At 39.6% G+C, this 68,213-nt stretch overlaps 2 protein-coding genes across 2 annotated transcripts; one reads left to right on the top strand and one right to left on the bottom strand.

The window, feature by feature from the left end:
* Window positions 25,258-30,656, top strand: LOC109212889 (protein NSP-INTERACTING KINASE 3). The gene is made up of 11 exons (XM_019376604.1): window positions 25,258-26,026; window positions 26,161-26,293; window positions 26,375-26,446; window positions 26,525-26,668; window positions 26,757-26,828; window positions 26,933-26,992; window positions 27,269-27,366; window positions 27,502-27,648; window positions 28,610-28,951; window positions 29,540-29,931; window positions 30,137-30,656. Exons 1-11 carry the CDS (start codon window positions 25,924-25,926, stop codon window positions 30,452-30,454), a joined length of 1,881 nt encoding a protein of 626 aa, XP_019232149.1. The 5' UTR covers window positions 25,258-25,923; the 3' UTR covers window positions 30,455-30,656.
* LOC109212890 (AP-1 complex subunit mu-2) lies at window positions 35,331-44,934 on the bottom strand. The gene is made up of 11 exons (XM_019376618.1): window positions 44,485-44,934; window positions 43,340-43,480; window positions 43,162-43,224; window positions 42,883-43,059; window positions 42,708-42,811; window positions 41,078-41,185; window positions 40,654-40,750; window positions 40,457-40,554; window positions 40,184-40,325; window positions 39,956-40,078; window positions 35,331-35,733 (listed from the first exon to the last, which is right to left on the bottom strand). Exons 1-11 carry the CDS (start codon window positions 44,611-44,613, stop codon window positions 35,635-35,637), a joined length of 1,281 nt encoding a protein of 426 aa, XP_019232163.1. The 5' UTR covers window positions 44,614-44,934; the 3' UTR covers window positions 35,331-35,634.

Raw genomic sequence — 68,213 nt, forward strand, 5'->3', positions numbered from 1 at the left:
TCTCAATTGCCTTACCAACATTTCTCCTCCTTAAGCTTCCCTTTTCCCTTCCCTTCTTCTTGTTTCTTCTTCCAGCAACAAAAATACTATCTCCGTCTTACACTATCTCATATTTTCTCGTAGTGTTTATGTTTGTTCGAGTCACTGTCCAGTTTTTTATTGTGATTTTAATGAGTGAGATTTGATATGGTTTAATGATAAGCTAAATAATACTATTTTGTACGTGCAATGTTACAAATAACTATTTCTAATATCCTTTGAGAAGTTATAGTGATTATTGTAAGAAAAATTAGATCAACCATTGAAAGACCTTGAAACTTGAAAATCATAAATTGCATTTGTCGAGTTTGTAACTGTTTGATTAGATTTTGACTGGCGTGATTAAATATCGATTGGCACTGTAACTAATGTTGAGTCAGTTTGGTCGAGACTGGAGCTGATTTGAGGTTATTGAGATCGAAATATTCAGTTGAAAATCGAAGAAGAACAAAACTACAGTAATATCGAAGAAGAACACTTACCTAACAGTATACCGCTACAGTATACTAATATACTATAGGAGTATATAGTTATACTACAACAGTACACCATTATAGTATACAAATATGTTATGGTATACTGTAATAATATGCAAAATATTGTAACAATATTGTAATAGTATACAATATACTATAATAGTATCTTATACCCGTAAATTCACTTGCCTTTTCCCTTTTAATTTGTTTTAAGCTTTTACCTAGCGTGAGCGGCAAATGAAAATGCAAAAAAAAAAAAAAAATTATAGTATGCTATATAATGTAACGGTATTACTCTTTACAATTAGATCCTTTTAGATTTTTTTAAAATTTATTGACAAATGATATTATTTTCAGTTTAATAATTGAATTAAACTATTTTTAACTCTTTGCGTACAATTGTATAACCTGTTGTATATAACTAATATACTATAGTGGTTATCAAATGTTAGTTAATATTTTTTGATCGTATTAGCTACATTTAATTGGTACACAATTTGATTTTCTTTAGTAATAATATTATAGAAAAAGACAGAAAAAATAGTGAAAATAGTAAATGAAATATATTTATGAAGAGAAAAAGAATATAAAAAAAAAAAAGTTAAATGAAATTAGAATAGAAAAAGAAAAAATAAGAAGCAAACGAGAAAAAGAAAAAGGAGAAAAGAAAAAGAAAAGAAAGAAGCATAGAAAATAAAAAGAATTGGAGAATAAGAGAAATTCCCCACAAAAGCTAATATGAGTAGGAAATGTAATTAGTTTATGGGTAGAAAAGTAAATGGGTAGACTAGGGTAAATAGTTTTGTTTTTGTGGGTAACTGTGTCAAACCCCTAATTTTGGAGACCAAGCCTATCCTTTCGTTTAACTTGACGAGATGAAACTTGAGCTTCTCTTCTTCGAGTCCGGAACCCATTGTGGTTCTTTGGACTTCAAAGTACACAAATAAGTGTAAAAAAAAAGTTACCTTTCATAATATAACGTCAAAATACCCGCGCCTATACCTTAGCGGTAACTATTGCCGTTAAGGTTAACCGGGGTATTTTGGCGTATATATACTAACGATTTGACTGACATATATAGTGTGAAGAATTCAAGCGCGCTATACTGATATCGCCAAAAATCAGCACGTTATACCCCTGATTGTTGGGTGCCACCAATTAAGTTAGCTGACATAACAATAAACTCAATGTGTTATAGCGCGCATTCAAGAGCGCTATACATCAAAAATTGTAGCCCTCCGGGCTAGCCATTTCCTAATTAAAGGGCTTAGGATTTTTAGAAATCATTTCAAAAAAAATTCTAACTCCCATTCAACTTTTCTTCTTGTTAAATTCTCAAGCATTTTTTCATAATGTCTGAAGAGCGTAGAATAAGAGTTTCATTATATTGGGGGGGGGGGGGTGGGGTGTAGGTTGTGATGGAGATAACTCTGTGAGTACAGTTTATCTCCACAGTGTCATATTAAATTACCACTTACAATGGAGTACGATAAATTGATATCGTTGTTATGCAAAAAAATGAGTGTGAGAAAATGTTCAGTGATACTTAAAGTAACTGGAAGATATCCGTATTCCGTCACTCCGCAAGGGTTGCTTTTTTACTCGGAATTAAACATCGACGATTGAATCTTTGAGGGATTTTCTGGGACTACGGATGAATACCGGAATTTCTTGTAATCAAAAAGTTGGATATGTACGTCAAGGTCAAAGACGTCCCAACAATTGAGGTGCCGGACAGGTTCCGAATAACCCCAGTCATCGGGTGGTTATTCTGGAGCATTTTTTGCCGTACAGGTTCCGGATGAAAGAGTTTTCCTTGATTTAAACTTATCACCGCCTGCTTTACTATTTCACAAGACGAGTGGTAAACTTCAATTTTCTTTGTATTACGATGGACATTTTTGTTGTATTGAATTTGTAATTAACGCTCATATATTTAACATGGGGTACCGGCCGGATATGAATTTTACAAATTATGAACCCAAGCATAGTTTTGATATGTTGGATCATGATGGTCCATCCGGGAGTATCACCTAAAGAAAATGTCCATCATGAATTTCATCACATTACGACTTATAAGTGAAGTGATACAGCTATATGGAAAATATTTATTAATTTCAGTAGCTTATTATTTTTGATTTGCGTAGTTGAAAACGAGCGAGTTGAACCACATGTAATCACTCAATTGCCCGAAGACGACGTATTAAATCGGGATCTGGCAGATGCACAGAGTGAGGAAGAGAAAGTGATTATGACAACAATGCTGATGAATCTGGAGACGAGACACCCTTTCCTCGTGAGGATGGTGAATGAGGAGGATGAGAAGGAAGGACGACTGATTTGACGAGAGAGTATGCTCCACCCCCCTAGACGAAGAGGTGTACGAGTCCCAAGTGTCGTTTCATTCAAGGAGATTCCTTACCTTGCCGGATGTGGAAGCTCTCACAAGGGATTTTGATAAAATATCGGACAGCAATTGGGGATGAATCTAGACTAACGGTGCTGGCAAAGGGCATACTTTTTCCTGATAAAGCGCGCGTAAGCAGGATGTAAAATGCACAACATAAAGAGTGCGTTGAGATGACGGTATGGGAGTCAAGTCCCGGTTGTATACAAGGTTGTTTATGTCGCAGGTGGTTTGGCCATGTCATGGATGTTGCGTGCGAGCAAGAAGAAGACAGGTCTGTGGAAATGTGGGTAAATACAATTCCCACCCACACATGCGAAATGGACACATTCAAGGAATCACTTCAACTTGGATATTGACTTGATTCTCTTGTCCTTATTCCACACATCAAAGCGTCCATAAGGTATAAAATCAAAGAGTGCATTATATCAGTCACCAGGAACATGGCCATACCATTACCAAAAGAAGGCATATCTCGGGCGCAAACGAGCGTTTGAAATAGTCTATGGTAACTGGGATAAGTCATTTGCAGCTCTGCCCAGGTACATGGCCGCCACTGCAGCACTTTAACCCGGGACGGTTGTTAAGGCCGAAGGTGCCAAAGAGATTGATTTGAAAGGAAATCTTTGTACAAACCTGCTATCGTTTTGAGAATCCAAGTTGTGGTTACACCTCCACCCGCACACATTTTGGGGTGAGGCGGCAGGGCCGCTTTGTGTAAGTTGTGGTATTATGATTACACACTCAACCGTATACATTGGGGTGAGGCATCAGAGCCGTTTGTGTTAAGGTATTGTAGTTACACCTCCACCCGCATATATCAAGTGAGATGGCAGCGGCCCTTTTGTAGAGTTGTGTATTGTGATTACACCTCCACCCGCATATATTAGAGTAAGGCAGCAGGTCCGCTTTGCGTCAATTGTGGTATTGTGATTACACCTCCACCCGCATACATGGGGTGAGGCGGCACGCTACTTTTTGTAGAGTCTATTTTGGTTATTATGATGCCCTCCACCCGCATACATTGGGGTGAGGCGGCAGGGCCGCTTTGTGTAAAGGTCTGGTAGCAGAGGATCCCCGACTCAAAATTTATAAATGTTATTGAAAGTTCTTAAATAAATTTGCTTTGACTTTAACTGCTATCTATTCCCTTTTATTGTTCATGATTCATCATATTCATGTTGTATTTCCAAGTCCTTAATAGGTGTTTTGGTTTTCATACTAGTAGTATTCGACATGTACTAACGTCACTTTTACGGGGGCGCTGCATCTTTAATGGATGCATGTGGTTCCAAAGCGAAGGCATTGACCAGTAATGCGGCACACTCTCTTCTTTGTTGACTGGTGATCTCCACTTTATTTCGGGGTCGTGCATCTTTTGTCCGTGTGTATTTATGTTTTGAGGTATAGCTATAGCCTTGTCGGCACTATCATTGTAGTCTCATATTCTACTTTTAGACTGTTGTTTTCTCATTGAATTTAGGTTTGTTTGGTATGAAGGAAAATGTTTCATTGGAAAATATTTTCCTAGAAAATGTTTTCCAGAAAAATGAGTGGTTTTATCACTTATTTCCCTTGTTTGGTTGGTGAGTGGAAAAACTTTTTCTGGAAAATATTTTTAGTTTTGGTTAGAGAATATAAAATATTTTTAGAAAAATAATTTTTTTATGCTATTCTCCTCATTCACCTTCCCAAAATCCCCGTGTTTCGTGTACTCCTCCCCCCCCCCTACCCTACCCCGGACTCTATTTTCTTTAAGAATTTAATTTTTCTTTTCAAAATTCACACAAACCAAATGAACTAATGTGCTACTTTACTTTTTTGTATCCATTAGAGCCCGTAACATGGTGTGGGTTGTGTATTGGTGTTGGGAAATTCAAGCTAGTAATGTTGTATGTATTACATGTTACATTTCAAACTATGAAAGTGTATGTTTTTGAGACTTAAAATTAGAGTAACTAATTGTAATGGAGTTGGATTGTTTATGAAATCCTCCTCAGTGTTTAATTAATAGAATATATCTCCTCTTTATTTACGGGTGAGTTTGGGTAGAAGGAAATCAATAGGCTTGCTCGGTCGGTTATCTCGATTGAGCGCCTGTCGCGCTCCCCGAGGTTAGGGGTAGTTCATAGGTTCTACTAGTCTTGGGCACATGTCTAGTAGGCGTCTTGCAGATCGTATGATGACGTCCACACTTATCTTAAGGAGGCTACAGGCATCTGGAAACTTCATCTTCTTTTTTGCCTTGTCCCGCGGCACTGATTCAGCATAAAGCTTATATCTTTGACTTCTTTCGATTCACTCGTATGTGATGTTGAGCACTCGGTTTATCAGCTATGCACCGATGGCTTGTGATGTCGTGGATGATGTGCAACTATGTGTTTTTCTATGTTGTGAAGGTTAGGCTAGTTTAGAGGTCTTGAGGCCAGTTTTAGACTGCATAATGGGCATGGCTTATCTAGTTGTATATGTATGTGACTTTGGACATTAACGTTTGGTAGTGTCCCTAGTGGTTCAATTTATGGCTCAGTGAGTTACTAGATAGATCTATGATGAGAACTATGTGATTGAGGACTACGCTTAGATAATTTGGATATGACGAGAAGGATTTTCTCGAAACCCGAGGTCTATGGATGCTTGATTATAACTCGGTGTAATCTTAATATGTGGATATGTTGGTGGACTTTCAGTTGTTCATTTGTAGGATAAAGTGGCTTGTTGACGAGTATAGACTCAGGAAGACTAATCGATTGCATAATGGTTGTAACATTGTTAAGATCATATGAAGACGTCGATTGGATTTATGGTAGGTGGATTATCTCCGACGAGAAGGTTGAGTTGTATGATTCTAGGAGGTTTCTATGAGAGTTTTCTTCTATCTAGACTATGATGAAGAGTTTCAGGTCGCTTGAGGAAGTTCACACGACTGTCACCAGGATGAGTTATCGTGCTAATTGATATATATGCATGGAGAGAATTAGAGGATATTCACAAGATGAGTTGTTTCTGTGCAGATTGATGATCGATTGTAGAGCTATTATGATCAGATATAGTGCATGATAGGATTTATCCTTACGGAGTTACGTGATTACCATGTTACCTTAGTCCGATGTGTGTAGGTTATGAGAAACAGACAAATTTTGGTTTGGCATGAGATATGCGCATTCATGCATTTTACATGCATCATTCATGCATATCATACTCATATGCTACCCGATGCATTTTGCATATGCATGAGACTTTGTTAGCAGTTGGCGATACTTGAAGAGTATCAATTGATGTAAAGCTTGAGTTTTTTTTTATATCATGCATAGACATTCTAGACTTATATATGTAAAAACATTCGAATAAATGTTGCTTGATACATATCTCCTTTATATGCGGATCTAGTGCATTATATATGCTTTTGATCCTGATATATAAGTAAATATGCTTTTTATCTTCTACTTCGACTGTACAACCTTATTATTTTTTTTTGTCTATCGACAACAGCCTCTCTAAGGTAGGGTAAGGTCGGCGTACACATTACCCTCCTCAAACCTCACTTGTGGGATTACAATGGGTTTGTTGTTGCTGTTGCTCCTTGGTTGTTTTCTCTAGTTTATATATAGTGCTTAATGAATTGCACATGTTATATAAAGTCAGTATCTTTTTGATTAAACCTTGCCACTACTTCGTTGGGTTAATTCTTGATACTTGCAGAATAATGAGACCGATTTTACACCATTACTACACTTCTACAACTTAACGTGCACATTTTAGAGCTAAGTTGTTGCGGAGTATTAGGGCGAGCAATGAAGACATTAGCCGTTCCAGTGATTAACTGATTTTTGTTCATGGTAGTTTAAAACTTGTATGTTAATGTATATTCTAACAAATAATGTACTTTTTTCATACTAGCATTCTATTTATTTCTTAGTTGCTCATGACGTGTGGACACAGTTCTTTGTGGTAGTTTGTATTAAATTTCGCGCTTCTTATTTCCATCATTTATTTAAGGAACTTCAGTTTAAGGTTGTGTGTTTTATGTTGGTTGGTCGCCCTAGCAGACTGAGTTAGGTGTCATCACGATTTGTAAATTTTTGGTTCGAGCTATTTATAAATAATTACACTAGTTAAATTAGAGAGTCTACAACATGCCTATCATATAAGTATTAAATTAATCTTGACAACAAGAGGAAGAACTTAAATGGTAATTAAAATATAAAAGTAACCGCAAGAGGAAGAATTTTTTCATATACAAACTAATTTGGTTGCAAGCTAGCAATGTGGGCCATCTCTGCAAAAACTTTAACAGAACAAAAATCATTTCAAAATATTCAAAATCCAAAAAACAACAAAGACTATAGACAAGCCAAGCACGTGATCCTGCCGAAAAAGCTTTTTACTACTACTGCAAAAGTTTCCTTTGCTTTTTCCTTTAGACATCCTCTGTTCCTTCTGAATTCTGATCAAGTCCAACGCATCCCTTCAGTCCAATCACGAAATAAGCACAATTTCTCAACCCAATTTCTTTATTTTTTTTTAAAAAACATTTTTAAACTGATTAAATAAAATTCTTGTTTTTTTTTCTTTCTTGTTTAAAAAACTGTTCCACATCTATATGTGGAGTTTTTGGCATATGTTTTTGGCTTCTTTTGTATGTTTGTACTCTTTGTGGTATATATTAAGATAGAATGAGAAATAATAATAGAGGAGATGGTGATTGATGATCTTGAGTGGATACGGTACAAAGCTTCAACTAAAAGGGAGAAGCTAATTAGTCAAACATATTATATTTAACAATATTCCACTGATGGAATTTGTTGGATCAGTTACCAACCATTAAACTAATCCTTTTTTTTCCAATATTATCAGATCTCAAGATTACCATATTTCAGGCTTAATCTTGTTCTTTCTCAAGAAAATTCCATTTTTCTTTCGTACAAAATTAGTGCCCATTTGGCTCAAAGCATAATCCCAGAACTTAGGCATGTTTGTTTGAAATAGCAGGATTTGAGGTTGAAAAAGAATCTCCTTTGGTGGGTGTTCTCTCTAATGGGTGTCTTGATATCGAATCAGCGAGTGATTTTTATGTAAAATTGTAGAAAGTGAGTGCATTAGTAGAGGGATGAGGGGAAGTGGTGTATGCTGTTGGTATGTGGGTTGCTGATTTTTTTACATTAATGGAGAGTTCTTATGCTTTCTCTTTCCCCTACTGCATTAATTATGAAGGTAAGTTTCTTTGTTCCTGAATTTTCATTCATTATGGAGTATTCACTTGTCCTGAAATTTCCTTTCTTTATTTGGCTAAGCCTGTTTTATTGCTTCTCTTTAGCTTTTATTAAGTGTAAATAATTTTATGCAGTTGTTGCTTTGACGGAACATTAAGAAGCATTACCATGATCCTTACAATGTTCTGGAGAATTGGGATGTTGACTTCTGTGGACCCTTGCAGTTGGAGAATGGTCATATGTTCCCTTGATGGCATGTTTCTGCTCTGTAAGTAGTGTGTGTGTGTGTGTCTTCAGTTTCATAAGCCCTAATTTTTACTGAATGCTCCAAGCTTTTTTCCTTCATCAGTGGACTACCTAGTCAAAGTCTATCTGGAACATTATCACCCGGAATAGGCAACCTCACTAAATGCAATCTGTGTAAGTTCTTCACATCTATGCATCTATTATTTGACATAAGGTTTTAAGCTGTGTTTCTTAACCATATTGAATTGATCTAGATTGCTGCTAAACCAATGCTATTTCTGGTCCTATTCCTGATGTGATTGGAATTTGGAAAAGCTTCAGACACTTGATCTCTCCAACAACAAATTTTGAAGGCGAAATGCCTGCGTCTTTCGGAGACCTGAGGAATTTAAATTATTTGTGAGTTCAGGAAATTTTGCTTTACAGACATTCTTTATCTCAAGCTAAACTGAACCTTATCTGTGTAATTCATGTTGAGCAAGACAGGCGACTTAAACAACAGATAGCCTCATGGATCCATTCCTCAATTCTCTCTCTAACATTTCAGACTTGCTCTTGTGTACGTTTGTATACACCTCTTTATCCATTTGCTTTGAAATTTATTTATGCAATATTCTTCAATTCTTATTCTTATATTGTATTGACTTAGGTGATTTTGCTTGTTGGGATTGTTTCTTTAATTAATCGTAGTGGTCCCTGCCTAAAATATCAGCAAGAGCGTTCCAAGTGAGGTCGCTTTTCTATTGTCTTAATTCTAAGTTGCTGCAGTGAAGTAGTAATTCTCAATAATATTTGAAACTGTCTTGTTCATATGGCTGTAAATTTTAATTTCATTACCAATAATGAAGTAGTTTTAGAGTACAATTGTTCTTCTGGTTAATAACTGCTTAAAAAGTACTTTGATATTTTTATTTTCGAGATACTTTATAAGAGACAATTGATAGATTAGATTATGTAAATCCCTCATCATACTTCACATTAAAAGTTTCTCTTCATGTCTTTCAGAGTTGTTGGAAATCCATTTAATTTTGTGGCCAAAGTTCTGGAAAAATTGTTTCGCAGTCTATCCAGAAACGCTGTCATTCCCGCCAGATAGTTTAGGAGGTGTGTATAACATCAATCTCTGGTTCCACCACCTTTCTTCCATGTGGGAAAAAAAAATAAACTTAAGAAAGAATGTACAGGAGGTTCAACTATCTCTGTTTTTTGAAAATATTTTGTCTATTTTCATTCAGCATTCAAACAGGATAAAATGTCAGGAGCAGGAGGTGTAAGAAGCCATCATGTCGCTGTAGTGCTTTTGGGGCCAAGTTTGGTGCTTGCGTTCTTGGTTATAGTAGTTGTCCATGGTGTTCTATTGGTGGCGCTACGGCATATAAAACAGATCTTCTTTGATGTCAATGGTTAGCAGATTTTCTTTTTCTTTTAATCCACTAAGATGATTCAAGTTTTTCTTCTTCCTCGTTTGTGTATTTCTAGTTTCATTTGGCTACCTGTATCAGCTTCTCGATGTTAAATTAAGCTTCAGTAGATTTTTCATCATTTTGAGTAGTTGGCATCATTTTGATTTTTCTTTCGAAGCTAGCACGCCACAGAGGACTGTCTGCTTGTGGTTTAATGGTTATCTTAGTTTCTAAATAAGGTCATATCATCCTTTGTGTTATCTAACATTGGAAGATATACATTGACATTTGGTTGTAAAATTTATTTCCTAGTATCATTGTGGGACCTCAAGTTGCTATGGAATGTTTATCAGCACTTCGCATTTCCCCAGATCGTGAAATGTTGAAAGCAAAGAATTCTCTTGCTTAGCAAAATTACACCGTCCTTCATGCTCTGAAATATTCTGGCCAACGTTTTTCTCAAATTGAAGACTTCGTACAATCCTTGTCTTCGGTAGTTACTGCCTATCTAGACCAAAAGATTGGAACTGGTGTTTCTCAAATTTATGTATGTTTCTCTCCTCTCCTGAGCTAGTTGCTGTGGGCACATATTAGTCCATGAGTTCCTTCTTCGGATATTAGCGAATCTTTCCATGTCAACTATTCGCTTCAGCATGCTATTATCAAAGGTAGGATTAAAAAAATGCTTGATGATCCACTTCTTGAACAAGGTAGCTTCACTGCTGTATATGAACTTAATTTCACTGCTCCTGACCAACCTTGTCAGGTTGAATCAATTGTTCCCCCTCCCACTGGGATGACGTTTTCCTTGCATCAAATTCTTACTGTGGTTGTTTCTTGCATATTTGTGGACATTTTACGGGAAACAAGTTCACTACTTATTTTTTCCCATCATTTTCCTTGAGCATTTAGTATTTTTTGCCTGTCTCCAGTTATCCTCTATAGCTGTATCTGAGCAATGATTTCTCCATTGCAGAGCAATATGATCCAGAGATATGCTTGGGTCACTTGAAAAGATATGCTTTTAGACAACTGCGGACGGCTACTATCTTATTTATAGCTCAAAAATATATTTTGGGGAGCGGTAGGGATTTGCAGAGTTGTGTACAAGGCCCGCTTAAAATAAGTGGGAAACTGTTGTGGCTGCTTCAAAAGATTGAAGGACTTTACAATGCTGTCGGTGGTGCAAATCCAATTCAGACAGAGGTCGAGTTGATAGTTTGGCTTTCCAGTCGAAAATCTTGCCCGTCCTTTGGTTCTTGCTCGACTGGAAGTGAGCGCTTCCTGTTACCCGTATTATTGCCAGATGGGAAGCGTTGCAGCACGATTAAAAGGTTCAGCTCTGTTTTACTACTTCGGCCTTACTAGCTTCAATCAGTTACTCCAACTCTCATGTTTTTATTGAAGTTGGACATTTCAGGTATCAAAACAAGTCTCCAAGTGTAGTTGACCTTCTCCACTTTTCATTTTTAGGTGGCTGTTATACAGTCTGTAAGATTTGTTTTCCCCACCATTCTGGTAAACTTAAGTTAAAATGACTATCTTAAAGCTGCACAATTGGCTATTAGCCTGAAATTGAGCGCTTACACTATTTCCCCCTAAAAATGCAATCTGAAATAGTATTCCCTGTACAAGTGAATGTAATTTTCGAACATCAGCCACTTGCGAAACGCCGTTCATCAACTCACACAAGGCATCTTGACAGTTTCTTTCACTCTACGTCTGTGTGATGCCTATTTGCCTCATCATTAATTTCACTAATTTCAATATATATGGTAACGCCACTGTCAGCCCCACGATGCATGTATATTTTTCTTTCTTATTGTGCTGAAAGTTCGAAAGCTGTATGCCATTTTTTAATGTTTTGACAGACCTATCAGCGCTTTTTATTAGCTCTCCTAAGAGTGAACTTGCAGCCATTTTTAGAAGAAATGATCCAACCATTGCATTGAATTAACACTCTGCCTTTGTTCGTTAAATTTGCAGACTCCACACCACTGGCAGCAGTTTTGGACTGGTCAGGCGAAAAAACCATAGCAGTAGGCTACAGTCAGAGAGGGCTGACATATTTGCATGGCAGTTAAGCTGCTGACCCCAAGTAACTAATCCACCGTGATGTAAAGCAGCATACATTCTGTTGGATGAGATAGATTTGAGGCAGCTTTGTTGTGAGACTTTCGGTGGTGGCACAAAGCTCGGTTGATTCACCGGGAATTCCCATGGTGAACGACTGCTGTCGGCGGCTCCAGCTTGGCCAACATTGCTCCAGAATATTTGTTTTACTGTCAATCATCAGAGAAAACCGATGTGTATTGGGTTTGGATCTTGCTTCTATGCAGCATATTACAGGTCAGAAAGCTGTGGGATCTTTGGACGATGGGGCCAAACCGAAAGGTGTTACTTGCTTGACTGCGGTAACCGTCTTCACCCTGTTCTCTGTTACTCGTGTGGAAAAACATATTGTATTTTAGAATGACGAGAAGACAAGGCCTAATGGATATTTAAAGAGTAGACTACTGTACATTGGCCACTATCAATTTAACTAGTTTCTTACTGAATCAGTGCTCAAGCTATAGTTCATTAGCATCTCTCGTTACTTGCTTCATCTCCCCTTCCGTATCCAATTTACGGGTCTAAATGTAATGCGTGTAAAGAAGCTTACTGCCTCAGAGATCAAAATAGCTGAACTCTTTGGTTGGATAATAATAATTACTCAATGAACAGCTTTGACCGGATTGAACTGAAGAGATGGTTCAAGTTGCACTCTCTATGTACTCATTTCGAGTCCTTCTCTCATCGCGCCAAAGATGTGCCGAGGTATTAATGATGCTGGGAGGCTGGAAGGATTAGCGGAAAAATGGAGGCTTCCACAAAATTGCGAAACTCCAAGGCTACAGAACTTCTGAAATAGACCAAAAAGACTATTCTCGACTATATTAGAAGAATCATCACCTTGTAGTTGAAGCATATAGAGTATTCAGCACCTAAGGATGACATCTCCATTACTGTTTCTTCTCCTACACGTTTATCAATCTTGCTGAGTAGTTTAAAGTTGAATGGAAACTATATTTTGGTTTTGTTACATTGTGTGTATAAATCTGAAGAACAAGACACTCCGGAAGTCTGCAGTGTTATAATTCGTTCTTTTTGCGACTCAACAGTACTGAGTTCATAGGTCCTCCTTTCCCCCTCAATTGAGACAAAGTGTGCCCATTTCTGTAACTTAAGAGCAATCTCATTAGATTGTTCTAGCTTAACAAAATCTTTAATTTACTGAGGAAAATGACCATAAGTCGCCATACTTCATGTACAGTGGTCTGTTGCAAGATTTGTAATTCAATTTATATGCTACTCCTATCTCAATAGTAATTTATGTGGATTAAGCATAATAATTTGACGTCTGTCGGGTCGAATAAGTTTTTCCGTTTACAGAGTTGCATTCTCTGTACTAATATTGTTATGGTCGGTGCTGTCTTAACCTCCAAGTTGGATTGTCTTCTTACTTTCTCTCTTCCTGTGATACAATGACAGATTGGTTTTAGTCTGATTATAGACCTGGTGACCATCTATACATGAGCTCAGAGCTTGGGACCAGCCAGCCACTAACATATTTGTATGTCACCTCTTTACTAAACTGAACTAAAGTATGTATGTACCACACTGTTGTTGGGATACAGTCTTGTCAAATTGCACAAGTGGATCCCCATCAAAGAAAATTGCAGTGGTGCTGCCTTGTTTCATTCATGGCTACGTGAACCTCGCATGTCTTTGACCTTGTGCCAAATACCTTATCACTTAATATGTTTTCAAATTCAAGTCTATAAAAGATTGGACAAAATCCTCAAAACAACACATTTTTGGCACTATTTAGTGTTTATAAGTGAGAAGATGTAGGCATGGAGTACGTAAATCACACGACCCACTAAGTATCTAGCCTAACCTCGGAGAAGTATGACGAGGGGTCACATTGACACTACTGTGGTCCAGTAAATTCATATGCGTAAGGAAGTAAACAAATATGAGGCAGAGTAAGATAAACGGAATAAACAAATATAAATACGTGTGGTTACAATCCTCCTCTGAACTGTAAAACAAGCTCTCAACTATTGGTTACCTCCTCGAACCAGAGTTTATTATATTTTAAAATGGTCCCACTAGATAGGTCGTCAACAAACTTAAATTCAGGAAAACTCAAGGATACGATGACTTCTTGTCAAAATATTACGTATGACCGCCGTCGAGGCGAACGACCCCGATCCGATATTTAGAGTGTTTCATGAAGCTGCCGAGATTCGCGAACCGGCCGATTCCCATAAGAATGTTGGTACTGCCGAGACGAACGACCGATCCCATAAGAGGTGGTTATTGCCGAGTGCGAACCGGGCCCGATCCCATAAGAATATGATACTATCAAGGCAAACGGCCCGATCCCATAAAATGTGGTACTGCGGGCGAACGACCCGATCCATAAGAGTGTGGTACTGCCGAGGGAACGGCCCGATCCCATTAAGAATTGATACTGTCAAGGCAAACGGCCTGATCCCATAAAAGGTGGTATCGCCGAGTTTGAACGGCCCGGATCCCATTAGAATAAGAAGCTTTACGGGTCCTCGACCCCACTCACGAATAAACGATGTGAGTATGAAATTAAGGAAGCTTTTTTTGATGAAAATGCACAATGCGAGAGAAATTGCTTAAGGGAGCACCCCAATTATTCCGCGGCTAATCAAGTAGCTCTGTTAATCTCTATAATAGCGAGTCTATCACTCTACGCAAGCCTAGTTCTCCCGTCGTAGACGCGAATAAAGGAATTAAACAGGCAAGGAAAACTCCAAAAAGTTACAATTAAAGGCCCTTGGCGTGAACCTAAGTCATACTCGGACATATCAGGAATTCTAGCTATACGCACGGGACGCTCGTGACCTCATACGTGCGTCAGCTCCCAAACATGTATCACAAGAATATAGCACCTACGGGGTAAATTTCCTCTCACTAAGGTAGACAGGTAGCAGGACTTACCTCTCTCCGAAGTTTATAATCGCGCTCCAATCTCTCTCTAAGCAACCTCAAACCCCTGTTTCGCGTGCGGGATCTCAAAACTAGTCAAAGCAAACAATCAAAATTAGACCCCATGCGTATAATTTAACAATTTATAATGATTCCCAACTCCGCTCAAAAAAGTCAACAAATCAACCTCGGGCCCACGTGCACGATGTCCGAAAATTTTCAGAGATAACATTATACGAACTCAAATATATAATTTATTTTCTCAATTCCATGTCCAATTCGTGAGCAAAATCCAAAAATACCCAAGTTCTAGATTTTCTACCAAAATCCCAAAATTTCTACTAATTTATCATTGTTAAAATCCATATTATAAAACCGTGTATTTAACTCACAATATACCGGAATTATTCCTCTGACATAGAGTCTTCCCTCCAAAGAGCTCAAAAAATTGCCCAACCAAAAGGAAATGGAGAGAAAATGGGGCTTAAAGTTCCCAAAATAAAAGCTCACTGCCAAGGAACTCCCTTTTCTCCGCGATATCAGAAAAAACCACGTGATCGCGCAAGGCCACCAGGCTCGACTATGAATTTACCATTGTTAGCGAACGCTGAGATCCTATCGCTATCGCGAATGCCTAGGCCTATGCGGAATGCGGAGGCCATTCACCCGAACGCAAAAGGCCTACTTTGCCTCTGTAGTTCCTCTTTCCGGCGCATCACGTGAGTCCTTCGGCGATCGCATAGCTCAACTTTCCCCGCAGCGCGGCCTCCACAAACCATCACGTTCGAGCTCTGCCTAGCGAACGCGAAGTACAATCTTGCTCCAACTCCGCATTCGCGGCTCCCACTCGCGATCGCATTGAAAAAAAAGCCATTCAGTCCACTTACCTTTCGCCGATCGCTTATCCATTCTTCGCGATCACTTGCTTTCCAAACGCACCAGAACCAGCAACTGCACAACAATAGAGGAATGTCTAAACTCGTACTCCGAAATACACTCGAGGCCCCTCAGGACCCCACTCCAATCACACTAACCAGTCCCAAAACATAACACGAACCTGCTTCGATGGCCTCAAATAACACCAAACAACATTCAAAACTACGAATCGGCGATCGAAACTTTCTTTGAACTTTCAACCATTTATTCCAACTTCGACAACGCGTCGATTCACACCTTAAACAATCCGGAATACGCCAAATTTTGCGTGCAAGTTCACAAATCACGACACGAACATATTCCAAGTCTCGAACTCCAAACGAGATCATTAACACCAAAATCTACTTCGAAACCCAAACTATGAAATTCTTAAACTTTCAAAATGCGCCAACCTTCCATAATAAGCGCCGAAAATGCCGACCACCCGATACTCAACCCGAACAGTACGCCCAGTCCGAAATCATCTATACGGATCCTATTGGAACTTCATATCGATTCCGAGTCGTTTGGCCTCGAAGTCAAACCTTGGTCAACTCTTTCCCAACTTAAAGCTTCGAATTGAGAATTTTTCCATCCGAATAAACTCCGAACTTCCCGAAATTCAATTTCGACCACACGTACAATCCATAATACATTGAGTGAAGCTACCCAAGGCCTCAAACTACCAACGATGCGCTAGAGACTCAAAACGACCGGTCGGATCGTTACATATATCCTACATAGACCTTCAGATGTACCAATTATTAAGTCTAAAATCAATAATAATGAAGGTTTGTTTAAAAAAGACACAACAGTGACCTAAAAATCACCTATTTTTCTTAATTCGGTAAGTTGAACCCATAATCATATGGAAACAAGTTCTCATAGACCTAAAAAATCTCTTGCAATGCTGTCTAGTTGTTTTGGAACATTAAGAGATTTCTAAAGAAATACACAATTTTCTTGTTGTGGCAGCCGAAGAACCTTATCGAAGAATTGGCAGGCACCGCCAAAGGATGTGGTGCAGTGAATGAGACTGCCCTCCCTTAACCAGAGGTCTCGAAGTTCGAGCCCTGGGTATGGAAAAATCCTTGGTACGGAGCGCTTCCCCCGAATGGGGCCCTACCGCGCGCGAATCGGATTAGTCGGGCTCCAATGCGGGTACCGGACACCGGGTGGACCAAAAAAAAAAAAAAAAAGAATTGGCAGGCCGTAATCGTAATATAGTGTCGATTAAGAAAAATGTTATTAAAGGATACTAACTTAATTGGGATTACATATATTCATGCTGTTTTAAGCTTAACATTAGGTCAACAATGTTGCTAAATTCCTTTTGTCTTGCTAAGGTTTGTATGTCAATAAAAATATAAAGAACTTCTAGTGTTAGGAAAACCTAAATATGAATACTGAATCAGACGGTTAAATAGAGCCAAATAGATAGTGAAGATTTATTATACCACCTCAACTTAGCTTAGGATTAAGTGTAGTGGTTGGCCAAACACTATTAACTTTCTAACCTTTTCGCATTTGATAGATAATGGCTGTTTCTCTATTTTTTTCTTTTTTTTTCTTTTGTTTTTTAAAAAAAATATACACACTCTCACTCACTCTATGTATTTTTTTATTTTTAATCAGAGTTAGTTACCCTGTACTCATTATGTCAGCAGAGGCGTTTATTAGGAATGAAAAAGCTGAAACAAAGAATGTCCTCTTTGTGTTCAGAAGTAGTCTTTTCACTGATTTCTTGCTACTGACGTGACCTGGTTTACGAGGGTGACTCATTATCGAGAAATTCTTCAATTTCACAAAATTATCGTCATAATTGATCTCCCGAAAACAATCTCCCTATTCACATCCACATATCAGAAGCAGTACTTCATGATATCGGACATAAAGCAACTCAGGGAAACTTTCAAACAGCAAAGAATCTTCAACACCTCGAGAATGCAAATGCAAGTTTATCTTACTATCAAACATACTTTGACGACATGTTAAAAAATGACAAAAATACCAATACTAAAACTCGCTATTTAAAAACAAGCTTCTTTAAAGGTTAAAACAGAAAATACGAATAAACGACCAGCCAGTACAGCAAGTCGCGAGTTGAAGCAAATATGAGACATTGAATTAATTCGCCAACATCTCTATACAAGAAAGTTGCGAAGTAACATACATCTTCTCTCTTTTTTAAAAAAAATCAAATGCAACTAACAAAAGGAATGTAGAACTCTACCAATTTAGTAATTGAGTATTAAATGATTAATATTAAAAGTAATTAGCAAATTTTTCAAAACCGAAATAATTAGTACCTGCAACGAAGCAGAATTTGAACGTTTAGTGTTACAAATAATTATTTCTAATATCCTTTGAGAAGTTCATAGTGATTTATTGTAAGAAAAATTAGATCAACCATTGAAAGACCTTGAAACTTGAAAATCATAAATTGCATTTGTCGAGTTTGTAACTGTTTGATTAGATTTTGACTGGCGTGATTAAAATATCGATTGGCAACTGTAACTAAATGTTGAGTCAGTTTGGTCGAGACTGGAGCTGATTTGAGGTTATTGAGATCGAAATATTCAGTTGAAAATCGAAGAAGAACAAAACTACAGTAATAATCGAAGAAGAACACTTTACCTAACAGTATACCGCTACAGTATACTAATATACTATAGGAGTATATAGTTATACTACAACAGTATACCATTATAGTATACAAATATATTGTTATGGTATACTGTAATAATATGCAAGATATTGTAACAATATGTTGTAATAGTATACAATATACTATAATAGTATACTTATTACCCGTAAATTCACTTGCCTTTTCCCTTTTAATTTGTTTTAAGTTCTTACCCAACGTGAGAGGCAAACTGAAAATGCAAAAAAAAAAAAAATTATAGTATGCTATATAATGTAACGGTATACTCTTACAATTAGATCCTTTTAGATTTTTATAAAATTTTATTGACAAATGATATTATTTCAGTTTAATAATTGAATTAAACTANTTCAGTTTAATAATTTAATTAATTTTCTTTAACTATTTACGTACAATTGTATACCCTGTTGGTATAACTATATACTATACTGGTATCATATGTTAGTTAATATTTTTTTGATCGTATTAGCTACATTTAATTGGTACACAATTTGATTTTTCTTTAGTAATAATATATAGAAAAAGAACAGTAAAAAATAGTGAAAATAGTAAATGAAATTATATTATGAAGAGAAAAAGAATATAAAAAAAAAAAAGTTAAATGAAATTAGAATAGAAAAAAAGAAAAAATAAGAAGAAAACGAGAAAAAAGAAAAGGAGAAAAGAAAAAGAAAAGAAAAGAAGCATAGAAATAAAAAAGAATTGGAGAATAAAGAGAAAATTCCCCACAAAAGCTAATATGAGTAGGAAATGTAATTAGTTTATGGGTAGAAAAGTAAATGGGTAGACTAGGGTAAATAGTTTTGTTTTTGTGGGTAACTGTGTCAAAACCCCTAATTTTTAGGAGACCCAAGCCTATTCCTTTCGTTTAACTTGACGATGAAACTTGAGCTTCTCTTCTTCGAGTCCGGAACCCAATTGTGGTTCTTTGGACTCAAAGTACACAAATAAGTGTAAAAAAAAAGTTACCTTTCTATATATAACGTCAAAATACCCCGCGCTATACCTTAGCGGTAACTATTGCCGTTAAGGTATAACGCGGGGTATTTTGGCGTTATATATACTAACGATTTGACTGACATATATAGTGTGAAGAATTCAAGCGCTATACCTATATCGCCAAAAATCAGCACGTTATACCCCTGATTGTGGGGCCACCAATAAGTTAGCTGACATAACAATAACTCAAATGTGTATAGCGCGCATTCAAAGAGCGCTATACATCAAAAATTGTAGCCCTCCGGGCTAGCCATTTCCTATATAAAGGGCTTAGGATTTTAGGAAAATCCATTCAAAAAAAATTCTAACTCCCATTCAAACTTTTCTTCTTGTTAAATTCTCAAGCATTTTTTCATAATGTCTGAAGAGCGTAGAATAAGAGTTTCATTATATTGGGGGGGGGGGGGGGTGTGAGGTGAGGTTGTGATGGAGAATAACTCTGTGAGGTACAGTTTATCTCCACAGTGTCATATTAAATTACCACTTACAATGGAGTACGATAAATTGATATCGTTGTTATGCAAAAAAATGAGTGTGAGAAAATGTTCAGTGATACTTAAAGTAACTGGAAGATATCCGTATTCCGTCACTCCGCAAGGGGTTGCTTTTTTACTCGGAATTAAACATCGACGATGATGAATCTTTGAGGGATTTTCTGAGGACTACGGATGAATACCGGGAATTTCTTGTAATCAAAATGTTGGATATGTACGTCAAGGTCAAAGACGTTCCCAACAATGAGGTTGCCGGACAGGTTCCGAATAACCCCCAGTCATCGGGTGGTTATTCTGGAGCAGTTTTTGCCGTACAGGTTCCGGATGAAAGAGTTTTCCTTGATTTAAACTTATCACCGCCTGCTTTACATAATTCACAAGACGAGTGGTAAACTTCAATTTTTCTTTGTATTACGATGTACATTTTTGTTGTATTGAATTTGTATTAACGCTCATATATTTAACATGGGGTACCGGCCGGATATGAATTTTACAAATTATGAACCCAAGCATAGTTTTGATATGTTGGATCATGATGGTCCATCCGGGAGTCATCACCTAAATGAAAATGTCCATCATGGAATTTCATCACATTACGACTTATAAGTGAAGTGATACAGCTATATGGAAAATATTTATTAATTTCAGTAGCTTATTATTTTGTTGATTGCGTAGTGAAAACGAGCGAGTTGAACCACATGTAATCACTCAATTGCCCGAAGACGACGTATTAAATCGGGATCTGGCAGATGCACAGAGTGAGGAAGAGAACAGTGATTATGACAACAATGCTGATGAATCTGGAGACGAGACACCCTTTCCTCGTGAGGATGGTGATGAGGAGGATGAGAAGGAAGGACCTGATTTGACGAGAGAGTATGCTCCACCCCCCCTAGACGAAGAGTGTACGAGTCCCAAGTGTCGTTTCATTCAAGGGAGATTCCTTACCTTGCCGGATGTGGAAGCTCTCACAAGGGATTTTGATAAAATTCGGACAGCAATGTGGGATGAATCTAGACTAACGGTGCTGGCAAAGGGCATACTTTTTCCTGATAAAGCGCGCGTAAGCAGGACTTGTAAAATGCACAACATAAAAGAGTGTCGTGAGATGACGGTATGGGAGTCAAGTCCGGTTGTATACAAGGTTGTTTGTCGCAGGTGGTTTTGGCCATGTCATTGGATGTTGCGTGCGAGCAAGAAGAAGACAGGTCTGTGGAAAGTGGGTAAATACATTCCCACCCACACATGCGAAATGGACACATTCAAGGGGAATCACTTCAACTTGGATATTGACTTGATTCTCTTGTCCTTATTCCACACATCAAAGCGTCCATAAGGTATAAAATCAAAGAGTGCATTATATCAGTCCACCAGGAACATGGCCATACCATTACCAAAAGAAAGGCATATCTCGGGCGCAAACGAGCGTTTGAAATAGTCTATGGTAACTGGGATAAGTCATTTGCAGCTCTGCCCAGGTACATGGCCGCACTGCAGCACTTTAACCCCGGGACGGTTGTTAAGGCCGAAGGTGCCAAAGAGATTGATTTGAAAGGAAATCTTTTGTACAAACTGCTATCGTTTTGAGAATCCAAGTTGTGGTTACACCTCCACCCGCACACATTTTGGGGTGAGGCGGCAGGGCCGCTTTGTGTAAAGTTGTGGTATTATGATTACACCTCAACCCGTATACATTGGGGTGAGGCATCAGAGCCGTTTTGTGTTAAGGTATTGTAGTTACACCTCCACCCGCATATATCAAGTGAGATGGCAGGGCCGCTTTGTGTAGAGTTGTGGTATTGTGATTACACCTCCACCCGCATATATTAGAGTAAGGCAGCAGGTCCGCTTTGCGTCAAGTTGTGGTATTGTGATTACACCTCCACCCGCATACATTGGGGTGAGGCGGCAGCGCTACTTTGTGTAGAGTCTATTTGGTATTATGATTGCACCTCCACCCGCATACATTGGGGTGAGGCGGCAGGGCCGCTTTGTGTAAAGGTGGTAGCAGAGGATCCCCGACTCAAAATTTATAAATGTTATTGAAAGTTCTTAAATAAATTTGCTTTGACTTTAACTGCTATCTATTCCCTTTTATTGTTACCATGATTCATCATATTCATGTTGTATTTCCAAGTCCTTGAATAGGTGTTTTGGTTTTCATACTAGTAGTATTCGACATGTACTAACGTCACTTTTACCGGGGGCGCTGCATCTTTAATGGATGCATGTGGTTCCAAAGCGGAAGGCATTGACCAGTAATGCGGCACACTCTCTTCTTTGTTGACTTGGTGATCTCCACTTTATTTCGGGGTCGTGCATCTTTTGTTCCGTGTGTATTATGTTTTGAGGTATAGCTATAGCCTTGTCGGCACTATCATTGTAGTCTCATATTCTACTTTTAGACTGTTGTTTTCTCATTGAATTTAGGGTTTGTTTGGTATGAAGGAAAATGTTATTCATGGAAAATATTTTCCTAGAAAATGTTTTCCAGAAAAATGAGTGGTTTTATCACTTATTTTCCCTTGTTTGGTTGGTGAGTGGAAAACTTTTTCTGGAAAATATTTTTTAGTGTTTGGTTAGAGAATATAAAATATTTTTAGAAAAATAATTTTTTATGCTATTCTCCTCAATTCACCTTCCCCAAAATCCCCGTGTTTCGTGTACTCCTCCCCCCCTCCCCCTACCCCTACCCCGGACTCTATTTTCTTTAAGAATTTAATTTTTCTTTTCAAAATTCACACAAACCCAAATGAACTAATGTGCTACTTTACTTTTTTGTATCCATTAGAGGCCCCGTAGACATGGTGTGGGTTGTGTATTGGTGTTGGGAAATTCAAGCTAGTAATGTTGTATGTGTATTACATGTTACATTTCAAACTATGAAAGTGTATGTATTTTGAGACTTAAAATTAGAGTAACTAATGGTAATGGAGTTGGGATTGTTTATGAAATCCTCTCAGTGTTTAATTAATAGAATATATCTCCTCTTTATTTACGGGTGAGTTTGGGTAGAAGGAAATCCAATAGGCTTGCTCGGTCGGGTTATCTCGATTGAGCGCCTGTCGCGCTCCCCGAGGTTAGGGCGTGATAGTTCATAGGTTCTACTAGTCTTGGGCACATGTCTAGTAGGGTCTTGCAGATCGGTATGATGACGTCCACACTTATCTTAAGGAGGCTACAGGGCATCTGGAAACTTCATCTTCTTTTTTGCCTTGTCCCGCGGCACTGATTCAGCATAAAGCTTATATCTTTGACTTCTTTCGATTCACTCGTATGTGATGTTGAGCACTCGGTTTATCAGCTATGCACCGATGGCTTGTGATGTCGTGGATGATGTGCAATATGTGTTTTCTATGTTGTGAAGGTAGGCTAGTTTAGAGGTCTTGAGGCCAGTTTTAGACTGCATAATGGGCATGGCTTATCTAGTTGTATATGTATGTGACTTTGGACATTAACGTTTGGTAGTGTCCCTAGTGGTTCAATTAATGGCTCAGTGAGTTACTAGATAGATCTATGATGAGAACTATGTGATTGAGGACTACGCTTAGATAATTTGGATATGACGAGAAGGATTTTCTCGAAACCCGAGGTCTATGGATGCTTGATTATCAACTCGGTGTAATCTTAATATGTGGATATGTTGGTGGACTTTCAGTTGTTCATTTGTAGGATAAAGTGGCTTGTTGACGAGTATAGACTCAGGAAGACTAATCGATTGCATAATGGTTGTAACATTGTTAAGATCATATGAAGACGTCGGATTGGATTTATGTAGGTGGATTATCTCCGACGAGAAGGTTTGAGGTTGTATGATTCTAGGAGGTTTCTATGAAGAGTTTTCCTTCTATCTAGACTATGATGAAGAGTTCAGGTCGCTTGAGGAAGTTCACACGACTGTCACCAGGATGAGTATCGTGCTAATTGATATATATGCATGGAGAGAATTAGAGGGATATTCACAAGATGAGTGTTTTCGTGCAGATTGATGATCGATTGTAGAGCTATTATGATCAGATATAGTGCATGGATAGGATTTATCCTTACGGAGTTACGTGATTACCCATGTTACCTTAGGTCGTATGTGTGTAGGTTATGAGAAACAGACAAATTTCTGGTTTGGCATGAGATATGCGCATTCATGCATTTTTACATGCATCATTCATGCATATCATACTCATATGCTACTCGATGCATTTTGCATATGCATGAGACTTGTTAGCAGGTTGGCGGATACTTGAAGAGTATCAATTGATGTAAAGCTTGAGTTTTTTTTTATATCATGCATAGACATTCTAGACTTATATATGTAAAAACATTCGAATAAATGTTGCTTGATACATATCTCCTTTATATGCGGATCTAGTGCATTGATATATGCTTTTGATCCTGATATATAAGTAAATATGCTTTTTATCTTCTACTTCGACTGTACACCTTATTATTTTTTTTTTGTCTATCGACAACAGCCTCTCTAAGGTAGGGTAAGGTCGGCGTACACATTACCCTCCTCAAACCTCACTTGTGGGATTACAATGGGTTTGTTGTTGTTGTTGCTCCTTGGTTGTTTTCTCTATTTATATATATGCTTATGAATTGCACATGTTATATAAAGTCAGTATCTTTTGATTAAACCTTGCCACTACTTCGTTGGGTTAATCTTGATACTTGCAGAATACATGAGACCGATTGTACACATACTACACTTCTACAACTTACGTGCACATTTTAGAGCTAAGTTGTTGCGGAGTATTAGGGCGAGCAATGAAGACATTAGCGTTCCAGTGATTAACTGATATTTTGTTCATGGTAGTTTAAAACTTGTATGTTAATGTATATTCTAACAAATAATGTACTTTTTTCATACTAGCATTCTATTTTATTTCTTAGTTGCTCATGACGTGTGACACCAGTTCTTGTGGTAGTTTGTATTAAATTTCGCGTTCTTATTTCATCATTTATTTAAGGAACTTCAGTTTAGGTTGTGTTTTATGTTGGTTGGTTCGCCTAGCAGACTGAGTTAGGTGTCATCACGATTTGGTAAATTTTGGTTCGAGCTATTTATAAATAATACACTAGTTAAATTAGAGAGTCTACAACATGCTATCATATAAGTATTAAATTAATCTTGACAACAAGAGGAAGAACTTAAATGGTAAATTAAAATATAAAAGTAACCGCAAGAGGAAGAATTTTTCATATACAAACTAATCTGGTGCAAGCTAGCAATGTGGGCCATCTCTGCAAAAACTTTAACAGAACAAAATCATTTAAAAATATTCAAAAAGTCCAAAAGACAACAAAGACTAAGACAAGCCAAGCACGTGACCTGCCAAAAAGCTTTTTACTACTACTGCAAAAAGTTTCCTTTGCTTTTCCTTTTAGACATCCTCTTGTTCCTTCTGAATTCTGATCAATCCAACGCATCCCTTCAGTCCAATCACTGAATAATAAGCAAATTTCTCAAACCCCAATTTCTTTATTTTTTTTTAAAAAACATTTTAAACTGATTAAAATAAAATTCTTGTTTTTTTTTTCTCTTTCTGTAAAAACTGTCCACATCTATATGTGTGAGTTTTTGGCATATGTTTTGGCTTCTTTTGTATGTTTGTATCTTTGTGGTATATATTAAGAATGAGAATAATAATAGAGGGAGATGGTGATGATGATCTTGAGTGGATACGGTACAAAGCTTCAACTAAAAGGGAGAAGCTTAATTAGTTCAAACATATTATATTTAACAATATTCCACTGATGGAATTTGTTGGGATCAGTTACCAACCATGAAACTAATCCTTTTTTTCCAATATTATCAGATCTCAAGATTACCATATTTTCAGGCTTAATCTTGTTCTTTCTCAAGAAAATTCCATTTTTCTTTCGTACAAAATAGTGCCCATTTGGCTCAAAGCATAATCCCAGCAACTTAGGCATGTTTGTTTGAAATAGCAGGATTTGAGGTTGAAAAAGAATCTCCTTTGGTGGGGTTTCCTCTAAGGGGTTCTGATATCGAACAAGTGATTTTTATGTAAAATTGTAGAAGTGAGCATTAGTAGAGGATGGAGGGAAAGTGGTGTATGCTGTGGTATGTGGGGTTGCTGATTTTAACATTAATGGAGAGTTCTTATGCTTCTCTTTCCCCTACTGGCATTAATTATGAAGGTAAGTTTCTTTGTCCTGAATTTTCATTCATTATGGAGTATTCACTTGTCCTGAAATTTCCTTTCTTTATTTGGCTAAGCCTGTTTTATTGCTTCTCTTTAGCTTTTATTATAAGTGTAAATAATTTTATGCAGTTGTTGCTTTGACGGAAATTAAGAAGGCATTACATGATCCTTACAATGTTCTGGAGAATTGGGATGTGACTTCTGTGGACCCTTGCAGTTGGAGAATGGTCACTTGTTCCCTTGATGGCTATGTTTCTGCTCTGTAAGTAGTGTGTGTGTGTGTGTGTCTTCAGTTCATAAGCCCTAATTTTTACTGAATGCTCCAACTTTTTTCCTTCATCAGTGGACTACCTAGTCAAAGTCTATCTGGAACATTATCACCCGGAATAGGCAACCTCACTAAATTGCAATCTGTGTAAGTTCTTCAATCTATGCATCTATTTATTGACATAAGGTTTAAGCTGTGTTCTTATACCATATTGAATTGATCTAGATTGCTGCAAAACAATGCTATTTCTGGTCCTATTCCTGATGTGATTGGGAATTTGGAAAAGCTTCAGACACTTGATCTCTCCAACAACAAATTTGAAGGCGAAATGCCTGCGTCTTTCGGAGACCTGAGGAATTTAAATTATTTGTGAGTTCAGGAAATTTTGCTTTACAGACATTCTTATCTCAAGCTAAACTTGAACCTTATTGTGTAATTTCACTGTTGAGCAAGACAGGCGATTAAACAACAATAGCCTCATGGGATCCATTCCTCAATCTCTCTCTAACATTCAAGGACTTGCTCTTGTGTACGTTTGTATACCCTCTTTTATCCATTTTGCTTTGAAATTTATTATGCATATTCTTCAATCTTATTCTTATATTGTATTGACTTAGCTGATTTTGCTTGTAGGGATGTTTCTTTTAATAATCTTAGTGGTCCACTGCCTAAAATATCAGCAAGAGCGTTCAAGTGAGTCGCTTTTTCTATTGTCTTAATTCTAAGTTGCTGCAGTTGAAGTAGTAATTCTCAATAATATTGAAACTGTCTTGTTCATATGGCTGTAAATTTTAATTTCATTACCAATAATGAAGTAGTTTAGAGTACAACGTTGTTCTTCTGGGTTAATAACTGCTTAAAAAGTACTTTGTATTTTTATTTTCGAGATACTTTATAAGAAGACAATTGATAGATTAGATTAGTAAATCCTCATCATATTCAATTAAAGTTTCTCTTCATGTCTTTCAGAGTTGTTGGAAATCCTTTAATTTGTGGCCAAAGTTCTGGGAACAATTGTTCTGCAGTCTATCCAGAACCGCTATCATTCCCGCCAGATAGTTTAGGAGGTGTGTATAACATCAATTCTGTCCACCACCCTTTCCTTCCATGTGGGAAAAAAATAAAACTTAAGAAAAGAAATACAGGAGGTTCAACTATCTCTGTTTTTGAAAATATTTTGTCTATTTTCTTCACTTCAACAGATAAATCAGGAGCAGGAGGTAAAAGCCATCATGTCGCTGTTGCTTTTGGGGCAAGTTTTGGTGCTGCGTTCTTGGTTATAGTAGTTGTCGCACTGGTTCTATGGTGGCGCTACCGGCATAATAAACAGATCTTCTTTGATGTCAATGGTTAGCAGATTTTCTTTTGCTTTTAATCCCACTAAGATGATTCAAGTTTCTTCTCCTCGTTTGTGTATTTCTAGTTCATTTGGCTACCTGTATAGCTTCTCGGATGTATAAATTAAGCTCAGTAGATTTGTCATCATTTTGAGTAGTTGGCATCATTTTGATTTTCTTTTGAAGCTAGCACGCCACAGAGACTGGTCGCTTGTGGTTTAATGGTTATCTTAGTTTCTAAATAAGTTCATATGCATCTTTGTGTTAATCTAACATTGGGAAGATATACATTGACATTTGGTTGTAAAATTTATTTGCCTAGTATCATGTGGGACCTCAAGTTTGCTATGGATGTTTATCAGCACTTCGCATTTCCCCAGATCGTGAACATGTTGAAAGCAAAGAATTCTCTTGCTTAGCAAATTACACCGTCCTTCATGCTCTGAAATATTCTGGCCAACGTTTTCTCAAATTGAGACTTAGTACAATCCTTGTCTTCGGTAGTTACTGCCTATCTAGACCAAAAGATTGGAACTGGTGTTTCTCAAATTTATGTATGTTTTCTCCCTTCCTTGGCTAGTTGCTGTGGGCACATTATAGTCCATGAGTTCCTTCTTCGGATATTAGCGAATCTTTCCATGTCAACTATTCGCTCAGCATGCTATTATCAAAGGTAGGATTAAAAAAATGCTATGATCCACTTCTTGAACAAGGTAGCTTCACTGCTGTATATGAACTTAATTCACTGCCCTGACCAACCTTGTCAGGTGAATCAATTGTTCCCCCTCCCACTGGGATGACGTTTTCCTTGATCAATCTTAGACTGTGGTTGTTTCTTGCATATTTGTGGACATTTTACGGGAACAAGTCACTACTTATTTTTTCCCATCATTTTCCTTGAGCATTTAGTATTTTTTGCCTGTCTCCAGTTATCCTCTATAGCTGTATCTGAGCAATGATTTCTCCATTGCAGAGCAATATGATCCAGAGATATGCTTGGGTCACTTGAAAAGATATGCCTTTAAGGAACTGCGGACTGCTACTGATCATTTTAGCTCAAAAAATATTTTGGGGAGCGGAGGATTTGGAGTTGTGTACAAGGGCCGCTTAAATAATGGAACTGTTGTGGCTGTCAAAAGATTGAAGGACTACAATGCTGTCGGTGGTGAAATCCAATTTCAGACAGAGGTCGAGTTGATTAGTTTGGCTGTCCATCGAAATCTTCTCCGTCTTTTGGGTTTTTGCTCGACTGAAAGTGAGCGGCTTCTTGTTTACCCTTATATGCCAAATGGAAGCGTTGCAGCACGATTAAAAGGTCAGCTTCTTGGTCTTACTACTTTCCCTACTAGCTTCAGATCATTACTCCAAGCTCCATGTTTTTTGAAGTTGGACATTCTCAGGAATAAACAGTTCCAAGTGTAGTTGCCTTTCACTTTCATTTTTAGGTGCTTGTTATCAACAGTCTGAGTTTTTGTTTCACCATTTCTGGAACTTAAGTTAAAATGACTATCTTAAAGCTGCACAATTTGCTATTACTGAATGTGAGCTTAACAGCATAAAGTATTCTCTTACAAGAATGAATCTTAGAACATAGATCAGCCTTGCTGATGTTTCAACCCCACTCATCTCACAAGGTATCTTGACAGTTTCTTCACTCTATCTGTGATGCCTATTTGCTGTCATCATTATATTTCACTAATTCAAATATATGGTAAGCCATCTTCAGCCCCCACAGTGATGTTATTTTTTCTTTTTATTGTGCTGAAGTTCGAAGCTGTATCCATTTTTATTTTTGACAGACCTATCAGCTGCTTTTTATTAGCTTCCTAAGTGAACTTGCAGCATTTTGAAGAAATGATCCAACCATTGCATTGAATTAACCATGCCTTTGTTAAATTTGCAGATCACACCCATGGCAGGCCAGTTTTGGACTGGTCAAGGCGAAAAAACATAGCATTAGGTACAGCAAGAGGGCTGGTATATTTGCATGAGCAGTGTGACCCCAAAATAATCCACCGTGATGTTAAAGCAGCTAACATTCTGTTGGATGAGGAATTTGAGGCAGTTGTTGGAGACTTTGGGTTGGCAAAGCTCTTGGATCACCGGGATTCCCATGTAACGACTGCTGTCAGGGGCACCGTTGGCCACATTGCTCCAGAATATTTGTCTACTGGTCAATCATCAGAGAAAACCGATGTGTTTGGGTTTGGAATCTTGCTTCTTGAGCTAATTACAGGTCAGAAAGCTGTGGATTTTGGACGAGGGGCCAACCAGAAAGGTGTTATGCTTGACTGGGTACGTTCACCCTGTCTCTGTTATGTGTGGAAAAACATATTGTATTTTTAGAATGGAGAGAAGAAAGGCCTAAATGGATTATTAAAGAGTAGCTACTGTAATTGCCACTATCATTTACTAGTTTTTCTGTACTGAATCATGCTAGTGCAGTGTTAGGCATTCGTTATTGGATCCCCTTGTTAAATTTACGGCTAATGTAATGCAGGTAAAGAAGCTTCATCAAGAGAAAAAGCTGAACCTTATGGTGGATAAAGATTTAAAGAACAGCTTTGACCGGATTGAACTTGAAGAGATGGTTCAAGTTGCACTTCTATGTACTCATTTCAGTCCTTCTCATCGCCCAAAGATGTCCGAGGTATTAAGGATGCTGGAGGGGGATGGATTAGCGGAAAAATGGGAGGCTTCACAAAAATTCGAAACTCCAAGGTACAGAACTTCTGAAAATACACCAAAAAGATATTCCGACTATATAGAAGAATCATCACTTGTAGTTGAAGCAATGGAGCTTTCAGGACCTAGATGACATCCAATTATCGTTCTTCTCCTTACACGTTATCATTCTTGAGTATTTAAAGTTGAAGTGGAAAATATTTGGTTGTTTAATGCGTGTATAAATCTGTAAAAAGAACGGGAAGTTCATGTATAATTCGTTTCTTTTTGATCAACAGCTGAGTTCATAGGTCCTCTTTCCCCCTCAATTTTGAGACAATGTGCCATTTCTGTAACTTAAGAGTCCATTAGGATTTTCTTAGCTTAAAAATCTTTAAATTTACTGAGGATGAGCATAAGGTAGCCATCCTCATGTACAGTGGTCTGATTGAAGATTTGTTAATCAATTATATGCTACTCCTATTCAATAGTAATTATGGGATAACATAATAATTTGGTACGTGTGTCGGGTCGAATAAGTTTTTCCGTTTACAGAAGTTGCATCTGCTGTACTAACATGTTATGTGTTGGTGCTGTCTAACCCTCCAAGTTGGTTGTCTTTCCTTTTTCTCTCTTCCTGTGATAAATGTACAGAATGTTTAGTCTTGATTTAGACTGGTGACCATTTAGTACATGAGCTCAGAAGCTGGGACCAGCCAGCCACTAAATATTTGTGATGGTCACTCTTCTTTTACTAAAACTGAAAGGCTGAAAAAGTATGTATGTCCCACCAACTGTTGTTGGATACCAGGTCTTGTCAATTGGCACAATGGATCCCCCATCAGAAGAAAATTTGCAGGGTGCTGCTTGTTTCATTCATGGCTAGGCAACCTCCATGTTTTGACCTTGTGCCAAATACCTTATCACTTAATATGTTTTCAAATCAAGTCTATAAAAGATTTAGGACAAAATCCTCAAAACAACACATTTTGGCACTATTAGTGTTTATAAGTGCAGAAGTGTAGCATGAGTACGTAAATCAACACGTACCCACTAAGTATCTAGCCTAACCTCGGAGAAGTAGTGACGAGGGGTCGACATTGACACTTACTAGTGGTCCAGTAAATCATATGCAGTAAGAAGTAAACAAATATGAGGCAGAGTAAATAAACGGAATAAACAAATATAAATACGTGGTACAATCCTCCTCTGAACTGTAAACACAAGCTCTCAACTATTGGTTACCTCCTCAACCAGAGTATATATGTAAAATGGTCCCCACTAGATAGGTCGTCACAACTTAAATCAGGAAAACTCAAGGATACGATGACTTCTTGTCAAATATTACGTATGACGCCGTCGAGGCGAACGACCCGATCCGATAAGAGTGTTTCATGAAGCTGCCGAGGCGAACGGCCCGATCCCATAAGAATGTGGTACTGCCGAGACGAACGACCCGATCCCATAAGAGTGTGGTATTGCCGAGGCGAACGGCCCGATCCCATAAGAATATGATACTATCAAGGCAAACGGCCCGATCCCATAAGAATGTGGTACTGCCGAGGCGAACGACCCGATCCCATAAGAGTGTGGTACTGCCGAGGCGAACGGCCCGATCCCATAAGAATATGATACTGTCAAGGCAAACGGCCTGATCCCATAAAAGTGTGGTATCGCCGAGTTGAACGGCCCGATCCCATTAGAATAAGAAGCTTTAACGGGTCCTCGACCCCACTCACGAATAAACGTGTGAGTTATGAAATTTAAGGAAGCTTTTTGATGAAAATGCACAATGCGAGAGAAATTCTTAAAGGGAGCACAATTATTCCGCGGCTAATCAAGTAGCTCGTTAAATCTCTATAATAGCGAGTCTATCACTCTACGCAAGCCTAGTCTCCCGTCGTAACGCGAAATAAAGGAATTAAACAGGCAAGGAAACTCAAAAAGTACAATTAAAGCCTGGCGTGAACCTAAGTCTACCCGGACATAATCAGGAATTCTAGCATACGCACGGACGCTCGTCACCTCATACGTGCGTAGCTCCCACAACATGTATCACATACGAATATAGCACCTACGGGGTAAATTTCCTCTCACAAGGTTAGACAGGAGACTTACCTCTCTCCGAAGTTTCATAATCGGCTCCAATGCCTCTCTAGCACCTCAAACCCCTGTTCGTCGATCCAAAACTAGTCAAAGCAAACCAATCAAAATATACCCCAATGCGTATAATTTAACAATTTATAATGATTCCCAACTCCGCTCAAAAAGTCAACAAAGTCAACCCTCGGGCCCACGTGCACGGATTCCGAAAATTTTTCCAGGATAAACATAACGAACTCAAATATATAATTTATTCTCAATTCCATGTCCAATTTCGTGGTCAAAATCCAAAAATACCAAGTTCTAGATTTTCTACCAAAATCCCAAATTTCTACTAATTTTCATGTTTAAATCCATATATAAACCGTGTATTTAACTCACAATATACCGGAATTACTTCCTCTGACATAGATCTTCCCTCCAAGAGCTCCAAAAATTGCCCAACCAAAAGAAAATGTGAGAGAAATGGGCTAAGTCCCAAAATAAAAGCTCACTGCCCAGGAACTCCCTTCTCCGCGATATCAGAAAAAACCACGTGATCGCGAAGGCCAACCAGGCTCGCCTATGAATTTACCATGTGCGAACGCGAGATCCTACTCGCTATCGCGAATGCCTAGGCCTATGCGAATGCGAGCCCATCAACCCGAACGCAAAGGCCTAACTTGGCCTCTGTAGATTCCTCTTCCGCGATCACGTGAGTCCTTCGGCGATCGCATAGCTCAACTTTCCCCAGCAGGCGGGCCTCCACAAACCATCACGTTCGCAGCTCTGCCTAGGCGAACGCGAAGTACAATCTGCTCCAACTCCGCATTCGCGGCTCCCACTACGCGATCGCATTGAAAAAAAAAGCCATCAGTCCACTTACCTTTCGCGATCGCTATCCTTCCTTCGCGATCACTATGCTTTCCAAACGCACCAGAAACCAGCAACTGCACAACATAGAGGAATGGTCTAAACTCGTCCCGAAATACACTCGAGGCCCTCAGGACCCCATCCAATCACACTAACCAGTCCCAAAACATAACACGAACCTGCTCGAGGCCTCAAATAACACCAAACAACATCAAAACTACGAATCGGCGATCGAAACCTTTCTTTGAACTTTCAAACATTCCAACTTCGACAACGCGTCCGATTCACACTTAAACAATCCGGAATGACGCCAAATTTTGCGTGCAAGTCACAAATCACGACACGAACCTATTCCAAGTCTCGGAACTCCAAACGGACATCGATAACACCAAAATCTACTTCGAACCAAACTTATGAAATTCTTAAACTTTCAAAATGCCAACCTTCCATAATAAGCGCCGAAATGCTTCCGGACCACCCGATACTCAACCCGAACATACGCCCAAGTCCGAAATCATCATACGATCCTATTGGAACCTTCATATCCCGATTCCGAGGTCGTTTGCTCGAAAGTCAAACCTTGGTCAACTCTTCCAACTTAAAGCTTCCGAATTGAGAATTTTCCATCCGAATAAACTCCGAACTTCCCGAAATTCAATTTCGACCACACGTACAAGTCATAATACATGAAGTGAAGCTACCCAAGGCCTCAAACTACCGAACGATGCGCTAGAGCTCAAAACGACCGGTCGGATCGTTACATATATCCTACATAGACCTTCAGATGTACCAATTATTAAGTCTAAAATCATAATAATTGAAGGTGTTAAAAAAGACACAAAGTGACCTAAAATCACCTATTTTTTCTTTTCGGTAAGTGAACCCATAATCATATGGAAACAAGTTCTCATAAGACCTAAAATCTCTTGCAGATGCTTTCTAGTTGTTTTGGAACAATTAAGAGATTTTCTAAAAGAAATACACAATTTTTCTTGTTGTGGCAGCGAAGAACCTTATCGAGAATTGGCAGGCACCGCCAAAGGATGTGGTGCAGTGAATGAGACTGCTCCTCCCTTAACCAGAGGTCTCGAGTTCGAGCCCTGGGTATGGAAAAATCCTTGGTAGGGAGCGCTTCCCCCCGAATGGGGCCCTACGCGGCGCGAATCCGGATATAGTCGGGCTCCAATGCGGGTACCGGACACCGGGTGGGAAACCAAAAAAAAAAAAAAAGAATTGGCAGGCCGTAATTCGTAATATAGTGTCGATGTAAGAAAAGATGTATATAAAGGATACTAACTAATTGGGATTACATATTATTCATGCTGTTAAGCTTACATTAGGTCCAATGTTTGCTAAAATTCCTTTTGATCTTGCTAAAGGTTTGTATGTCAATAAAAAATATAAAGAACTTCTAGTGTTAGGAAACCTAAATTATAGAATACTGGAATCAGACGAGTTAAAATAGAGCCAAATAGATAGTGAAGATTTATATACCGACCTCAACTAGCTTAGGATTAAGTGTAGTGGTTGGCCAAACACTATTACACTTCTCAACCTTTCGCATTTGATGCTAATGGCTGTTTCTCTTTTTTTCTTTTTTTTTTCTTTTGTGTTTTTAAAAAAATATACACACTCTCACTCACTCTTATGTATTTTTTTAATTTTTAATTCAGAGTTAGTTTACCCTGTACTCATTATTGGTCACAGAGGCTTTATTTAGGAATGAAAAGCTGGAAACAAGAATGTCCTCTTTGTGTTCAAGGAAGTAGTCTTTTCACTGATTTCTGCAACGTGAGTTGCACCTGGTGGTACGAGGGTGACTCATTATCGGAAAATTCTTCAATTTCACAAATTATCGTCATAATTGATCTCCCGAAAACAATCTCTCCTATTCACATCCAACATATCCAGAAGCAGTACTTCATGATAATCGACTATAAGCAACTCAGGAAACTTCAAACAGCAAAGAATCTCAACACTCGAGAAATGCAAATGCAAGTTTTATCTTACTATCACAACAATACTTTGACGACATGTATAAAAATGACAAAGAAGTACCCAATACTAACACTCGCTATAAAAACCAAGCTTCTTTAAAGGTTAAAACAGAAATAACGATATAAACGACCAGCCAGTATCAGCAGTCGCGAGTTGAAGCAAATATGAGACATGAAATTAATCACCAAACATCTCTATACAAGAAAGTGCGAGTAACATACAAGTAATAAAGTCAAATATAATAGACAACAAATTGGGCCAGCAAAACATTAGCTTTGAACTAAAGCTTATCTACAGCTAAGCACCTCAAAGCACTGGAACTTGTAGTAACCTGAGCCTCAAAAACAGACTTAAATGGATTGGTACACCATCTCTATGGTTTTACGTAAGTCTTAACTCGTATTCACCAGCCATCGTGATATATCTCACCCAAGGAAGAGCCTGATAACCACTTTTTTCGATTATCTTCAAGTAGCGAACCTAGCATGCATTAAAGAATCCACATTGGTTATAAATTTTGAAAATGCGCTGTTCTCAGCTATTAAAGAAAAAACTAACAACAAAATACCATTTAGGCTGTTGATGAGAAAGGTTTGCCAAAAAAGTCATAAAAAGCAAGATATTTTATCACACAGCTTCCATCGCTAACCAGCAGAACAAGATTGAACACAAACATTCAAGACTAAATTCAAGACTCACAAAATTTTGTTAGGTCCTCTTCTTTAGAACAAGGGGAACTCAATCAGGACCACACATTTATGTTGGTACTATTGGCTCCATCATCTTATAGTTTTGTCAAGTGCTTGGTACGAAGAAAAACATTTTCCTAAGGGAAACAATATCCTCTAATTAGTGTTCCTAGGGACCCACGGGAAGTGGTCCAAAAATGAGGCTCTGCTTTTAGTTCCCCCCCAACCCAAAACCAAACCCCCAATCACTCCCCTGCATGTTTGTACTTTTTTTCAGTGAAACTATGGGCATGGGACAGAGCAAGGGACTTTGAATTTGGATGAATTGAGAGTACATGGTTCACAACTTGCCAAGTATGCATGGACGTACTTGCTGTGGGAGAGAATATTTGGATCACTCGTATTACTGCTTCTACAATAATGTTGCTGCTTATAAATTCGATACCTTCAAAGTTTCAAGCATTATTTTGTGATCTTTTTTGTTGTTAGTGAACATTATTTTCATTATTGTTCATGAAAATATTTTCTACTCAACAACCAAGCAATATAAATATTTCCCTGAAAATGTTTTCCATTTGCCAACCAAACACTTATTTTTCAGTAATTCATTTTCCCTCGTACCAAATGCACCCTTAATATCAACTAATTCTTAGAGTTGATCCGCTCATCTTGTAAATGGCCAGATGACAAGCAGCTATGCACATTCCCAACTTTCACCCCCCCCCCCCTTCTCTTTCTTAATTTTTATTTTTATGTTCTTTCTCTATGACGGTGGTATCTGGTTCAGCTTACGAACACCTTAACTATTTAGCTGGGTACCTGCTACCTCCTAAGTCCTACCAGCATAGGTACTGGGTAACTCTATCCACCAAGGCTTAGGTAGATGTAAAAAATCACCTGGTGTTTTTTTTACCTCTGTTGAGATTTGAACTTGAGGCTACATGGTTCTCCTCCCACTTTATTGACTATTACGCCACATCCTCAGGTAACCAAGAATCCATGTTTCCAACTTTTAACGAACAACAACAACCAAGAATCCATGTTTCCAACTTTTAACCTCGGTAGATAATGTGAGTCCTGTACCATTTTTTCACTTGAATATTAGACCTGATTCACCATGCATGATTGAATTTGTAATGCGCACCTACCATAAATCTCCTGTTGTACGACCATTGCCTTTGAACCAGAGTCTTGGAGCTGCCACCCTCAATATTCTCCTTTCTTATTTTGAAATGTCAAGCATCCCCACTAGCAAGGAGGTTTGGTAAAAGGAGAAACCAGGAAACACAAGAAAATTCTCACGAGAAGAATTTATCTCTTGTTTTTTATTTTCCCAGTTACCTCAACAAGTACTTCTATCGCCTTGCCTCTACACCATAACTGATCCAACCAAATCACCCTCACTATCCCATATGCATTCAAAAATTGAAGTAATAACCACTATCCCCAACACCACTAATCTATCAACCTCTGCATTAAATGCCAGTTCTGATCGATGAATTATTTCGCATGCCCATCTAGAGCTCCCTGGCTCCACCAATACCACCAGTGCCACCATCAACAATCTCAGTAGAGGATGGTTTTGACTTTTGACCGCCAATCCCCATATTTGGAACCCCGTTCTTAACAAGCATGAGCGTGTTCTTCGCAAGTTGACTAAATCACTGGCTTTTTGTTCATGCTCCCTGTTTCATTTGAGAGATATACTGTGGATGAGAGGTCAGCAACGGGGTTGGAGAAGTTTTAATTTGGAGAGATGCATGGTTCTCTTGGAGAGAGAAATAAATAGAAAATTGGTTTAGGATTAATTCCAAGTCATGAGCAATGATATTTGAATTTCCAATCATAGATGGATGTGTCATCCATAACTGTCCACTAAGCAAATATATGAGCTCAGTCGCAAGCATGTTCAGCTCTCTCCTTACCTTGCAAGACTCGATCCTAATTTACAGACACCCTTGTATGTAAAGTTGATATAGTGCCGGACAGGGAAAAGGGAGAATCGCAAATGGAAGAACTGATAAAGAAGAGAAGGAGAAAGACAGACAGGAAGACGGAGAGGAGAAATAGGGGAAAGAGTGGAGGAAGAAGGTGATAAAGAGAGGTTATAATACCAAATCAATTCATCAAAACTTATTCAGGTCTGTGCAAAAGAATATACAAGGTCCCTATATATAGGGTAGAGAGCCCAACAAAGCAAAAATCTTTAAGCAACTAGAATGTTATTTCTAACTAAAATGTTAGTCTAACTCTAAGTAATAATTATAACTGTCTAACAGAAAATAAACTGTAACTAATAGATTATAATACCTTTCTACATAAAGGATAAAAGATAGATAATATACTGTAATACATCTTTTATTGTAAACACTACTCTACTTGGAGAAAACTCATGAGTGAGACTAAACTCCAAAAAGGTCTTAATTAATAGACCAAAACTCAATTTTTTGATTCATGTAATATAATGTCGTATTAGATCCTTAGGTACATGTGCAAATTACCAACTGAATGGACGATCATCTCCTGGAATGAGCGGCCAACATAATAATGATGGATATAAAGAGCACTAGTGTAATGAAGCGCATCGTGTGCTGTGATACTAAACTGATGTAGCACTAGAAAGGGAGAAAGGAGACATGCAAGTAGAATGAATGAGAAAGGAGAGAGCGAGAGTCGAGAGAAGAGAAAGAGAGGGAGAGGGAGAGAGAAGAGAGGAGGAAGAAAGTGAAGAAGAGAGGGTTTATATACCAAAATTGATTCATCAAATCTTATCTGTTCAATAAAATATACAAGGTATTATCGGATAGAGAACCCAACAAGTAAAAACTCTTTAAGCAACTAGAATTCAGAGGGTGTTTGGGTTGGCTTATTTTAAGTGCTTATTGGTTTTTAAGCACTTTTCTAGTTCGTGTAGTGTTTGGCAATGATAAAAAGTGCTTAAAAGCACTTACTTTTAGGCATAAAAAGTACAAAAATAGCCAAAAGCCAAAAGTTGGGTATTACCAACTTATAACTTTTGGCTTTTAGCTTAAAAGCTACTTTTTATAAGCCAATCCAAACAGCCTCTCAGTCTCAACCTAAACAATAAGCTCTAACTAACAGATAAAAAACTTATTCCTAACTAAAGACAAATATATATCTAACTACTCCCTCTGTTCCAGTTTATGTGAATCTATTTCCTTTTTGGTCCGTTCCAAAAAGAATGACCCCTTTCTAAATTTGGTACCAATTTAGCTTAAACTTACAATTCTACCCTTAATGAGAAACTTTTATAACCACACAAATACTCTGGTCCCTTTTTGACTTGTTTAGGACCACAAATTTTAAAAGTCTTCATTTTTTCTTAAACTCCGTGCCCAGTCAAATAGGTTCACATAAATTGGAACGGAGGGAGTAATAGCTAAGACTTTATTTCTAATTAAAGATAAGAAGATAAATATCATGTGCTCATAACATCTTTTATAATCTACGCTAAAAATCCTCTTTAGCACCCATTGAATACTCAGACTCATAATGTTTCTCGATATGATGGACTAAATGAGGACATAGGCATCTAAAATGTTGTAGGAATCAGTGTTGTCAAAGACGCGCTTAAGCCCTGAAGCGAGGCTCAAAACATGTTGAGCGCTTCGCCTCGCTTTGTGGGCGCTTTAGTATCGCATCAATGCTCTAAGTCATACTATTTCTTGCCAATGAGTGTAATCATGAAAAGACGACATTAAACAATTAATATTTCACTTTATCGTAATCTTTTTCCAATTTCTTTGTCCATATATTTGTTATTCATGCTTATAATTATTAGTCTTGGACTACATATACATATTTTTACTTTTTCTCCAGTTGCGCCTTTTTTCATTAAAGCCCACGCTTTATTTGCGCTTTGCGCTTAAAGCCCCAACAGACCTTAGAGCTTTTTTGCGCTTTTCGCCTTTGATAACACTGGTAGGAATTTGGGGAAAAGGAAAATACTAAATTATTTAACTAAACTACAATTACATGTATTTAGGGCTCACCTGTATACCAGAAACTGTAAAATATGGTATCTCAAACTTTACACGTATAGGAGCTTTTCTTTCAGGAGTGGCTTCTTCTGCTGTAATACTGGGAAGTCTAAACTCTGCTCTCAACATATATTCCTGAAAATGCAATGAGAATTAGCATAAAAGAAATCTCAGAGAGAGAACAAACAGTAAAAGGTAACTATGAGTTAAATCTTAAGGTATGACTAAGCGTACGATTACCTTACCACCTGGAAAAGATTTTATCTTCCAAATCAATGCATCCTTTTCAGGTGCATAAGTAGATGATCCCATCGATGTACGAACATCTGGATTAGTTGCATCCGTTGGAACAGGCAACTCAATTTCAACATTAGTTGCAGTGCTGAAATTATCAAATAAACTAATATCTGAACTAGCACCATATCATTATATCATAATGTATGCCATCTGAACTCCAAAAGATCAACTGATGCAGCTCCAAATAGGTGTATAGCATAATACAAATAGACATACCTTCTCTCCTTGAACTGGCTTCGTGCTTTAACCAGAATTTCCATACGGCTCCTAGAATGTCTTTCCACTTGGGCTTCTACCCATAATAGAGGCTTTACCTGAGATTAATTACTATTATAACACTTCAATTGATCGACTCAGTGAAGGCACTAAAAAAAGGTCAGTCAGATAGAGAATTAAAACATTGGGAAGTGCACCTGTGTACTGAGTCTGTAGGTCATAAGATCGAAAGACCCATCAGGAGGAATAAATGATATAGTACGATCATTCTCAAATCGGGCCAAACGCACACACCTAAGTTACAGAAGAGGTTAGTAGAAGAATGATGGAGGGGGGAGGGAAGGGAGAAATTTCTTTTTTGTTTTTTTTTTTAGGGGGGGGGGGACAACGGGCGGGGACAGGTTACAAACAGGAGTTTGCTGATTAAATCTGAGGACCCACCCACTCCCCCACTTGCTTATTCTGTCGGAAGTTTGAACAGATTATATAGTATACATTGCCCAGAAGAGCTTAATTTCTTCCCAACTCCCACACCCACCACATACCTATTCTTGGGTCAAGCATATACGCAAAAAGATGTCATAATCCACAAAAGAAAATAAAAATAGTTGAATTACATACTGATGAAACTTGATATCATCTAGATCAATAGCTTTCCCCTTAGCATTACGTCCTTGTGCTTCCAGCAATACTCTATCATTAAGGCCAAGCTTACATTCAGGCATACCACTGCAAGAGAAGAAACATTATGTCATTAGACCAGTACCACTCATCAATTAAATGGCTGGGTAAAGGACAAGATGTAAAATTGAGATACTAGAGAAAAGTGACATGGTGGGATTTTTGTCGAATTGCATTTAAACTAGTGAAAACCTTACAGGAGATCCAAAGGTTGGAAAAATAATGCAGTCCTTGTGTCAACATTTAAGAATCCTAGACATTTTAGGTAGATATACACTAGTGATGCTAACATAGAGGCAGCTCATTAGCAAGACGGGAAGGAAATGCAGGCAAGAAGAAAGAACTTCACCAGCTCAACCGTGTAGATGTGAAGCGAAAGGCTCGGAGATCAAAATTACATGTAAATATGATCTTAGTAATGACAGAATCATAATCAGCATAGAACATATCTTCACACTGCTAGTGCTAGTCCAAAAGATGTAAAACAATATTTAAGATCAGGCAGGACACTAGATCAAGAAACATCCCAGAGGTGGGGTTAGGCTTTATCTTGCCTTCAGAACTGTTTTTAAAACTTTAGAAAAGGGGGCGCTAGATCTAAACTTTCACTGAAGTGCCTATAGGATTTTAAGAACCTTCTGAAGTAATTTCATAAAAGAGAATACTAAAACAGAAGCCCCCACAGGTTAAACAGAGATCTTACTATCATCAATCTTACATACAACAGGATCAAGCCCTTAGTAGTATAAAAGCCAGGCTGTCTAACACATTAATGACCAGAAGGCTATTGCAAAGCCATATATGTTGGTGACACAGGATACTGTTGCTCTGCATCTCATGTCATGAACTGTACCTAACTGTATTCACCGTCGCCAACTGCTGCTCTAAACTCAAAACCAACCCCAAAGTTCTCACCTATTCCATCTATAGTAACGCTTAGATTTTTCTTTGATTGAAGCTAATTTTAACAATAATATAAGATAATTCGATTAACAATACAAAAAGTTCTTCTAAAACCAGTCCTTCCACCTTAATGTTGATAGTAAAGGATCCACATCAAAGCCCAGACTGATTCACAATATTCGTCAGCAAGACAGGGTTAGGGATGAAGGACAGGATTCCAGATGAGGATAATATTAAAATCTGAAGATCACCAAGAACAATTCAGTATGCAATATTACATAAAATGCTAAACTAGAACAGACAGAAATCAGTATACATTTGATCCTAGAACACTGCTGGTCATGATGGTGAGAAGTAGCCAGTACAAAACTTGAGTTTTTGAGGTGATTCTCAAAGAGAAATGTAGGCAAATGATAACAAAGTCATAACTTTGAGGGAGCTTGGACAAAGATTGCTCGCAAATCTGAAATTTATTACTATGACAAGAAGGCATAACGTCAAAAATCTTTTAACACCTATAGACATGAACTATATGTTTATCACCCACACGGCCACAGCATACTGGGCAATCATACATTGACATTTCAGTTTTGCCGATACAAGTAGGAATATGCAAAGAGTGACCCATACATACATAAACACATATATATCTCAGAAAAGTGCAAACCTCAAATAGGTCCTCATCTTCAATGCACCAACAACATCCGACCTCACTATTTGCCCATTGCTGTTAACAAGTATATTAACGCTCTCCACAACATCCAAAAATACCTGAAAGAACAACAAAATTCCATATAAGCCACTAAAAGAAACTGTTATTGAATAAAACATGTAAAACTTACTTCATTCTTCTTGTATTGTATCCCTTCACTACGCCAGGACACAGCATTCGTTACTGCCATTGGAGGCCTTTGTGTAACCTCCATTCTATATGCATCAGTTTTTATAAATTCACTGAGAATTTTTGCTTCAGTATATTGAGGATAACCAAAGTCCATCATTTCGTCAAGTAACTCATACTGCAAAAGATAAAACATTGTTCCAGTCACAACCAATCCTTTACAATTTTCTTCCCAGTCACATGCTTTTTATCCCAAAAAGAAATAAAATGTTCCTCATACCACTACAACAAAATTATCCCGTAGAGATTCTTCTTCTAACTCTTCAAAGTAATGCTTAAAGACCTGCCAGCAAACCAAATAAAAGGAAATGAATAATTCTCCACAGCTACTCAACAGATAAATACATCTCAAACCAACATACTAAAGGCACACTTTTTAGAATGCCATTGTCACTTACATCAACAACACGGTGTAGAAACAGAAGAAGACTAGCAGCATTACAGTTCTGCCTTGATGCGGTCATGAGATACACATTATTGTGCTGTATAAACATATACGTCACGCCGTTATCATATGCAACAGGATCTTGAGGGTCACCCTGCAAATGATCAAATTCTAGCACTTAAATTAGCAAGAAAAAGTAAACTCATTTTCTCCAACTAAGTCTTTACAAATCAGCTGTCTACAAATGGAACAAAATGAAGATCATAAATAATCTGCAGAACGCGAGGAGAATATTGAAATATTTTGCAATTCAACAGTAACTTAAATATTGAAATATTTTGCAATTCAACAGTAACTTCCGGACTTGATTAGTTCATTTTTAATAATTCTTCATCATTCAGAAAAGAGCCATCTCTAAAGAAGAGAAGCTCAACATAATCCTAACCCATAGGAAGTCATCCACAACCCATGCTTGCATAATTACTCACTTTTGACGCTTCAAAGAACATATTTACTAAACAACACAAGATTCCAAACAGATTAAACCACTATAAAACGTTCTTTCATTCCTCTTTACTCTATTTTGCTTTTAAAATGCAGCATTCGACTAAAAGCAATAACTAGCATAAGTCCTAATTAGCTTTAAAATGCAGAATTTCCTTTAAAACAATTAGCTTGCATAATCCTACTCTCCCAAAGACACTTGGATACTTGGATACGGGGAATCCCCTACTTTTCTTTTATGAAAGTAGCAGCCGGGCTATCTTGTGCACATACCAATTATTCCACAGGTACCTGCTACCTCCCACCAGCATAGCTACCGGGAAACTCTGCCTACCAAGGCATAGGCAAATGGAAGAAATCACCTACTGTTTTTTGACTCCTGCTGGGATTTGAACGTGACACCTCATAGTTCTCCTCTCGCTTCATTAACCGCTAGGCCACACCCTTGGGTACAATACACACATGGTTGGAGCAGAATCTACTACTAAGTATAATTGGAATATATTAAGAGAACCGAAGACACTGCTTAACTCTTCTACATCCTGGATCCGTCTTTACTTGCAATCTAACTTTTAATAGTCGAAATGCTCTTAACTGGCAGACATTTCGTCGTTAAACTAAAACAGAAAGAAAAATAAATGAACAAGAGAACACCTCTTTCTCTAGGAGCTTGGTGAAGAATCGTTCGGCCTGAACGGAGGAGACATCGCCGCGGAAGTCACGCCACACCAGTACTCGGCCTTTGATGTCGAGGAGGAACAGCGCCGACGCCGCCCCTGCCATCTGATAATTTACCCAGATCGCGGATCAGAATACGCGATTATAGCAAAACTCCAATGAGATCTAGTGGTGATTGAGAGTTAGATTTTGTAATTTGATGTAATTGGGGAAATGTAGTTTCAGATTTTGAAGGTGGATCTGCCAATCAGCTGGCTGAATTTTCACATTGATTCATTGTTGAAATGTCAGTGAATTTTATTTGCTTTGCTTTTGCTTTGCAGGACAATAGCCAAATGTAGCTCCGATCGAGTCATGGGGCAAGTGCACAGACACCCGATTTTGAGACTCCTATGTAAGTTATGGTCTACGTTCATATATTTTTGTACGTTTAGCTACTTGGAAAATAACTTCACATAAACAATACTGAAATTGTAAAATAGGCAAAATACATAAAAGTCCCATGATTAAACATTTAAATTAAATTGCATTCCTTTACCTCATAAACACATTTGAAATGAATCCTTTCCCTAATAAAAATTACGAGCGCCATTTCTCCTAATTAAAAAAAAAAAAAAAACGTGGACCCCGTCTTCTTTCTCCTTCTTACTCACCCCCCCCCCCCCCCGTCCCTTTCTTCTTCACATTTTAGTAAAATATAACAACAATTTAAGATACACTGTCACGACCCCGGTTCGCCCTCCGTGAACTATCGTGACGGCACCTAGTCTCTACGACTAGGTAAGCCTAAATTGCGGAAAAGAAACCAAAATTTGCGGAAGTAAAACAATTTAAAACAGAAATAAAGGAAATAAACAGCTTTTAAAGGTGCCGCTCGGCATACACAATATTTAACTCTCAAAACCAACACATAAATCCAAGACCCGGAAACCCATGAATTACAAGCTAAGAAGTACTACATAGCTCGAACTCCAGAATGTCTAACAAGAACTGAAATACAGAAGGGCTAATACTAAACAACAAGAATAGAAATAGACTTCTCGGTCTGCGGACGCGGCAGATATACCTCAAAGTCGCTATAGCAGTCGCCTCGCCTCAGGGGTGGTAGGACTGAGTTGAAGCACCTGGATTTGCACATGAGAAACATGCGCAGGAAGGGCATGAGTACACCACAGCGGTACTCAGTAAGTGCCAAGCCTAACCTCGGTTGGGTAGTGACGAGGAAGGTCAGGGCCATACTGAGGTTAAATAAGATATAAGGTTTAACAGTGTGAAATAAACAGTGTAAATAAGTAACACAGGATGTGAAGGACAGCAACAACTATTACAAAGGCAAGTAAAACACAGGAAGAGAATACAGCTCAGCTCCGAGATAACAACCGGGGATCTCACAGGATACCGTCCTGTAGTCCCCAAATATAAATATCCTATCCAGTGGATCTCCCGGGTGCAGTCCCGTAGTCCAACTCATAAATGCGCATGGATTTACCGGAATACCACATCCGTAGTCCCAAATATAAATACTCAGTACTGGGGAATCTACCGGGTGCAATCCCGTAGTTCCAATGTAAATGTGCAGGGGGATCTCCCGGAATGCAATTCCGTAGTCCCAAAGTAAACATACAGGGGAGCTTCCGGGATACCGTCCCGTAGTCCCAAAGTAAATACACAGCAGCAACAAGAACTCAATTCAATCAATTTCATACCAAAGTCAGACAGATAATTCTAACCTAGCATGCTTCACATAAGACAAATAAGGCAGTTAAGTCAAATAGAACAATTTAGTCAAGTAGACATGCTTCTCTAGTCTAACAGCAGGCTAAATTTCCAAGTAGTGTAAGCAAGAAAAGAAGAACACAATTCAAGGCTATTTTTAATGAAATAAAAATCGGATTTCCAATAATTAGCACAAGCACGCGCTCGTCACCTCACGTATAAGGCATTTCAATTATCACAATATCAATCCTATGGGGAAAGGTCCCCCACACAAGGTTCGACAAGCCACTTACCTCGAACCGGCTCAAATGTCAACCCGAAACCACGTTCTTGCCACGAGTATCCGACTCTAAATGGCCCAAATCTATTCAATTAAATTTCATAATGTAAATAACACTTCAAGTAACTGTTCTACAATTAAATTCTAAGCAAATACACGAAATTAGGCAAAATGACCAAAACGCCCCTTGGGCCCACGTCTCGGAATCGGGTGAAATTTATATTTCCAGAATCCTCACACATTCACGAGTTCATTCATACCAAACTTACCAAAATCGGACCTCAAATGGTCCATCAAATCCTCAATCAAAGGTTTCCAATACTAAGCCCTAGTTTTTCCCAAATTTTCACCCTAAATTTCCATAATTTCTAGCTCTAATCCGTGAAATAATGACATAGGAATGAGTTTTAAGTCCAAATTCCTTACCTCAATGAAGTTCCCTTGAAACCCCTCCTTCAAATCGCCCAAAAAGCTCCAAAGCCAAGATAAAAATGGTGGAAATAACCCCAAGGTCGCGGAACCCCCTTTAAATCAACTGCCCAGCAGTTTCCGCATCTGCGGCCTTGGGACCGCTTCTGCGGTCCCGCATTTGCGGACCAAAAGTTGCACATGCGACCCATCACTTAAACGCCCAGGTTCCGCATCTCCGGCCCCCCTCTCGCAGGTGCGGTACCGCTTCTGCGGAAAGTATACCGCATCTGCGGTTCCTGATGATGCTCCCCATTTTCGCTTCTGCGACTCCTCTTCCGCACATACGGCATCACACCTGCGGTCCCCAAACCGTAGGTGCGGAAATACCAGAAGCAGCAAAGTTCAGCAGCTGCTCACACCCCTCAAACTCCCCGTCAACCATCCGAAATCATCCCGAGGCCCCCGGGACCTCAATCAAAGGAACCAACAAGTCTAATACCACTGTCCAAACTTGTACCAATCCTAAAAAAAAAAAAAAACACCTAAAACAACATCGAAACTTCAAATTAACCATGGATTCAAGCCTAAGAACTCCAAGTTTCCCAAAATATGCTTTCGATCAAAAAGTCTATCAAACCTCGTCCGAATGATCTAAAATTTTGCACACACGTCACATTCAACACTACGAAGCTACTTCAACTTTCGGAATTCCATTCCGACCCTCGGATCAAAATCTCACTATCGAACCGGAAACTTCAAAAATCTAACTTTCGGCATTTCAAGCCTAAATTAGCTACGGACCTCTAAAACACAATCCGACCATGCCCCTAAACCCGAAATCACTCAACGGAGCTTATAGAACCATCAGATTTTCATTCCGAGGCCGTCTTCACACTGTTCCGACTACGGTCAACTTTCCAACACTTAAGCTCTTATTTAGGGACTAAGTGACCCAAAACTCTCCGAAATTCAAAACCGACCATCCGACTATTCAAAATAGCAGAAATAAACTTGGGAAAAGCAGTTAATAGGGTATCGGGGCATAAATTCTAAAAACGACCGGCCGGGTCGTTACACATACTCCAACTAAAATTCAACTCGAAACCACCAAAATCCTTCACCAAATTGCCCTAAATTTCAGATACATACTCCATAAATTGCACCCAATAAAATCCAGCAACACCCAAAATTAAAAGTCTTCAAACACAATTCTCTCCCCCCTCTCTCTCTCTCTCTCTATCTTTATCTCTCGTTCTGTTTCTCTCTTCTAGGGTTTTAGAATCAGTCTTAATCGAAATCCAAAAAACTCAAAAATTCAATATGGTAAATGTTCGATCGTTTTTATATTTCGTGCTTAATTTTTATCTATTCCTCTGTTTATTCATTTGAATTTTTGCTTTATTGTGTTTACAGGAAGGTGATATGAAATTGGGGGCGTAAATAGAAGCGCTTTTGAATATAGAGAAGCAGATGAGGCAAACTGGAGATATCGCCAGAACTAGGAAGCGGCTACAAATATTCTTTAGCTTTGCTTCGAAGCTCGCTTTGGAATAATTTAAATAAGCAGATTGTTCTCTTGTCAAAGCACCATGGTCAATCGAACATGCTTATCTATGTTAATTATATTTATCAGTTTGTTTAAGCAAAATTATTTTTTAGTTGACTTTGTGTAATTGAATAAATATCGAAGCTTTATTGTCTGGAATCTGTTCTTATAGTCTTGTTTGACGTTATTAAGTTTTTTTGGCTAGATTTGACCCTTCGGAGGCTAATTCAAGAGGGAAGGGATTTTTGGAGTATTGATTCTCGCGCATTTGAGGTAAGTATCTTGCCTGAGCTTGGTTTGAGGGTGATTTCTCTGTTGGCCATGATATTTGTTATGTGTTGGGGGTGACGCACGTGCAAGGTGACGAGCGTGTATGCGTACACCGTGGTTATTCATGATCCGAGTAGACTGTAGGCTATTATATGCCTTGTTTTGCGATCATGCCTTTTTGATACCATGTTTCCTCCACATGTATGACTACATGAGCTATTATTCATGCTACAAATCATGTTATGCTATGTGCTTATCTGTTTGAGACATGATAGGGCAATTTTTTTCTATATTGAGTTGTTTACCTTAATTTTAGTCATATTTTCAGTCATGATATTGTATCCGCGTATTATATCTATGCCTTGGTGCGCTCTTTATATGTCATCTCACATGTTGTTGGTGTCCTTATTTGTGTGACACAAGTTTGAGTTGATTTGTGGCATGTTGTTATACTCCTTCAAGTATTTTGATTATGGTTTTGTGAGGGGTTGGCATATTGAGACTTAAGCAGATTAATGATTGATCTTGGGCCTTAGAGCCGTGTTGATATATTTGGTAGTGAGGTGACGCGTGCGTCAGGCTCCATATCGGGCTGAGTGGTATTGATAGTAAGGTAACGCATGTGCCATGCCCCATCTGGGCTGAGTGATATTGATCATTGACTTCTGATCTAATTAGCGCTTGGGCTAGGATCCGCCCCTCCGGAGTCAGGTATTAACCGGTGAGTGCAAGCATACGAGATATACTTGGTGAGAGACTTATTTCAGGCACACGTACAGTGCTGAGTGTGCGTGTGTGATGATTGAGGGGGTACTTTTATCAGGCACTCTACATGTGTTGAGATTTGGTATACTTTATGATTAAATTGCGATATTATTGATTTTGGGCATGTAAACTTGTCATGCATGCATAGAGTTGAATCTTTCTCATGCTAACTAGTACTTGATGTCTCTATTTCATGTTTAAAGCATGGAATCATAATTTAAATTGATAATCCATGATTGGGTAATTTCTGTGGAAAAATTGATGTTTTGACTGATATAGTTGAAAAGCATGCTTATTTCTCCTCTCGTTGTGATAAAGTTGAACTAGATATTACTTGTTCTGCTTTTCCTTTTGCTGTTACTATGATGTTATTTGTGTTGGCTATTGAAAATGAGCAATGGACCTTTCCAAGCGCGTCACTGCTTTCGACCCGAGGTTAGGATTATTACTTATTCAGTAAATAGGGTCGGTTGTACCCATACTACACTCTATACTTTATGTGCAGATCTAAGTGATAGAATATAAGGGTCCACCAAACTCTACAGAGAACCAGGTTCTCTATCAGATTCAATAGTACACGCACACATACGCACGACAGTAGGTAAATGACAAGAGGAATTTTACGTGGAAAATTCCCAGCTCAACGGTATTAAAAATCACGACCTACGCTTGTAGGATTTCAACTTCACTACTGAGCAACTTTTAGATTACAACCTATGCAACCTAGGAATTAACCTCTTAATGCCTCACTAACTTGTAATACTCTATTACAAGCCACTTTGTAATAACTCTATTACAAAGACTTTACAACATGACTAACTCTAGTCAAGACTCAAACACACTGGTTTAAGGTTTTCAAATGGGTTCCTATAGAAGCTTCTAAATAAGCTAGACAGGAATTACAATTTGAAGAACTATTACAAAGTTACAACTCAACTAAGGACATACAATAATTGTATGTGGGAACTGGTCCGTAGTTGTTTTGTTCTTTGTTCTTGAAACTTGCTTGCTGGATAGTCACGTGAATGAGCTTCTCAAATGTTAAAGTGATTTGTTTTACCTCCCTTGAATGCATATATACATGTGTGACATCACTTATAATGATGCAAGCAATGTAGGTAAAAAGTCTTCCCTGGAAAGTTGATTGTAGCACTGTTCCTGCACTATAGCGTGTGCAGGTAGCAACTTTCCAGCTGGAGAGTTGACTTCGTACAATCTCCTCGGGAACTGGTAGGGACTTGTTCCCTCAGCTGTTCCTTCCACTCTGAAGAGTTGAATCATATTCCACGCTGAATCCCAACCTGGAACCTTGTGATCCTAAGGTCTTGTAAATGTGTAACACGTTCCTTATCTGATTCTGGATAGTAAGTTTGTTAGATCATCAAAACATAAAGTAAAGTACTTGTAACCAATCAATTTCTCCCTTTTTGATGATGACAAACTTATAATTGAAAATCCTAGAAAGAGCCACAAAGGACCAGATTGTGAACCAGAAAGACCTTAAGTTCCCCCTGAAGCTCTGCATTCCCCCTTAGTCAGTACCTGAACTTTTGTGAGTTCCCCCTGAATGAGTTCCCCCTTAATCTGTGTTTTGTTTTAAGATTATTATAGATTCATGCTCTCATTCATTCATGCATTCATACTCTTTATTATTCAATTAAATCTTCCCCTTTTGGCATCATAAAAGCATAGAACATGTTAGCGGATATAGAAGTCTAGCATAGCTAACTCATGCCACTTATATGCTCACAACATGATATAAGATAGAAACAAAAGAGAAGCAGCATAGATACCAAAAAGGAAATCACTTTCATTAACCAGAACTGGACTTTTACAGGTGGGAGCAGAATCATTGTTTTCATCCACAGTATAAAACAAACAAAAAACAATTTCCAGAAACAACAAAACATCACCAAAAACAACTTAAGAAGATAGACACTAAAAGCTGGACACTAAGGGAACATTCTTTAAGGGACACTAGAGGAAGGGGGCTTGGAAGAGGAAGCAAGAGTTTGGAGGACAAGATCCATGCGAGCATTCTCGAACATTTGCTTATTGAGCAGTTGTATACGGTCAAAATCAAGGAGCCCGATTTCGAGGTCTTAGATTGGACTGCGAGTCCGAGTCCGGGCAATCTGAAATGGGGATCGGGCCCGATTGAAGGACAACTACCTCGAGGAAGCTGATCGAAGGCCTGGCACTACCTACATCGAGGGCGGCACAATCTCGAAGTCAGTCAAGAAAGAGCAAGAATTTCTCAAGGACACGTGGACCGGGGCATTAATTATAGGATAAGGGTTGTACGAAATTGTACAGGTCCGTACTAGGCCGTTATACACCTGTACCAATAGAATTCTTTACCTTTATGAGCAAGGTACTATATTGGGGTTTTCTCCTCCTATATAAAGGGGACCCCAATCATTTTGTAAAGGACAAATGATTCATTGCAATAGAACATTCTATTCTTCTCTTGTTTAACGTGCTCTCCAATTATTCTTCAGCTTTATTGCCTTTACTTTGTTATTCAAACTTTATTGCTTTTAGCTGACCTCGAGGTCCCTGGATAGTCGAGCTCGAGGCCCCTACTGCTCTGATAACATTGATTTGGTTCATTATTTCTTCTTACTTAAGCTCAATATTACTCATATAATCACTAGTATTAGAATATATCACGTATCTTTAAAACCACAAATTATCTTTAATTGTTACTCACATTTTTTGAGGTAAACAGTTTGGCGCCCACCGTGGGGCTAAAGATAATAGTGATGATTTTAGTGCTAGTTTTCTGATAAGGCACGTTATTCTTGACACTTTTTCTTGTCAAAGATTCTTTCATTTCTGGCTTAATCATGTCTAGCACACAAAATGCGCCTGCTCACAACAGTGAGGGACTTGGAGAAAACAGCGGCATAGGGCTCGGTGTACCACCCGTAAACCCTGAGGGAGTGCCAAATATGGAGCCGGTTGATATCAGCTCCCACAATGCTCTAAACACGGACGCAGGCACAGACCCCGCAAGGAACGCACAAGGAAGCCCGAGCCGGAGGCCAGGAAACACGGGGATTGGAAGAAGGAGGTGTCAGCCTCCAGGTGATATTCGAGATGCTGCAAGCTCATCAAGTCGCCATCGCTCAACTTCAGAGTCAGAACAGGACTCCTAACATCGCCAAACCAGTAAACGCACAGCATGAACTAGTGCTTGGGAGGCCCGATGAAAGCGGCTCGGGGACTGACCCCACGATCATAAAAATGCTTGAGGAACTGACTAAAAGAATCGAGTGAGGAGAAAAGAAGATAGAAGACAACGATAAAAAGGTGGAAACTTACAACTCCCGGGTAGACCAGATACCCGGAGCACCTCCAGTTTTGAAGGGCCTAAATGCCAAAAAAATTCATACAAAAACCTTTCCCTCCAAGTGCGGCTCCAATGTCCATTCCCAAGAAGTTTCGCATGCTCGATATACCGAAATATAATGGAACAACTGACCCTACTGAGCATATTACTTCGTACACTTGTGAAATCAAAGGAAATGACTTGAACGATGATGAAATCGAGTCAGTATTGTTAAAGAAGTTTGAGGAAAAATTATCAAAATGAGCTATGATCTGGTATCACAACTTAGCTCGTAACTCTATTGACTCATTTGCAATGTTAGCGGATGCCTTCGTAAAAGCACACGCCAGGGCCATAAAGGTGGCCATAAGAAAATCGGACGTCTTCAAAATAAAACAAAGAGATGACAAGATGCTAAGGGAGTTCATGTCCCGGTTTCAGATGGAAATGATGGAATTACCCTCGGTCTCTGATGACTGGGCAGTCCAGGCCTTTATGCAAGGTTTGAATGAAAGAAGCTCGGTAGCATCTCAACAGCTAAAGCAGAACTTGATCGAGTATTCAGCTGTGACATGGTCGGATGTGCACAATCGTTATCAGTCAAAAATCAGGGTCGAGGATGACCAGTTGGGAGCCCCCTCGGGCTCAGTTCACCCAAACAGGTTCGCAGCCAAGCCCCCGAGGGACACAGATCGGGGATCAAGACTCAACAAAGAGCGGTATCAACCATATGATCGAAGAAACAACGGTCCGAGCACAATGCCTCTCGGATCGATCGAAGAAATGACCAAGGTCAAGGGTCTCGGGGACTCATGAGCAGAAACGGGTTTGATAAGCATGTCTACCCCACCTAAGCCCCCCGATTATTAGAGTACAATTTCAGCATAGATGCATCAGAAATCGTCTCGGCCATTGGGAGAATCAAAGATACTAAGTGGCCCAGGCCAATACAGAACGATCCCTCCCAAAGGAACCCGAACTTGATATGCAAATGTCATGGCACACATGGCCATAGAACGGAGGATTGCAGGCAGCTAAGGGAGGAAGTGGCTAGGTTATTCAATGAGGGCCAACTTCAAAAATTCCTAAGTGATAGGGCTAAGAATCATTTAAGGGAAAGGGATGTAGGTAGAAGGAACGAACCTGAAGAACCTCAACATGTCATTCACATGATCATCGATGGAGCCGACATCCCATAGGGACCAATATTCAAATGCACCAAAGTATCCATCATAAGGGAAAAATGGACTCGGGATTACTTGCCCGAGGACACATTCACATTCAGCGTGGAAGACATCGAGCCTTTATCTCAACCTCACAATGATGCACTGGTAATTTCTATCCTTTTAAATAAAGTTCAAGTTAAACGTGTTCTCGGGGATCCAGGTAGCTCAGCAAATATAATCAGGTCCAAGGTCGTGAAGTAGCTTGGGCTGCTCGATCAAATCATACCGGCATCTCGGGTCTTGAATGGCTTTAACATGGCAAGGGAAACGACGAAAGGAGAAATCATCCTCCTAGACAACGCGGCCAAAACCATACAAGACACCAAATTTCATGTCATTGAAGGTGACATGAGATATAATGCTTTGCTCAAAAGGCCGTGGATCCATAGCATGAGGGCGGTGCCATCGACTCTCCACCAAATGATGAAGTTCCCAATGAAGGATGGCATGAGAACAGTATATGTAGAACAACATGCAGCTAAGGAGATGTTTGCAGTGCACGACTTGACATCGGAATCGACGTCATTATCGAAAAAGTCGAAGGACAAACAGGCGGCCAAATAGCAATTACAGCTTGTGCCCTCGGTTGATCCCAAGGGACAAATGTCCGATGAACAGGCAGCTGGGGACGAAGGAGAAGATTTCCTCACTCCCCGAACTTTCGTTGCCCCCGAGGAATCAGATGCAATGAAGTCCACGGTCGAAGAACTCGAACAGGTCATATTAATCGAGCGTCTTCCGGCACAAAAGGTATACCTGGGACGGGGCTAACCCCCAAACTCAGCAAAAAACTCATTCAATTTCTCATCGATAATATTGATTGCTTCGCTTGCTCCCATTTAGATATGACAGGGATCCCACCGGAGATAACTACCCATCAACTAAGTGTCGATCCCAGATTTAAATCGGTAAAGCGAAAGAGGAGACCTCAGTCCGAGGTAAAACATGCATTCATCAAATAAGAGGTAACCAAACTTCTCAAAATAGGGTCCATCAGGGAAGTAAAATATCCTGAATGGCTAGCTAACGTAGTGGTAGTCCCTAAAAAGGGGAATAAACTTAGAATGTGTGTAGATCACAAAGATTTGAACAAAGCATGCCCTAAAGATTCTTTCCCATTTCCCAACATCGATCGCCTGATCGATGCTACGGCCGGCCACGAGATCCTTACTTTTCTCGACGCCTACTCCAGGTACAACCAAATTCAAATGAACCCGGAAGACCGGGAGAAAACTTCATTCATCACCAAGTATGGAACGTATTGTTATAATGTAATACCCTTCGGGCTAAAAAATGCAGGAGCCACATATCAACATTTAGTTAATAAGATGTTCGAACATCAAATAGGCAAATCCATGGAAGTTTACATTGATGACATGCTAGTTAAGTCCCTGCGCGCAGAGGACCATTTGACCTATTTACAGGTGACATTTGACATCCTTAAAAAGTATAACATGAAGCTCAGCCCCGAGAAATGCGCTCGGGCAAGTTCTTGGGCTTCATGGTATCAAACAGAGGCATCGAGATCAATCTCGATAAAATCAAAGCCATTGAAGAGATCACCGTGGTGAACAATGTGAAAGCCGTGCAACGGCTAACCGGACAGATAGCTGCACTAGGCCGGTTTATCTCGAGGTTATCGGATCGGAGCCATCACTTCTTTTCCCTGTTCAAAAAGAAGAATAGCTTTGCATGGACCCCAGAATGCCAGCAAGCCCTGGAAGAATTAAAATGGTATCTCTCGAGCCCGCCGTTGCTCCATACTCCAAAGGAGGATGAAACCCTCTACTTGTATCTGTCCGTATCTGAGGTAGCGGTAAGTTGTGTGTTGGTTCGAGAAGAGCAAGGTACACAATTTCCTGTCTATTATGTGAGTCGAACTCTAGGGATGCTGAAACCAGGTACTCACATTTGGAAAAATTAGCTCTTGCATTAATAAGCGCATCTAGAAAATTAAAACCATATTTTCAATGCCATCGTATATGTGTACTGCCCACATATCCACTTCGAAATGCCTTGCATAAGCCCAAATTATCAGGCTAGTTGGCTAAGTGGGCCATCGAACTTGGAGGATATGATATCGAATATCAGCCTCGAACGACCATCAAGTCTCAAATTTTGGCAGACTTTGTGGCCGACTTCACGCTTGCCCTCGTACCCGAAGTAGAAAAGGAACTCTTGCTAAAAACGGGTACATCGACAGGGGTTTGGGCCCTCTTCACAGACGGTGCCTCGAATGTGAAAGGGTCCGGGCTCGGCATCGTTTTGAAACCGCCTACGGGCAGTGTTATTAGACAATCTATCAAAACTTCTAAATTGACTAACAATGAGGCCGAGTATGAAGCCATGATTGCAGGTCTTGAACTAGCCAAGGGCCTTGGAGTAGAGGTCATCGAGGCAAAGTGTGATTCCCTTTTGGTGGTAAACCATGTAAACGGAAGCTTCGAGGTTCGAGACGATCGAATGCAAAGGTACTTGGACAAACTTCAAATGACACTGCACCGCTTCAAGGGATGGACATTGGACCACATACCTCGAGAATATAATAGCGAGGCCGACACACTAGCAAACTTGGGATCATCAGTCGAAGAAGACAATATCGTCCCGGGGGCTGTCATCCAGCTATCGAAGTCAGTGATCAAAGAAGGCCATGCAGAGATTAACTCAACAAGCCTGACATGGGACTGGAGGAATAAGTACATAGATTACTTAAAGCATGCGAAGCTCCCCGCGGACAGGAATCAAGAACAGTACGAGCCAAAGCAGCTCGATTCTCGCTTGATGAAAATGGAACGTTGTACAGAAGAACCTTCGATGGACCACTGGCAATGTGCTTGGGACCCGGGGATACAGATTATGTACTACGGGAAATCCACGAGGGCTCCTGTGGGAACCATTCTAGTGTAGACTCTCTAGTTCGCAAGGTGATCAGATCAGGGTATTATTGGGATAGCATGGAAAAATATACCAAGGAGTTCGTTCGAAAGTGTGATAAGTGCCAGAGATTTGCGCCAATAATTCATCAACCCGGTGAACAACTCCACTCGGTCCTATCCCCGTGGCCATTCATGAAATGGGGGATGGACATCGTCGGCCCCCTACCAACGGCGCCAGGTAAAGCTAGATTCATTTTATTTATGACTGACTACTTCTCAAAATGGGTTGAAGCGCAGGCCTTCGAAAAGGTTAGAGAAAAAGAGGTCATCAATTTCATATGGGATCATATCATATGTCGGTTCGGGATACCCGCCGAATAACATGTGATAATGGGAAGCAGTTCATCGGCAGCAAAGTCACAAAGTTCCTCGAGGACCATAAAATCAAAAGGATCCTATCATCACCTTACCACCCAAGTGCAAATGGTTAGGCCGAGTCTACCAACAAAACCATTATTCGAAACTTGAAGAAAAGGTTAGATGATGCAAAGGGGAAATGGAGAGAAGTGTTGCCCGAGGTACTATGGGCATATCGGACAACGACGAAGTCAAGCACAGGGGAGACCCCATTTTCTTTGGTATATGGGACCGAAGCTTTGATCCCAGTCGAAGTTGGTGAGCCTAGCGCCAGGTTCCAACATGCCACCGAAGACACAAATCATAAATCGATGAACACTTCTCTCAAGCTGCTGGACGAAAAGCGGGAGGCAGCATTAATTCGAATGGCCGCGCAAAAATAAAGAATCGAGAGGTATTACAATAGAAGGGAGAACCTTCGACATTTCAGAGTCGGGAACTTAGTCCTAAGGAAAGTCACTCTTAACACTCGAGACCCAAACGAAGGGAAGCCAGGTCCCAATTGGGATGGACCGTACCGTGTCCTCGGAGTCATAGGGAAAGGATCCTACAAACTCAGCACAATGGAAGGCGAGCAACTACCAAATAATTGGAACATATCAATGCTCAAGCGATATTACTGCTGAGCTCGAAGACCTTGGGTTTGAAAGCATGGGTTGCACTCTTTTTCCCTTGGATCGGGTTTTATCCCAAATGGGCTTTACCGGCAAGGTTTTTAATGAGGCAACACCTATATGCTACCTAAGGGTCACTCAACAAGTATTCAAGGCTTCTTTTTAATCAACCTCGAATACTGGGGGGGGGGGGGCGCATTACCCTCGGAGGTTATAGCTTTGAGAAAGATATTCCGCGCCCAAGAGGGCCTCGGCAGGAGAACTTTGTAATGGGCCAAACGGTCAAATGAACCATGTCCATATAGAATAATCGAGCCCCAATGGCAAAACATGTACGCATGTATTAACTATTTGAAGAAGAATTTTGGTTATATCGAAGATACTTTGTATCTCACACGAGCTCTATACTTACAATCCTACGGGAAGCGGCTCAAGGGCCAAAGCACCCCGAAATACCCGGGGACTGTCATTGACAGTCAATATAAGACCTCAAAGAGGCATCATAAGACCTCATTGAGGCACCCCCTCGAAACGAAGGCCAAGGCCAACTCACTCGGGGACTAACTTTTCGAACAAGTTCGGAAAGTTATCGGGAAACCGGTCCAAGCGACAGACCCAAAGTCTACGGCCATACTAAAGACTACGGTCATATAAAGGCTACGGCCAGATAATGCGGCTCGGAGACGTCCGACTTCCGCTATAAGTTAAAGGCCTTCAAACACTTTGTAAAAATCGGAAAAATTAGGCTACCCTCGACAAAAGCAAAATATAAGGGGCCTCGATAGATTTTGCCCCCGAAAAATCTAATGGCTTCGATAAATCATCCCTCGAACAATCCAAAAGGCTTCGATAACATCAGACTTCGGAAAATCCTTAAGAGGCATTCAGTTATGTCCATGACTAATAAGGTTCTGATACGTCGAGCCTTCGAAAAATCCAACAGGTACAAAAACACATGCTAAGGCATAACTAAAATTTTACCAAGTCTTTAGCCGAAATGAGGGAAAAACTATATAGCCATTTTTAGAGGCTGAAACAACCCAATTAAAAGAGCATAAGGGCCATCCTTAAAGAGCCTAAGGGCCAATTGTAAAAAAGAGCCTAAGGGCCGATATACAAAGGCCTAAGGGCCAGCTTAAAAAGAAATATAGGGTCAAAGACCTATGGGAGTATGAGACTCCGTTCTCGTTTAACTCGGACACAAAGGCCCCGAGCTCGCATCAATTTGACTTTAAGTTTGGCTCGGGGATCATCTAAAACCCTAAGGGGTACGATCTTGGGCAATAAAAGCCTAAGGGCTTATCACGAGTCTAAACAATTACTTGAACTTAATGTGTGGATCATCGGAATTTTTCATGAACGGAGACAAAATAAAAAGTCAACACGAATCAAGAACAGAGCAAAAGCTACTTTATATTCATCCGGAAAATTTGCAAAGCTTATTACAACAAGGGTCCCACAAAGCAAAATATGCAAAAAGATATTACTCCAGAGGGGCATTCCCTCCCCCCCTCCCCGGACTTGTCATTTCCCCGGGACCAGCCTCTTCCCCGGGGGTAACTTCTTCGGCAGCCCCCCTCCTCTTCATTATCTTCGGCGTCATCGTCGTCATCATAGGAAAGGACAAATTTGGCATCAGCCTCATCTGCCTTAGCTTGCCTTATCTCGTCGGAAAGATCAAAGCCCCTAGCATGAATCTCTTCGAGGGTCTCCCTTCGAGATCGGTGTCGGACATAGACGTTGCTTCTTTTTTCTCGATCGGAAACCTCCCTTAACTCCATCTGAGCATCAGCAGCATCTTTCAAATAGATGGCCACTGTCCTGTCAGCCTTGGCCTGTATTACGCTAGCTTCGGCCCTGACTTCTACCACTTTGGCCTTGGCTTTCACGTCAGCCTCGAGCTCAGCTATTCTACCAGCTTGAATCGAGTTGCTCCCTTGAGCGTTTCAAAGTTGGATTTCGAGGGCCGATGCCTCGCTAACGCATCTTTTTTAGCCACAACGAGGGCATCCATCTTCGCTTTCCATTCATTACACTCGGCTCGGATTTGATCGACCTCGCCCCAGAGCTGCCCGATCGTATCTAGTTTTCGCTGCAGCTGAGACATCGAAGTATTAGCCTCCGAATATGGGAGAGGTAGCCCGTATGTTTTCAAAACAAAGGTTACCTGCTTTTCTAGCTCACTCTCGTATCTATGAGCTTGGCCAGCTCCGATTGGAGATTTTTCAGTTCTTCCTCCTTTTTGCCAAGGAGAAGCCTAAGTGTTTTCTCCTCACTCAAAGTCCTATGCAATTCGGCTTCGCAATGGCGCAATTCGGTCTTCAATTTGTCAAAGGCCTACACAAAAGAAAGTAATGATTAATTAAATAAGAGAAGAAAAGTATAACAATGGAAAAATATCAGGGCCGCTGAACCTTACAATTAAACAAAGACGCTGAGCCTCCTCGAAGATTGAACTTGCATCCGCTGGGTCAACCTCATCAACCCCGGCAAAGTAACCCTGGAAGGGGTCATTTTCGCTCGGGACTCCGCCAAGCTCGGACGTCTTCACGTTCTGAGCATCCCTGATGGTATCCTCGGAGAATGTCAGAAACGACAAAGGTTGAACTGCTGTCATAGCCTCGGGGAGATCTCCCGAAGCTTTGTGTTCAGGCGAAGGAGCTTCGAAGCTCGCTCCTTTTGAGGTATTTCTGGAAGTCTGAGAAGCCGTTGCCGCATCAGATGGTCCAGGTCATTCGTTCCCCTTTTCTTTTAAAGTTCCTTCCTCGAGGATAGGGTCCCGATCTTAGCAGGCTTGGTCGCCTCGGAGGATTCCCCGGTTCGAGTCACCAGCATCGAACCTTCCATCTCGTCACCATCATCATTCATGCATTGGTAAGCCGAGTCAATGTCCATACTGATAATGACGTTTTTCCTACGCCTCCTAGCAGGCTCTGTTTGGCTTTGGGAGTCCTCTCTTGACGAGGACCTCTTCCTTTTGTTGTCCTCCTTAGGCTTGGGAGCCGAAGAACCTGCTTCCTCCCCGGAAGGGGGCGGCCTCATCTCAAAAAACTCGCCAATACCTGCAATAAAGGAATCATGTCACATGAACAAAAATATTCTTAATGAGGAAAGAAGTATTATGGCACATACCGTGATGTTTCGCTTCCCACTTACCCTTCGACAAGTCCTTCCATTTACGTTTGTCATATGGTGAAATGGTAGCTAGTTTGCGAACCCAATCCTCGAGGTCAAGAACCGCATTAGGCATCCACGGAACCGTTGCAGAGAGGGGAAAGGAGTAACTAAGCAAAGTTTTGAAAAATTTACAGAAAAGAATTAAAAGAATTCCACTCACGTTCGAAATTCCATTTCTCGGGAAACAGAAGGAATTCCTCGGGGATGATATCGACGGTCCTCACCCGGATGAACCGGCTCATCCAACCTCGATCCTTGCCTTCGTCGCTACTAGCGAAGAAAGACTTGGTTGATCGGTGTTGGAGTTTGATTAAACCTTAAAAATGTTGAGGTCGATATAACCGGATGAGGTGGCTAAGGGTGAACTCGAGCCCGGCCTTTTCACTGAAGAACCTGATCATTATTACGATCTGCGTAAAAGACGGATGAATATGGCCCAGGGTTACTTGATATCTTCGACAGAATTCGAGCACGAGCGGGTCGAGGGGACCCAACGTAAAGGGATATGTATACACACTTAGGAATCCCTCTCTGTAAGTTGGGATGTCCTCACCTCGAGAAGGTATTTGTAGAACGACCTCCTCTCCCCACTTGCACTCCCTCTTCACGACATCAAAATGACTTTCCTCAATTGACCTTATGTACCTCGATGCATGCTCTCGACGGCTGGCAACGTTGGGAGGGTTCTCGATTATAAAGTCCTTTTTTAAGGAAAATTTGCCCGGTACGATTTCGTGAAGAGCCGGCGGTTTGCCGCCGGCCGGACGGGAAGAAGAAGCAGAGTTCTTTTCTTTCACAGGAATAGACCGGGAAGTTTTCGCCATCAGTGCCTTAGAAAAGGTAGGAAGAAAATGAGAGAATCAACGAGGTTTTGAGCTAATGCGACGGAGGAACTGGGAAAAATATAGAAAAGAATGGGTGTGGCAAGATGGAAAAATCCTTAATGAGAGGAGAAATCGAGTATATATAATGGAAGGCGGCAACGATTCATTAGTAGTGATGGCCAACCAGTTCTGGCGTGCATTTATTATTTTTGGGAAAAGAACTGACGGGACGCTTCGGTCATTTCAACACTTGCGTCATATGAATAGTGTCTTCATAAATGACTTTGGGAATCCAAATCGTTTCGTATCATTTCATTCTAAGAAACGCGGGGACTATCTGTATACGGTCAAAATCAAGGAGCCCGATTTTGAGGTCTTAGATTGGACTGCGAGTCCGAGTCCGAGTCCGGGCAATATGAAATGTGGATCGGGCCCGGATTGAAGGACAACTACCTCGAGGAAGCTGATCGAAGGCCTGGCATGACCTACATCGAGGGCGGCATAATCTCGAAGTCAGTCAAGAAAGAGCGGGAATTTTTCAAGGACACGTGGACCAGGGCATTAATTATAGGATAAGCGTTGTACGAAATTGTACAGGTCCGTACTAGGCCGTTATACACTTGTACCGATAGAATTCTTTACCTTTATGAGCAAGGTACTATATTGGGATTTTCTCCTCCTATATAAAGGGGACCCCAATCATTTTGTAAAGGATAGATGATTCATTGCAATAGAACATTCTATTATTCTCTTGTTTAACGTGCTCTCCAATTATTCTTCAGCATTATTGCCTTTACTTTGTTATTCATACTTTATTGCCTTAGCTGACCTCGAGGTCCCTGGATAGTAGAGCTCGAGGTCCCTACTGTTCTGATAACATTGATTTGGTTCATTATTTCTTCTTACTTAAGCTCAATATTACTCATATAATCACTAGTATTAGAATATATCACGTATCTTTAAAACCACAAATTATCTTTAATTGTTACTCACATTTTTCGAGGTAAACAACAGTCTTTCTTTCAGGTCCTCCACCTGTTTTTTGAGTTCAGCATCCTCCTTTGTTAGGCGTGCAACCTCTGCGTTGTGAGAACTATAGAACCAGGTGTCTCTTGCAACTGACTGAGCTGACTCTCAAGAATCGTGTTCCTAGCCTTCTACTTCCGGATCTCCTCTGTGGCACTATTCTAAGCATTTATCAGTTGAGAGATTGTGGAAGTGCTTCCAACTCCTCCGACTTTGTCAATACACTCACACTCCTCCAGAGTAGTTTTTGAAAATGATTGCTTTTTGGTGCCCACTTTGGCTTGTCCCAAAGGTACTTTGAAAAACTCAAAGACCTTTGTGAGAAAGAACCCATAAGGCAGTCCAGGATTCCCATCTCTAAGGTTGTCTACCTTCTGCATATGCTCAATCATTATGGCAGGCAAATTGATGAGGAAAAAATATCCAAGGCTTCCATATGGAATAGGTCAACTTTGGATGCAACAGATCTTCTTTTCAGGGCGGGAAACAACACTTTGTTAACCATCTCAAAGAGCAACTGATAAATTGGAAGGAGTGCCTTCTTATGCACCTGTTCCCCATGTTGTATTACCTTGTCCTTGACAATGGCATTTCTGAAGTTTGGTGCGTAGACACCCTGAACAGATGACAGTTCTTCGGTAGGAACTCCCAGAATTGACCCCAATAAGGCAGAGTCCATCACTATGTCCACCCTATTGACCAACACACATATTTGATCACCATCTACTGTGAAGAGGCTGGTGTAGAAACTCCATACTTCCTCCTCATACACTATAGGATCCTCATTTGTAAACTGTTGGCCCAGGAACAGGTGAAGTTTTGAAGAATGACAAATGAACTCAGTCATGGGCCAGGTCCATCATGTGAAGTACAGTGTTGGTCAAACTATACATGTGAGATGCACGTGAAGGAGATAAGTCCCATTGATCAAGTAACAATATCTCCTGAACTGATCGAAAAGGTTGCATATGGGACAAGGAGAGAAAGTCTCCTTATGAGAAGAGAATACAATCCGGATAAAAGATAGGGTTGGAGTTTGTGTTGTTCAAGGACTCAACTTCGATGGAAGATCAGCAATTGAGTCTCAATCAAACTCTAATTACTAACTCATTAAATAACAGTGATTGTTCTCTTTTACAGGTAATTGCACAAACGCAGAAGTTAAACAAAATTGAGAGCAAAAGAGCGAGGCAATTTTGCAAGCAATTTATGTGAGATTTAAGTGTGCATTCCTGAAGCTACTTGGACAAGATAGAAGAACTAATTCCATTGTGTCTTTCTTTTATTTTAGTTCAATTGTAGTAGGTGATTTAAACTTGTACCTTTCAGCTTTCATAGAAGCAATTGTATTAGGTACTTTGAGTATTCAAGTTAGAGTTAACTTGAAGTTGTTGCAACAGTTGAGGCTGTGTGCCACAACGGGATTAGAGTTTAATCCTTAGGTTTACAAGAGTTTTGTAAATGCTGTTTTGGCTCAGTGATTTTAGTGGAAGTTTGGGAAAATCCTATTGAGTAGTAGGTCGTGGTTTTTTTCACCTTTTGAGCCAGGTGTTTTCCACGTAAAAATCTCTGTGTTCTTTATTTTCTATATTTATTATTCCGCAAACAGCAGTAGTTAGTACACTTAGAAGAACCAGGCTCTTCTAGAGCGAAAGGTACCACACAAATCACCCCCCTCTTGTGTGGTGTTAACGCTAAAAACATCAATTGGTATCAGAGCAGGTTATCCTTGAAGAGGCTAACACCTTAGGAAAAGATCAACATGAGTGCACCACCTAGGAACTGGGAAGGGCAATCCACTGCTAGACTTCCACTTTTCAATTGTCAGTACTATTCCTGGTGGAAGAACAGGATGAGAGATCACATCATAGGGGAAGACTATGAACTCTGGGACATAGTCACTGATGGTCCCCTAGCAACCACAAAGAAGAATGCTGAAGGAGTTGATGTGCCTAAAACAAGAGCTGATTGCACTACTGAAGGCCTGAAGAAGTGGGAGAAAAATGCCAAAGCAAAGAAATGGCTTGTATGTGGACTTGGTCCAGACGAGTACAGCAGAATTCAAAGTTGTACCACTGCTAAGGAAATTTGGGACACTTTGCAAGTGGCTCATGAAGGAACACCTCAAGTGAAGAGGTCTAGAGGAATACTGCTGTATTCTCAATATGAAAATTTTACTATGAAGAAAGGAGAAACTATCCAAGAGATGTATACTAGGTTCACTATGGAAGGATTATTCTTGAAGAAGACAAGGTTGAGAAAATCTTGAGAAGGGTTCTGCCAGTCTCATGGGAAAGAAAAATCACTGCTATTCAGGAATCTAAGAATATTGCCACCCTCAAGCTGGATGAACTAATTGGAAATCTTACTGCCTATGAACTGAGAAGGCAAACCATCAAGATGGATACACCCAAGAAGAAAAGAAGTCTGGCTCTCAGAATTGCTGAAGGTTCAGATCTGGATGATGATGAAATGGCTATGATCACAAGAGATTTCAAAAAGTACCTGATGAGAGGAAAGGGTTCTTCAAGAGGTACAACCTTCAACAAACAAAGGGCTCCTGAGAAACAAACCAATGAGGGTTGCTACAAGTGTGGTAAGACTGATCACATGATCAAGAACTGTCCTCAATGGGAAATTGAGTGGAAGAAAGAAAGGGCTGACGAAGGAACAGGAAGAAGGAATAGGTTCAACCAAAGAGGAACAAAGGATCAACAAAAGCTATGGTTGCAGCCTGGGGAGAAACATCAGATGAGGACTCAGAGGATGAAGCTGGAGCAGAACAGGCTCTTATGGCCATCGGAGAATCAGACGATGAACAAGAGGTCCAAGTGAAAGGAAGTAGCCAAATATGGTATATGGATAGTGGCTGCTCAAAACATATGACTGGGAACAAGGACCCGTTCCTTTCACTTGAGGACTTAAAAGGAGGTAATGTCTCCTTTGGTAATGGAAAGAAAGGTGAGATAATTGGGGTTGGAAAGGTAGGAAAGACAGACTCTCACTCCATTGAGAATGTCTACTTGATAGATGGCTTGAAATATAGCCTGATTAGTGTATCACAACTGTGTGACAGAGGTAACCTAGTAGCATTCACCTCTACTAAATGCTTTGTGATAAATCTTACCACTGACAAGATTGTTTTGAAGGGAAAGAGAGTTAACAATATTTACATTGTAGATTTGTCCACTCTCTCAGAAAATAAAATCACTTGCCTAAGTGTGCTGGTTAATGATCCCCTCCTGTGGCACAAAAGACTTGGTCATGCCAGTCTGAATCAGCTAAACAAATTAGTCTCTAAGGACTTGGTGATAGGGTTACCCAACATCAAGTTCAAGGAAGACAAAGTTTGTGAGGCATGTGCAAGGGGGAAGCAGGTAAGATCATCGTTCAAGAGCAAGAAAATGGTAAGCACAACCAAGTCGTTGGAACTGGTCCATATGGATCTCTATGGTCCAATGAGAACCATGAGCAGAGGTGGAAAGAAATATGTAATGGTGCTTGTTGATGACTATTCTAGATTTACCTGGGTTCTATTTCTAACTTCCAAAGATGAAGCATTTGACATGTTTACTGCATTTGTTAGAAAAACTCAAAAATAATTAGGAAATCAACTTGCATCCATTAGGTCTGATCATGGAACTGAATTTGAAAACTCCAAGTTTGCTGTGATGAAAATGGTATAGATCATAATTTCTCTGACCCTAGGACTCCTCAACAAAATGGAGTAGTTGAAAGAAAGAATAGGACTCTCGAGGACATGGCTAGGACCATGCTTCTTTCTAGTAAACTGCCTTACAGCTTCTGGGCAGAGGCTGTAAACATTGCATGTTGCATAATCAATAGATGCATGACTAGACCTCTTGTAGAGAAGACTCCCTATGAGTTACTTAAAGGGAGAAAACCAAACATATCCCATCTTAGGGCATTTGGTTGTAAGTGCTATGTGCACAATAATGGAAAAGACTCCCTAGGTAAGTTTGATCCCAGAAGTGATGAGGGAGTATTCTTGGGATATTCTTCACATAGCAAAGCATATAAAGTGTTTAATAAAAGAACTTTGTGTGTAGAAGAAAGTGTACATGTAGTATTTGATGAAACTAACATTCTTTCTGAGAGGCAGGGACATGAAGATGAAGCCATTGGATTGGTAAAGGACTTGACTGAAGCCTCAGCACAAGTCAAAGTGGCACCAACTGAAAGAACAGGTGATGGAACATGTTCTTCCATCCAGGGCAACCTGACAGGGGGAACTAATCAAAGAGAAATTGAAATAAATTCCTTAAAGGAACCTGTTCATGACCCTGTTCCTCAGCAACAGAACATGGGAGAAACATCTAGTAGAAACCAGTTGGTTGTGAAACCTCACAAGTATCAAAGTTCTCATCCCATTGAGAACATTATCACTGATCCAACATCTGGAGTCAAAACTAGATCACAATTAAAGAATCTGTGTGCTTTTGATGCATTTTAATCTCTTATTGAACCTAAAAATATTGTTGAGGCTTTGCAGGATGCAGATTGGGTCAATGCAATGCAAGATGAACTCAATCAATTTGAGAGAAGTCAAGTTTGGCATCTAGTTCCGAGGCCCAAAGACAGATCACTTATTGGTACAAAATGGGTCTTTAGGAACAAACTTGATGAAGATGGAACTGTTACAAGAAACAAGGCAAGATTGGTGGTCCAAGGTTACAACCAGGAGGAGGGTATAGACTATGATGAGACTTTTGCACCAGTTGCAAGACTAGAAGCAATCAGACTCCTCATATCCTTTGCAGCACACATGGAATTCATTCTTCATCAAATGGATGTCAAAAGTGCCTTCCTGAATGGTTACCTGAAAGAAGAAGTGTTTGTGAAACAACCTCCAGGGTTTGAAAGCAAGGAATGTCCTGAGCATGTGTACAAGCTAGACAAGGCTCTCTATGGACTCAAGCAGGCCCCAAGAGCATGGTATGAAAGATTGTCCAAATTCATGCTGGAGCATAGGTACAAAAGAGGTAAAATTGATAGTACCTTATTCTTAAGGGGAAAAGGTTAGGATCTCCTTGTTGTACAAATATATGTTGATGACATAATCTTTGGGGCCACCATTGATAAGCTGAGTAAGGACTTTGCAAAATTAATGGGGAGTGAGTTTAAAATGAGCATGATGGGTGAGCTTAATTTCTTCTTAGGCTTACAGATCAAACAAAGTCCAAATGGAACCATGATCCACCA

Source organism: Nicotiana attenuata, chromosome 2 (assembly GCF_001879085.1).
Source record: "Nicotiana attenuata strain UT chromosome 2, NIATTr2, whole genome shotgun sequence".
In the NCBI taxonomy this organism is placed as follows: Eukaryota; Viridiplantae; Streptophyta; class Magnoliopsida; order Solanales; family Solanaceae; genus Nicotiana; species Nicotiana attenuata.

Excerpts from the sequence above, each read along its gene's own strand:
- LOC109212889 (XM_019376604.1), top strand. The coding sequence starts at position 25,924 with ATGGAGGGAAAGTGGTGTATGCTGTGGTATGTGGGGTTGCTGATTTTA. Across the intron at positions 26,447-26,524 it reads CTCACTAAATTGCAATCTGT|ATTGCTGCAAAACAATGCTA; the intron begins GTAAGTTCTTCA and ends GAATTGATCTAG. Across the intron at positions 27,649-28,609 it reads GATCTTCTTTGATGTCAATG|AGCAATATGATCCAGAGATA; the intron begins GTTAGCAGATTT and ends TCTCCATTGCAG.
- LOC109212890 (XM_019376618.1), bottom strand. The coding sequence starts at position 44,613 with ATGGCAGGGGCGGCGTCGGCGCTGTTCCTCCTCGACATCAAAGGCCGA. Across the intron at positions 43,060-43,161 it reads GGGATAATTTTGTTGTAGTG|TATGAGTTACTTGACGAAAT; the intron begins GTATGAGGAACA and ends TATCTTTTGCAG. Across the intron at positions 35,734-39,955 it reads TTACAGTTTCTGGTATACAG|GTTCGCTACTTGAAGATAAT; the intron begins GTGAGCCCTAAA and ends AATGCATGCTAG.